The sequence below is a fragment of the Chinchilla lanigera genome, unplaced genomic scaffold (assembly GCF_000276665.1).
Source record: "Chinchilla lanigera isolate Chin_1 unplaced genomic scaffold, ChiLan1.0 scaffold00111, whole genome shotgun sequence".
In the NCBI taxonomy this organism is placed as follows: Eukaryota; Metazoa; Chordata; class Mammalia; order Rodentia; family Chinchillidae; genus Chinchilla; species Chinchilla lanigera.
The window spans coordinates 638,236-710,324 of record NW_004955512.1 but is presented as its reverse complement, the minus strand read 5'-3'; the positions used below and the strand labels follow the sequence as shown (position 1 = coordinate 710,324).

Sequence of the window (72,089 nt, the reverse complement as noted above, 5' to 3'; positions counted from 1 at the left end):
GTGCACAGGAACCAGAAGCAGCCTGCACTGGCGATGATCATGGACTGCCCATGTCTGTGACCTCCAGGAGGTCAGGGCACAAGTAAAGCCCAGATGCGAACCATGGTGCCAGCAGTTTGTGGACCACCTGCTCTAGCACCTCAGGTGGTGCAGGGCACATGAAGGGAGGACCCAGACACGAACCTCAGTGTTAGCAGTTCTTGGGCCTTCTAGGTCAGGATCTCCTCTCTGCACTGGGTGCATGGAGGGCAGAGACTTGCCTGCTCTGCCTCCAGGAAGTAGATGGGGAATACCTGGTTCTCTGTGCATTCAGGTGTGAACTGTGGTGTCAGTGGATCACAGACCTCCTGATTCTGCATCTCTGGGTAACTCAGGGTGTGCATAGAAGCCAGATGCAGGTTGCACTGGTGGTGATCATGGACTGCCCATGTCTGTGACCTCCAGGAGGTCAGGGCTCAAGTAAAGCCCAGAGGTGGACCACAGTGCCAATAGTTCATGGACTGCCTGCTCTAGTACCTCAGGCAGCACAGGGCACATGCAGGGAGGGCCCAGATGTGAACCCTGGTGTTAGCAGTTTGTGGGTCTTCTGGGTCAGGATCTCCTTTCTGCATTGGGGTATTAATATGAATTAAATAGACCAAGACATGTTAACTTTCACAAATCTGCCACTGGAGACTATGGTTAAGGAAATGTGTCTGGTTATCAAATTGACCAGGGGTGGACTGTGGAAGATTAACATATGGTCAACTTGTAACACTTAACTGAACTGAATCAGGGTGGTGTTGAGTGTGGAATGCCTACTTGAGCATTGGTGCCAACAGCATGAAAAGAGAACTAGAGGGGAAGATGTGCTGTTGATTCTCCTGGAGAACGTTGTTGTGCTGGCTTTCGTGATATGAACTCAGTTGTTCTTATCATCAGAGGAGATTGGGACCTTGCTGAGGATGGCTGCAATTTTTTTAGGGGGAGCTTTGGTCCTTACTCTGAGCATCACTTCTTGGGTCCATTAGAGATCTCTCAGCCTGGTGGCACAAAACCTTCATCCAGCTGGTGCAGACATTCTAACTTCCACCACTGACCTTTGGGCTTTCCCAGCACAAATCTTTGGTACAGACTTGCGTGAGACATTGTTGTGAGCTCTAGACCTCCAGTTGGATTCATGGAGGTCACTGTCATGGGCCTCAGTCTTCAGTTGAGCTCATGCAGGACACTGCCATGGGACCCAGGCCCTCATTTGAATGCTTTGTGTCTCTAGTGTATGGCTAGACCTCCTGCACTTTTTTGCATTTGACTGTTTGCATAAATATTATAAAATAATCCTATAAATTATGCATCCTGTATTATATCTTTTCCTTTGTGAATCTTGACCACATGGGTGTAACTGGAGATCATAGCATGAACTATCAGATAAGTCAGACACAGATAAATATTATATATTCTTACTTAGAAGCTGAAAAGTTAATCTCATAGCAGCATGAAGTAGAATAATGGTCACAGATATGGGGAATGGCAGGAGGGAAGGAGACTAGAAGGAAGTCAAATAATAGCTACTAACACAGAGAGGAGGAGTTTGTTCTCTTTTTCTGTAGCACAATAGGGTAACTATTGACTAAAACCATGTGTTGTACAAAATGACAAGAAAAGAACAGTATAGAACTGCCAGCACACAAATATAATATTTTAAAAGATAGGAATCCTTCTTATCCTGATTACATTTTACACATTGTGTGCATGCATCAAATTACCATAATGTAACCTTTAACAGTGTACAAATACGATGGTCTCAAAAAATAAAAGTAAAAGCTCAGGAAGAAGCTATTTCTTTTCACTTAGATTTAGTGAGTATGATCCCATAATTCTTATGGTTTAACCTATTTTGAGGTAGTATTTATGTTTCTTGGAGCTGCAAATGTTTCATTTAACACAATTCTCCACCCATAAGTTCTAAATTTCTTTTCAGTGACAAATCATTGGCATTTCTTTATTGGTGAACTGTTCATGACCTTTGGAAAGACAGTTTAAGGCCATTATAATTTTTACTTCCTGTAATTTCAGATGAAGTAATATACTTGTGAGAAGCTTTCCCCATAGTTCTTTTGCTTATTCTTAAAACTGCCACTTCGATTCATAAATTAACTTTACTAGCCACTGTGTCCTCTCTTACATTGGTGACCCACTTTTAGATGGTAGGATGCATGGCTTTTCTTATTTTTACCTGGCCCAAACTTGCTGGGTTTTTTTCTGCCATTAACAAAACTTTACAACCATTAAAAAATTTACTTTGTATTAACCATTTGTTATTTTTACTGTCATAAATGTAGAAGATTGCATATTCGCACTTTTCTAACAAATTAACAAAATGATGGATCAGTTATAATTTGTTATGTAAAATAAGCTACCTGACTGGGTAGTCTTTTTATTTGTGTGTCTCAGAACATCATACCTATTGTACTTTGTTTATAGTGACTTCTTTCCTTACCTTTATAAGTTTGTAAGTTTCTTCAAACCAAAGTCTGTATACACTAAATTTTATTCCTGGTCCACAAGTCCTTTATGAACTGGGTAGGTTAGAACTTTGACCTATTTATGGGAGATGTGCATAGCAGACTTACCTTTATTAGTTACTAAATAATGATAAGCATGTACTGGGGTCTTGTATACAATACTTTCCTTAATTATCCAATAAGTTTATAGATTATATATTCTTACTTCCAGTTAATAGTTGAAGAGGAGCTCACTGATGACAAATACCACTGATACATTTATTCAGTTATCAAGGATTTCTTAAGCACAATCTACCTGCCAGATATTGTGATAGTTGCTATAGACACATGGTGAACAAGTTATAGTTCCTGTCTGTGAGAACTTTATGTTAAGGGCAAAGACAAGGAAGTCAAGGTAATTAGTACAGAGTGAGATCTGAGAGGGAAGAACAAGGAGTTATAGTGTTAGGGAAAAGGACAATTGATTAAAATGTTGTGATTAGGGATAGTTTCCTTAAGAAAGTGACATGTAATTTCAATCTTAAAGTAAGTGGTAGTTAGGTAAAGGGGAGAAAGATGAGGCTTGACTTCAAAGGTGAAGAGTGCCTTACACTGGTCTGTGAGCCATCAAATGAGCTATATTCTAAGTACAGCTATATTCTAAGTACATTCAAGGAGTTCAGAGGGAGGTGGTGAGAGATGAGCCTGGAAAGGGATGTGTAAGTCAGGGTTAGAGTGCTAAGAAGTGCAAAGTTTGTTATCTAAGTACTGGGGACTAAGTTGGGGCAGAAGAGTGAATTATTTCTATTTTGGAAAGTTCAGAGAATACTGAAGAGCTGAGTGTGACAAATTATTTTTACTGTAATGAACCAGATGGTAAATATTTTCAGCTTTTCAGCTATATGGTTGATGTTTTAAATACGCTGCCTAGTTACTGTTACTGTAGCACAAAAGCAGCCATACACAGTATGTGAATTAATGGTAAGGGCTATATAAAAAATTCCATTTCCAAGAACGGGCAGGAGCTGGACTTCACCAGAAGGTTTGGGAGGAAGTGGAAGTCAGAAGAGAAATGCTGGTTCATGGTAACCCAATCAAACAATGGTGGTGACCTGAAGAACACAAAGATAATTCAGAAAAAGTCAGCAGATTTACAATATAGCAAAGTACCACCATATGCTTATGTAGACAGGGCCTGTATATGACTAGGATCTAGAGATTGACTTGATCTATGAATAGGATGAGTAAAAATGGCTCTCGGAGGACTAGCATGAGCATTTGTACAGATAGTTATGTTCCCACTGTGGACTAGATAATTAAAATAGGAGGCTGGCCAGATGTGCTGGCACATGTCTATAATCCCAGTATGCAGGAGGCTGAGGTAGGTATCACTGTGAATTCAAAGCCAGCCTGGGCTTCATAGTGAGTTCTTGTGCAATCTAAATTACATAGTGGGACTTTGTCTCAAAAAAAGACAAAAAAACAAAATAAAAAACTAAAAAAAAAAAAATAAATAAAAAAAATAAAAATAAAACAAGCAACCTAAAAATCCCCAGCAGGGTAGGGGAATAAAGTAAGGAGAAAAAAGTTTATTTAAATGCATTGAGGATAAAAATATGTGTCAGAACCCAGAAGATGTTTGATGGTAGTTGGAAGTTAGGTACTCAGGAGAGCATTCCAGGATACCAAGCAAATTTTGTTAGTCATTAGTATGTCCGAAATATAAATGACTTTAGAGTTGTGGAACAGGTCCCCCAAGAAGAGTGAGACAAAGAAGAGTGGTGGAAAGGAAGCTTCAGGGGCCCTTAATTTCTAGGTGCTTTCCATGCAGGAAACAGAAGAGTATCACCATAAGGATATGTAAAAACCACAAGTAGACAAAGAAATACAAAGGAATAGACCAAAGAAAAAAACAAAATCATCACATTTAGCATTGTGACCCTTAGTATTAGCATTGTGACCATTTTTGGTCAACGACTTGGCTGGAACCTCAGAGGAGTGACAGTGAGAATGCCTGTTCATAGTGAGTTGAATGGTACGCCCAGGTGAATGTTGACCTCTCTTCTGGGAAATATGATTGTGAAGTGGAGAAAATGAATGTGGACAGAGCTGATATGTTTTGACAAAGAAGGGAAAAACTGGATGATCTTTACTTTCTGATGGGAAATATTTAAAATGCTTACAAGGGAGAATCAATGAAAAAAGGGCTGGAAGAAGTGGAAGGGCCTGGACAAGTTGGAAGAAGTGGAAGGGCCTGGAGTCCAGGGAGAATGTTAAGCACATACTCAACTGCAGGGAAAAAGTCACAGCGTTTACATAGAGACAGGGAGTGGGAGCTGGAAAGGCGTATATTTTAGTGAGTCAGTAAGTAGGGGAGAGACAGGAAACTGAGGGAGATTTGTGTTTCTAAGTTTAGAATAGGGATCTCAGCTGTGAAATGGGAATTGGCTGCTGATGTTTGTGAGGTTGACTGGTGTAGTGAAGATATCTTTTTGGAAGACTCAAGGGTAAAATAAAATATTTTGGGAGGTCCTCATGCCACTCTTATCCAATACTGTATATTGCTGGTGAGAACTCATACAATCTTCTGATTTATAGGGAATGACACTAGTTCTAAAGGTACCACAGACACAGTGGTATCTACTGGAAACCTGGTCCTTTTTCTAATTTTTCTTACAAAACACTATTAAGTATTAACAGGCACTTGTCCAAAAGGGTATCATGCCCCCATGACTTCCATATTTCCCTACATGCTCTGAAGAAGCAGACTGGACAGGGAAATATTTTTAGATGTGATTTCTCAAATGGAAGCAAGCAGGATGTTGTCAAATATGTGTGAGGCAGATAGCAGGGAAAACAGAATGAACAAAACAAAACAACATACCACAACTACCCAGAAACAAAGATAAACAATAAGAAATTAAAACCAGGAATAAATGAGAACATTTCATCCCTACAAGAAGAGGAATATCCTTATTAAAAATATTGGAAAGTATGAAGGTCAGATTGTAATATCCTGAATATCTTACTTTCTCAGCTTATTTGCATGTTCTGAAAATCTTCTAGAATTAGTCAGACTAGAGAATGAGAAAAGAATTGAAAAATTTACTTGCTCACTCAAAATTTCTCATTACTGCTGTGATATTTATGGTCAATCCTTTCCATAAAGTAGTCTCCATAAAGTAGTTATTTATGAGCAAAATTGGAAATTCTCAGTGTACATTTCCAGGCCAGTGATAAATCCACACTGATCAGGCGATGAGTGTATACTTTAAGAGCAGGCTCCTTAGCTGACCTATGGATAAAAAAATATAGGAAAGCCTGTTTGTTTTATTTTCATAGAGTACATTAATTTGCCTGATTCTATATTACAAGATCCACTTTCTCATTATCCAAAGAAAAGGATTTTTCCTTATAAACAGCTTGAGGCCTTTCTAATGCCTACCACCAGAAGAGAAATATCAGACGAAGTAAAAGCAGGTTGGAATTGGAATAGATAATATAATTTACTTTGTAGGGGTGGGGAAAGTCTATAAATGACAGAACATTTCACTAAGTATTTATCAGTTGGCATAGACTTGGTTATTTTGGACTGCCCAATTATGCACTGCATTAATATTTTATGCACAGCACACTGCATTTCATAGTGTCACTAAAATTAAATCTGACTACTACAAACATTGTCAGCAAACCAAGTCGTGTAAAATGTGGCTTTAGCATCACTCACTGTGCTCACTACCCTGTTCTGATAATCATTTCCAGTTCTAAACAAAAGAAGGGCACACTACTCCCAACAATAATTTGATAATTTAATGTTTCAGACATGAGGGTTTGACCTTCCCTCAAACTGGAGGTGGATTTCCTTTTCCTTTGGGATTCCATCACTCGAGAGGTGCTCTTCAGGGACTATGGAGAGATGCGGGGCTGTGGACATGGGAAGTCCCAGCCTCCTCCTCTGGATCTGATGTATGGGGTTGAGGGTGGGCATATCGTGATAAGAACCAGAGCTCCAGAAAAGAGTGACACTGCGAAATAGTGGTAGAACATTTCCTGTATTAGTGCATATTTAAGTTTATCTATAAGTACTACAGGAAAAAAGTAATTAGCCCAATAAAAAATGATCCTTTTCCTTCATGTAGGTTGGGCATCCTTCATCCAAAAAACCAAAATTCAGAATTAGAAAGGTTGAGTTCCAGTGTGATACTGCAAGTGAAAAATTCCACTCCTGACCTCAGATGACTGAAGTCACAGGCAAAAAGCATGCACAATGAGAAATGTAGTTTCTCATTGTAGTAAACAATGTAGTAGTATACAATAGTTTATGCAGTGTCCTCAAGGGAAAAGGGCCCTCCCAGCCTGTGATGTTGTTTTGTGAATAAAATAAAAACATTGTATAAAATTATCTCAAGGTATGGGTGTGGGTGTTTATGAAACAAATTTCATGTTTAAGCTTTGGTACCATGATACATATATTTCATTATGCACATGCAAATATTCCAAAATTCTCCTAGCTCTTAAATCTTTAACATTTCTGATTCCAAACATTTCAGATAAGGCATACTCAACATACACTTTAATTATGATTACCCAAAAGCTTTGTAAGAAGCTTAGCCTTTTTTTTTTTTAATTTTTGCATGTTTTTGTATTCCATGAGAAAAATGACAATATATTTTGGATCTTGCAAAATCTTGCTTTTCATGTGTGGAAGCCAGCTAGGCCACACTTTCAGATGTGGACAGCTTGGTTCCAGACTTTCTCTGTCCTGTGGCTATTTCTTTAGACATTCTTTTTTTTTTTTTTTTTAAAAATCTATAGTTTGTGTTATTTTAATCGGTCCTATTGCCATTACTTGCTATACATTTAAAGAATTGTGATCAAGGCTTATTTCTTTCCCTAAATTGTATTTAAAATAGTTAAAGAGGTGACTCTGCAGGTTATCCTTTACTTCATCAAGACCCAAGCATTTTTCTTAAATGTCCTTTTAAATTACAAATTATTCCAAACATGAAATACAAAAAATTTTACACAGTGGAGTCCTTTGTGCTCACTGCTAATATTTAGCACATAATAATCTTAATACTTTTAAAAAGATATTTAGGATATTCACTATAATGAACAAATATGATCAGCAAATGATGAATTAGCTTAGTTTTTTTTCAATTGTTATTCTTTTCTTTCTTTATGTAATCTCATTAAACTGGCTAGAGTCTTCTTCCATATGATGTTGAATAAAGCTGCCAGTATTGCTATCTTTTAAAGAAATGCTTCAGATGTTTCACCATTAAGTATGATGTAAGGTTTAGGAGAATATTTTACTAGATTAAGGAAGTTTCTTTCTATTGCTAATGCTTTATACCTCCTGGAGTAGCTATTGAATATCTTTATATATTTTATTTTTCTCCAGAGATGATGTTAACACAGTTTTATATTTAAAAATGTGTTGATAATTACATGAAAAACTTTTATAATAGTAGATTTTCATGTGTACCTAAGTAAATGCTTTTTCATGATGAATGTATATTTCCATATGGCCTCCTGGTGCCTTTTATGTGTTGGTGTAGGCCAAGGGTGGGAACACGGTGTACCTGTGCCTTGGAAGGATGCTTAAGGAGCCTCTGAGCAAAAGACAATGGGAGGCTGAGGAGCAGCCCCTCAAGGCTGTCTCCCATTCCCGTCTCTTCTGAAAGGCTATCATGGGACAGTTTCTGTTTATTTCTGGCTTATGTTACACATGAGGTTTCCTATCTTACTATTCTCGGAATTGAGATGCAGAATATAATTTTAAAAATGTAGCTGCAGTTTTAGTTATTGGTATCCCAAAATATACACTGTGCTCCATTGGCCTTTTGTTTGATACTGCTGCTTTTGATGTGGGATAAGAACCTCTGGCTCTTCTTCCTTTCATGGGCTAACAAGAAAATTTCCAGAAATGTAAAGCATCTTTGAACATACTTACTGGCCCTAATAGTCAGGCATACATGTAAGGCTTGTCTTGTTGTATATGCTTGACAGAATCCTTGCAACATGGCTAGACCAAGTTAAATATTTTCTTTAGTATTTTTAGGATATTATCAATAAAGTAGATCTAAAATTTTTCTTTTAGGTATGTCTTTATGTTGACTATCTAGTTTACATCATCTAATAAAACAGAGCTCTTTTTCTCCTATACTTTGAGCCACTGATATAAGATCTGAATTACGTATTACTTGTCTATTCAGTGGAGTTATCCAGAAAACTCTCTATCTGTGGAAGATTCCTTTGGAAAAGAAGATTTTTAGCTACTAACTTATAGTGGTACCTCTGTTCATGAACTTAATTCATTCCATGATTCTGGGGAAAAAGGCCACACTCATGTTCATGGAAAAAGATGCCCATTGATGTGTTCATGACCCAATGTAGAGTTTACAAACAAAAACAAAATTTTGCAAAACACTTCTGCATGTGAAGCAAATTATTCACAAACGAAAGTGTTCATGAATTGAGGTAACACTGTATTTAATAAATATAAACCTATTCATTTTCAATTCATCTAATTTTATTAAATAATTTCCCTTCAGGTGATGCCATTTTATATAGTAACTTAGAGTTGTTTATAAACTCTTCCTTTTCATCTGTACTGATTTGTTTGGTATTTGATGAGTTGCTTTGTGATCTACTAGATATTCAGGCTTTATATATGTTCCAAAAGTGCTTAAAATATGTATTCTCAGACTTAAAATATGTTTAATGCAGTGTTCAACATGTGCTTGTTATAACAAGACTGAATAGTGCAGGACAAAAGGAAAACAGCAGAGTAAAAGCTGGGAGCAAATTATAGCCTTTACAGGAGTAGGAGCTGAGAGACCTGGAAGACAACAACTTGGCAAAGAGAAAGAGAAGAAAAGTTCTGGAAATCAAGAAAGTTAGAAATTACAGAGAAACTGAAGACAATCTAGAGAAAATAATGAAGCATTCTGGAACCCTATCCCCAAATGTTGGGGAGAGGGATTTGTCTCTGCAAACGGAGGCAAGCCTGGAGGGGGTGGGTCAGCAGCCCCAGTGAGAAACAGTGGACCTGTACCACCAGTCCCAAGAAAAGGCCATCTTCATTGTAAACTGCAAACATAGTGTAGAATTTTACTCTGAAAGTGAATCCTTCCACTTGGCAGGCTAGTCCTGAAGAAGAAATGAACCTAAACACATGCTGATTTTTTTTTTTAATTTTAAAGAGAAAAGAACAAAAATAAAATAACAAAAACAAAACTATACAAAAATTATAAATATGATACAGAATTTCAAAACAAGATGATAGGAAATCAACAATGGTTGTTGTATTACTTATTTTTATCTTCAGAGTAGTTGCTCAGATTACCAGATCTAGGTATGCAAGGTTGATCAAACCATTAAACATTAACTGTTCCTTTCAATAAACCAGTAGAAATTAGTCGTGCAATTATCTTAGCTATCCTGTGTATATATACATATATTTTTCCACTTTCCTTCTTGTTTTCTCCTGTCCCTCATCCCAGTTGTTCTTTCTTATTGAGCAGTTTTGTATTTTGGACTGATAATCAGAGCCATTTTGAGAGATTTATTTTTTTAAGACTGAGCTGCTCCAGGAATAAGCAATCACAGAACAATTACACTTCAGGGTCTCTAGGGTCTTCTTCCCATAGCAACTAGATAGGAAATGGCCACAGGAGATGGTAACAGCAGTAGAAAGGGCTAGTCACAGACCTCCTGAGGAGTTTAAGCAGTCACAAGCTCAGGCTGCAGAAGACATGGTTCTTTCCATCTGTGGTGAAAAACCAGGCTGGTTGCACATGGTTTTCTGTGGGAACTGGATCTGAAATTGCTAGAATTTAGTCCAGTGGACTGCTTTGCCCCCTTTGCTCCCACTTTCAGGAAAGAGTTCAGTGTTCTGTTTGCTTTGCCAGTGGGATCAGTGATATGCCTTAGCCTGAACATTTGCCATTTCCTAGGAGGATGGATTGAGGGGCCTATGGAATATGGTGAGAAGGTACGGGCACTCAAACCCACAGGCTGCAAAGCTAATGGGGGATAGTTTTGTTCTGGGTTCTCAGCAGGATATCAACAGTAAAAGCTCCTGGAGTAAATATAGTCTGGGAGCAGATAACATACTATTGACTGACCCAGTCCAAGAGGAAAGACAGGAGGGATCAGACTGAATAACAGATTTGGCTAAGGTAAAGAAGGTCTCAGGACTTGAAGACAAGGTGGATGTAGCAAGTCACGTGCTCAGTGAACTCTCCAAATAAGAAATAATGGAAGCTGGATCTAACAGCTGTTAGATAACTCAAAAAACCCCCTCAGAATTATAGGCATAAAGAACAAATTTAAAAAATGACTCAGAAGCCATAAAAAATTGATTCACTGAAATCATAGCAAAAAATTTCTGAAGTTTAGGGAAAGAATTCACTGTTAAGTACAAGAGACCCATAGAATATCTCCATGAAACATCATAATCAAAACTCCAGATATTCAACCAAAGGAGAGAATACTAAAAGTTGATAGGGAAAAATATCATATACTGTAACCTGTAAAAGAAAGGCTACCATAATAATAGGGGACTTCTCAGCACAAACTTCAAGACCAGAAGTGTTTAGAGCAAGGTTTTTCAAAGTCTAAAATAAAGCAATTGTCAAACAGACTTTTATGCCCTGCACATCTAGTTTTAAAAACTGATCAAGAAGTAAAGACTTTTCATGACAAGGATGACCTAAAAATACATAACCACTAAACCTGCATTGCATAAAATATTTAAAGAAATCCTAAACAGAGATAGGGAGGTCAGCAGCACCAAAGATCCCTAAGTATTCATTTAATAGTGAGAGATATTAATAAAAAAGCCCTGAAAATAAAATAAAGCAATAATCATGAAAAAATAATATAAAAGACAAGATTTAATAAATGTCCTAAATAATAAGTTTGAATGTCAATGGTCTTAACTGTCCAAACAAAAGATGCAGATTAGCAGATTGGTCAGAAAACATAATTCAACTATGTGTTGCCTGCAAGAGACACACCTCATCAAAAGGAAGCACACAAACTCAAAGAGAAAAGATGGAAAATGACACTGCAGACAACTGAAGCAAATTGCAGCCTTGAATAGTTATTTGTAAGCATTGCAGACTTCCAGCTAAATCTTATCAGAAGAGAAAAAGTTGGACACTGCACACTGTTAAAGGAAATAACTCAACAGAAGGAGATAACAATTGTAAATATATGTGTACCTAATATTGCTGCTCGCAATTTCATAGAAGAAAAAGATACTGGACATAAAAAGACAGACAGTCATCAATAAAATCATAGCATGGGACTTGAATATCCCACTCATAAATACATAGGCCAAACAAACAAAAATCAACAAAGAAATATCAGAGTTAGACAATACCATTGAACAAAAAGACTTAAAAGATATCTACAGACTGCATCATCCAACAACAACCACAATGCACATTTTTTTCATAATGCACAGAACTTAAAAAAAAAAAAAAAAAACCACAGTTTAGGCCAGTAAGCATGCTTAAGTAAATACAAAAGAATTGAAATAATTCTCTCTACAGTATGAAATGATAACTGAATGAAACTAGAAATCAGCCGTGCAGGAACTATGCAAACAATTAAATATTGTTATGGAATAAACAATGGATCACAGGAGAAACCAGGGAACAAATTAAACAATTCCTAGAATCAAATGACAACAGAAGGACAACACAACAAAACCTTTGGGACACAATGAAAACAGTCTCGGAGAAATTTATAGTTGTCAGTGCACACATTAAATGAATAGTGACCCCAAATACATAACTGAATGACGTATCATACTTACTTTGCAAGTGAGACTGATACCTAGAGGATGACACCAGGAAGAGAACATTGTGAGTGGAGACATAATCTCTCGAGACTTCAGAGGAGCTTTAGCCAATATATTTCCTTGTTACTCATGCAGGCTGATGTAGATATTTTGTACGTTCAATACAAAGGATCCTACTGATAGCCAGGAGACAAAATGGCAGAAGAGGAGAAAAATCATACCTCCAGCAAATGGTTAAGTAAACTCTCTTCTAAATGGAGATGAATTAAGGTTATACTGGAATATATAACCCATATCTTTCTTTCCTCTCAATAAATTACTGTTGATATTTAAATTAACTTCATTTTCCTTATAAAAACAGTTTGAAAAGTGAGAGAAAACAATTGTAAATTGTCTTTGGCTTCTGTGATAAAGAGAGCAGCTGCATTAGATGAGGCCATATGGGGATATTTATAACAAAAGAAATATAATAATTGCAAACTTTTACAAAATGCTATGTGACAGGTACTTCAAAAATAGCTTTACATATGGTAGATTATTTAATACTCACAAGCATGTTTTGTGGAAGGAACCCTCAATTAGACCCACTTCACAGTGAAGAAATTGAGGTACAAAGAAGTTTCATAAGTAATGAAGCTAGGATTTGAGTCCAAGTCGCCCATCTCCAAAATAATTATTCTTGGCTGTTATTTTGCCCTGTGATATTCAAGGAAATGTGTGGTGATTTCAGCTAAAAAAAATATTCTAGAAACCTTTACCACATTACTGAATATTCTTACTGTGGCCACTCTACTTCCTGTCTCTTTCCATACTATCATTTTGTTTGTGCTCAATTTTATTTGCTTTTTGGCAGGTGGTGGAAATAATTTGTGTATTTGGGGGGATAAGAATGAAAGATAGAGTGAATTTGGGGAAGACAAATGATAAAAGAGAGAACCCATGTTTGTTTATTAAAGTTTACTATATTTTAAGTGACAGAAAACTCAATGCAGTTGTGCCTAACAGAGTATAATTGATGACCTCCCATAATTGAAAGATCTTAGGATAAATTTCAGATTTGTCCTGGAAGTTCAACTATGACCGTCAAAATTTTTTTCCATCTTTATGTTAACTTTGACTGAGTGGTTAGCTTCATTCTTTTTTGTGTCTTATGTTATTAACTATTTTTAAATTTGATTAAGTTTATTGGTACAATTTAGTTATACACAATGATCACATACATCATAGGGAATTTGCACCTGTGCATAATGTACCTTGATTTGTCTTTATGCCCTCCCATTCCCCTCACCTCCCTTTAACCCTTCTTCCCCCCTTATGTACAAAGCTATAGTTCCATTTTATCCTTATTTTCTCATTTATTCTTCCTTTCCCCGTCCCCATTCCTTAGTCATCCCCATTCCTTAGTCGTCCCCATTCCTTAGTTCCCCTTTCTTTTTGAGCAATTTCATCCTATTTCACCATATCTCTTGTGCAATTTGGTTCTTATTTATACTTTCAGTTTCTCATACCAGTGAGGCAATTTGATATTTACACATATGTGTCTGATTTATCTCACTTAAGAGCATGGTCTCAAGGTCCATCCATTTAGCAATACAAGTTTATCCTTTATGGCACAGTAGTACTCCATTATATAAAAAAACCACATCTATTATATCCATTCATTGGTTGATGGGCATTTAAGTTGTTTCCAGGACTTATCTATTACGAACTGTGCCACTACAAACATGGGGGCAAATTAATTGCTGTGATATGCTTTAATTCTTTTGGAAAAATACCAAGGAGGAGAATAGCTGGGTCAAATGGAATCTCTATTCCTATTTTTTTCTGAGGAATCTGCACACTGATTTCCACAGTGGTTGCAGTAGTCTACACTCCCACCAACAGTGGAGAAGTGTTCCCTTATCCCCACAGCCCTACCAGCATTTATTATTAGCTGAGTTTTTGAAAATAGCCATACTTTCTGGACTCAGTGAATAGGAGTGTTGTTTTAATTTGCATCTTTCAAATGATTGGTGATGCTGAATATTTTTTCATATATTTATTTTCCATGTGTATTTCACATCAGGAAAACAGAATGAGCTCAAATAAATAGCCTAATGTTGCACCTCAAACGTCTAGAAAAAAAAAAAAGCAAGTTAGTCACAAAGCCCATGCAAGGGAGGAAATTATAAATATCAAAGCACGAGTTAGTGCAATTGAGCCTAAGAAAATAATAAAAAGAATCAATGAATTGAAGAGTTGGTGCTTTGAAAGATTAAATCAAGTTGATAAACCGTTAGCAAATTTTATCAAAAAAGGGAAAGAAAAGATTCAAATTCATGAAATTAGGAAAGAAAAGGGTGAAATCACTATGGATCCAGTGGAAATTCAGAAGATCAACACCTACCTCAAGAATCTTTTAACAGGATGGAAAACATAGAAGAAATGGTCAGATTCCTAGATACATATAAATTACCAAAGTTGAAACAAGAAGATATAAAAGTTCTAAATAACCCAGCATCAGTTAATAAAATTGAAAGTGTAATTAGAAACTCACCAACAAAGAAAAACCCAGGTCCTGTTAGATTCACTGCTGAATTCACAAGAAATTTAGAGAAGACATTATGCTACTACTCCTCAAATTCTTTAATAAAATTGAAAGGGAAGCAATACTCCCTGACTCATTCCTGGAGGTTAGCTTCATTGTTATGCTGGTTTATTTCACGAGGAACATGGTTACCAGGATTGGTGGAATTACAGTCATATCTTTTCACACAAAAGGAGACAGACTGGGTTTCCTGGGTGTCTTTAGCAATCCTTTCTTTAGTCTCACTGTGACAGAATAGGTCATTTGGCCACTTTAATTTGTGGCTGAGACATAAGAGTGTAATGACTTTTTTGGGCCCATGAACCATGGACTTATCTTTTAATACCTGGTTAATATTTCACTGAATGTAGGTATCACATTTTGTTTACCTGTCCATTTGTTACTGGACCTTTGTCCTTTGAGGATGGAGCTGCTATGAATACTAATGTACAAATATTTATCTCTTTTAAATTCTTTTTGGTACATAGTTAGTAATTACTGGGCCATATGATAATGCTATATAAATATTTGAGAAACCTAAGAATCTTTCTTTACAGTTTTAAATGGTTGGAAAAGAAATTTTAAAAAGAATATTTGGTAATATAAAAATTATAGGATAAATTAAAAAATACAGGATTAAATTAAAAATTTAATGTCCATAAATAAAGTTTTATTGGAATATAGCCATGCTCATTTCTTTATTGTCTTTGACTGCTTTTGTGCTACAACAGGAGATGCATAATTTGTGGATAGTTTTTAAAAGAAAAATAAAAATGGACTTAAATTAGATTTGGTTGTTACTATTGTCATGCAATAACAATTCTAAATAATGTTAATGATAAAACTCTTCCCTCTACAATATTTTCTTGCTTTAAATTCTTAAAAGTAGTGGTGCTTACTACTAAATTTTAATGTGCATTAGCTTCAAATTAATACATTTCAGTTACTTATTCTTTAATAACATTGTATCATACTTACTCATGGAATTCAGAGAGAGAGAGAGAGAGGGAGAGAAATTTTACAGTCATCCATATACACCTGGACAAGCCTATTTATATGTTTCTGGTAATCAATTTTCCATCATTACAACAAAAGGCTCGAGATAGCCTGTAAAGACAATCACCACTAAATCTAGCTTCACAAGAGCTAAGGCAATCAGGTGAAAGAACACATAGTGTGCTTTTAGTATAAAAGAGAAATAGTACTTATTGAAGAGGGCAGGAAAGAAAGAATCACCTGTGTTACCCTATGCCCAACTGCAAGTAGTCAAGTGTGAAGAAAGATTCCTCCTGCTTTGTGGAGGGAGAGATAATTAAGTCCAGGTCTTGGACTTGAAGCCCATTATGAGGCCCATTATGGTGGAACCCCGTAGAGGTCCCACCGTCCTTACTGCCAGTCCAGTACCCAAAGAACTGTACCAGGCCGGGTCTTTGATTGGGAATACCAAGTCTATTTAAACCTTGGGCAGCAGGGTGGGGAACAAGATTCCACCTGCTAATGAGCAGGGTATGAAAGCTAGCATGGTTCTTTGTCTTAGAGCCTAGCACCAGGCCTGCTACAGTGAGATCCTACACATGCTAGATACTGGAGGCTCTATATATGGGCCAGAGCATATAGACAGAGGCTCTACCCTAGGGCTGGCATCAAGTGGAGTCTTGTGCATGGGTAAAGCAGACCCTAGTTGTGGCCTGCATCACTGTTGGCATCACTGGAGGCCTCAGTGCACCATGGACTGTGTTGCTCCTTGTAACCATGATACCTATGGGAAACTCAGCTTAAGGTCAGTCTAGCTCACCAAGGGAGGGACTACTTTCATCAACACCATTCCAACTTGAGGTAGTATAGATTGATGCAAGATCCCATTTGCTCAGAGTAGGACAAGGTAGGTAGCCCAAGATTCTGCCCTGCAATTTAATGCTGGGCTGGTAAAACCCAATACTGAGCAGATTCTAATGCCCCTACATCCCCAGGTAATTTGACAGATGGAGGCTCTGATATATTGAGTACCAGGGGAACACACCTGACCCCAGTCTATTGGACTTCTATTCTAGCTAGCATCACCACTGGTTAGTTGCAGAGGTCTTGGGCAATAAAGACCTCTTCGGCAAATTGTTTTAGTAATAGGCAGCCCATAGCAGAGTGGGCCTTGTAGCTACTCTAGTATAACGCTATAATGCTGGTGTTGGTGGGCTGTAGTCTCTGGGTATGACACAGCTTAGTGGCATCGGTGGTGACAGCAGTGACCTATAATCTTGTAGCTGATACTTTTACAGGGACTATTTCCAGAACTGCGGAAATTCTGCAGGGCTTGGCCACAGGCCAATAAACATCAACAAGAAACTTGGGTCTACTTTGGCCCCAACGAGATGCTGATTACATGTTATAATCAAGTTCTCTACAGTGAAACATGTAAATATTCTAAGGTTGTAAAATAACAAAACAAAAAAATAAATGATGCATAGGGATAGCCTAATTCATCTGACATCAGATTTCTCAGCAAAACCTTCTAGGTACTCCCCTGGCTCTTTCTGAATGACACAAGAGTGTATTTGGGACAAAACTGGGTTCGGATTGCTTGCTAGTACTGAAATAGTGGTAACACACCAATAGCACATCTAAGGCAAATTTGAGCATGGTGACATCCAGTGCTGAAACTATGAAAGTGAATATAGGCTCAGAGAAAATAAGCAGCCAAATTAGAGTTTATGGAATGACTGGTACAAATAAAACCAGATAGCACAAATATGTACTTTTTCAATGCCCACATTCCTAATGATGTTGCACGCTAATAAATTTCAATAGATATGAGCATACCACAAGGTCATCTCATAAGTTATCTGAAACTTAAAAGATTGTATATGTATGGAAGAACAGATACAAAATTTAAAACAGCTGACTTTTGGTTTTGTTTTGTTTTACACTGCTGGTGACTGAACCCAGGGACTTCATTTGGAATCCCCTTTAAATGTTTTTACTTTCAGAGAGTCTTGCTAAGTTCGAACTAGTGAGGTTCCTGCCTTAGCCTCCAGAGTGCTAAGATTACATGCCACCACACCTGGCTTAAAAGAACTGTGTTAAGGAAACTCAATGATCTTGCAAAAACAGAAATATTTCAATAATCCAACAGAACCTTAACAAAGAGATGGAAACATAAAAAAATAACAAATTCTTAGATTAAATACTATACTCAGTCAAATAAAAATGCAATAGAAGGTATAAATACAAAAGAATAAACAGCATAAAGAATTAGTGAACTTGAAGATGGCATTTTGAAAATACTATATGCAGTTGGAGGGGGAAAACATAAGAGGAATACAGAAAACTTATGGGAAAATCGGGACAGTAGTTAAAGAGCAAATATTTGCATCACTAGAGTTGAAGAAAGACTTGGGAATGCCAAAGAGCTAGTAAGCTTATTCAAATAACAGAAAGGCTTCCAAACCTAGAGAAGGATACAAATATCCAGATACAGGAAGGTCAGGTGTCAACAGTCAAATTTAACTCAAATCTACTTCAAGATGTCTTGTAATCAAGTTCTTTACAGTGAAACATATACTCTAAGGCTGTAAAAAAACCCAGACCAAACCAAATAATAGATGATGCATAGGAGTATCCTAATTCATCTGACATCATATTTCTCAGCAGAAAACTCACAGGTTGGGAGAGAGTGGCAGGAGATTTTCATACCATAGCACTGAAGAAAGAAACCATCCCCTGAGAATACTGTATCCAGCAAAACTATCCATTAGAATGAAGGAATGATAAAGACTTACTCCCAAAAACGAAGTTGATAGAACATGTCTCTGCTGGACTTGCTTCATAAGACATGATAAAGGAAGTTCTGCAAAGAGAATAAAAGATATTAATGAGTAAGAAGAAAACATGAAGATATTAAATTCACTGGTAACAGTAGATATTCAAAGAAGTTCAAAATGCTACAATATTTTAAGTGCAAACCATGAATTGAACCATCAGAAATGTGAATCAAAATAAGTCTCTCTTCTCAGTTGTGAGGGTCAGTTATTTTGTCCCAATGACAGGAAAGTGCCTAATACAGATGTAAAATAGGACATCAAAAATTCAAAGTGGGGGGAAAAACAGTATTCTTGCTACATACATTTTCTTTTGTTTGCTTCTGTGCTTATCTCCATGATGAGTTTAATTTGTTGTAAATTCAAAAGAGCTTGTCAAAATCAAAAGATATATTTTGTAAGCCTCATGGCAAAAGAACCCAAAAACCTATAACACACTAATGAAAATTAATAAGCAAGGAGTCAAAATTCACATATAGCATGAATCACTTCATCTTAAAGGAAGACTATAAGAGAGGGAGAAAGAAACTGTAATTACCTTGAATGCATAAAATTCTATATTGCTTTTATTGTTTTTGTGTTGTTTGGTTTATGTCTTTATTTTTGTTATTTTGTTTTTGTTCTTTTCTCTTTAAAATAAAAAAGAAACTACAATTACCTTGAATGTAAATGGTTTAAAATTTTCAATTAGAAGACATAAAGTAACTGAATGAATAAAAATGAAGGACCAACTATATGTTGCTACAAGAAACTCACTTCATCTTGAAGGATACAAATAGACTAAAAGTATGGAATGAAATATTTTATGTAAATGTAATCTAAGAGAAAGCAGCAGTAGCCATTCTTACATCAGAAAAATAGGCTTTAATTAAAGCAATAATGAGAGAGAAGAAAAGTGGGTCAATTCATGATGAAGAAATAACTCTAAATATATGTGCCTCCAATATCTGAGCACCTACATATATAAAAGAGATACTTAAAAGCCCAAAGACTGGGGATACTCCCATATAATAATAGTTCAACATCATGCTTTCTTCAAGGGCTAGATCCTTCAGGAAGAAAGTAAAAATGAAACAGAAGAGTTAAACACTCTCAATAAAATGGATCTAACAAACATGTATAGTATTTTCCATCTAATGGTTGCAGAATCCACAGTTTTCTCTTCAGCAAATGGAGTGTCCTACAGCATAGCTCACATGATAGGTCACAAAACTGGTCTCAACAAATTAAAATGCTGAAATTATATGAAGTATCTTTTCACAATACAATCAAATTCAAAATCAATAACAAGACAATTTTTGGAAACTACACAAATACATGGAAATTAAACACATAACTTTTAAACTACCAGTGGATGAAGGAAGAAATATAGAAGGAAATTAAATGATTTATTGAAATAAAACATGTCTAAACCTTCCAAGTACAGCAAAAATAATGTTAAGAGGGCCATTTATAGTAATCAATGCCTGAATAGAAGTGGAAATGTATCAAATAAACAATCTATCCTTGCATATGAAGGAAATAAAGATACCAGAACACACCAAGCCATAATTAGTAGAAGCAAAGAAGTAATAAAGAGCAAAGAAATATATGAAATAGACAGTAACAGAAAATCTTCTCATCAGTGAAACAAAGACCAAGTTATTTGTAAAGATAAACAAAACAAAGCTTTAGACTGAGGAAGAGAGAGATGGGGCTCAAACAATGTCAGATAAAAGGTGACAAATTACAATTGCTATCACAGAAATGCAAAAGATAATTGTGCACAATTTGCTACCAAAGTTGATCACTTAGGAGAAATGGGCAGATTCCTAGAAAATACTCCTTACCAAAACTGAATCATGAAGTAACAGAACCTGAACAGACCAAAAACAGATAACAACTATGAATCAGTAACAAAAGCTTCCCAGGAAAGAAAAGTCCAAGAATAAATGGCTTTACTGCTGAATTCCACCAAACATTTAAAAAGAACTAAGATGAATTCTCCTTAAGTTATTCCAAAAAGTACACAAGAATGGAATTCTTCTTAGCACCTTTTATGAGGCCAGTGTTACCTTGTTACAAAACCAGATAAAGACATAAGAAACAAAACCAACACCCTTGATGAACAGAAACATAAAATCTCTCAGTAAAACACTGGTGCATTAAGATTATCATGATAAATTGAGACATATTAGAGATACAAGGCTAACTCACTATAAACACATACATACATACATACATACATAAATACACAAAATTGTATTCCACATAAATAAGAAGAAGGACAAAGACTAGATTGTTATTTCAATAGGTATAGAAAGGGCATTTGATGAAATTCAACATTCCTTTTAACAAAATATTGAACAAATTAGCACAAAAGCTGTATAATTCACTATGATAAAGATGTTTTATAATGAGCCAACAGATGACATTATACTGAATGTGGAAAAGATGAAAGCATTTCTTCTGAGATCTGGAGTCCATTTTCACCCTTTTTATTCAGCATTGTTCTGGAAGTCTACCTAGAGGCATCAGGCAAGAAAAATAAGTAAAGGGCATCCAAATCAGAAAAGAAGTCAAATTTTTATGCTTAGCAGATGACACAATCTTCTATATAGAAAATAACAAAGGACATAAAAGCAACATACTAAATCAATAGCATTGCTATATGCCAATAAAAATTGTCTGAAATAGAAATCAATTTCATCTACAATAGTGACCAAAAGATCTAGGAATGAATTTAAGCAAAGGAGGCCAGGGATGTAGCTCAGCAGCACAGCACCTGTCTGGCAAGTGTGAGGTCTCAAGTTTGATTCCTAGTACCAAAAAAAAATTTAACCAAAGAGGTAAAAGATTTCTGTAGAAACTATGCAATATTGATGAAAGAGTCATAACTGAAGAGGACTCCAAAATATCAAGGATATCATGTCTTCATGGGTTGGAAGAATCAATATTTTTTAAATGTCAATATTGCCCAAAGTGATATACAGAGTCAGTGTAACCTCCATCAAAATGCAAATGAAATTGTTCATGGAAGTAGAAAAAAAAATCTAAAATTTACATGGAACTACAAAATTCTGGAATAGCAAAAGACATCTGAGAAAAAAGAATGAGAAACATACAATCTGACTTCAAAACACACAATAATGACACAGTAACCAAATCATTGTGGTACTGGCATAAAAACAGAAACATAGGTAAATGGGACAGATATGAGAGTTCAGAACTAAACTCATACATTTGATTTTCCTAAAGATGCTAGGATTGGAGAAAGGATAGTCTTTTCAATAAATGATGGTGAGAAAATTCAATATCCATATGTACAAGGATGAAAGTATAGAGTTCTTTTACCATTAGAAAAGTAAATTGAAAATGTAACACTCAAAGGATGAAACTACTAGAAGAATATAGAGAAAATACTTTAGTACATTGAAATAGGCAGTGATATTCTTTTTGGACCAGACCCCAAAAGCACAGGTAACAATAGCAAAATTAGACAAATGGAATATATCAAATTAAAAACCTTCTACATAGTAAAGGAAACAACACAGGACACCCTATAGAATTTTTTTTTTTTTTTGTACTGGGAATCAAACTCAGGGCCTTGCATTTGCCAGACAGGCGCTTGTGCTGCTGAGCTATATCCCCAGCCCTGAGACATCCCATAGAATGGGAGAAAATCTGACAAGTCATTGATATGTAGAATACTCACATAACTCCAAAAATTCAGTAGAAAATAACAAAAACCACAACAATGTGATTAATAAACAGGCAATAGAACTAGCTATTTCTCTAACAATACATACAAATTTCCAACAAGTTCATGAAAAAATGCTCAATATCACTTATAATTGGGGAAATAAAAATCAAAGCCACAATAGTATATTACCTTATCCTAGTGTGAAAGGTAATTATAAAAAAAACCTAAAGATAACAAGTGCTGATGTGCATATAGAGAAAAGGGGACCCTTGCGCACTGTAGTGAGAATATAAATTTTAAATGTAAGTCAATTAGCACAGGTGTCATGGAAAACAGTAGGGAGGTTCTTCAAAAATTTAAAAATAAAACTAATCTACTGTATGATCCTGCAATCCCACTACTGCTTATATATCCAGAGGAAATGAAATCAGTATGTCAGAGAAATATCTGCTCTTGTATGTTTACTTTTGTATGATAGCCAAGAAATGGAAAAATCTAAATGCCTACAAATGGATGAATGGATGAAGAAAATGTGGTACAAATACAATACAAAATTTAGCCACATAAATATTGAAAACCCATGGAGAAAACATGGATAGGACCGGAGATCATTATGCTAAGTGAAGTGTCAGGTACACAAACGCAGGTATATAACTTCCTTCATACATAAAATCTCAAACAGTTGATCTCAGAAGTTGAGAACTGAGGGTGTTGCTGGAGACCAGAGGAGATGGGGTCAAAGTGAAGACTGGGAAATGTTGATCAATGTGTATGTATCAAGCTCCAGTTAAATATGAGCAAGAAGTTCTGATGTGCTGTTGTCCGGTAGAGTGACACAGAAAACAAAATGTACTCTGCATTTAAAATAGCTAGAAGAAATTGTTTTCAAAGATTTATCTTGAAGAAATGACAGCTGTTTGAGGAAATAAATATGTTTAACCTGATTAACCATTACACAATATTTATGTATTGAAAGGTTATGTGATGGTCTAGTAACACAATTAATATGTACAATTTGGGGTTTTTTGTTTTGTTTTATTTATTTATATTTTGTTTTTGAGAAAAGGTTTCACTATGTACTTCATGCTTACTTTCTAGCCCAGGCTGGCCTCAAACCATAGCTGCCTCAGCCTACCGAGTGATGGGATTACAGGCGTGAGCTGTCATACCTGGCCAATTTTTGTTTTTTAAGTATCAGTTAGAAATATATTTTATCAAGTTCCCCAAAACCCACAAAAATGCATAGTAACCAAAAAATCTTTTTTTAAAAAAAGATACAAGATATTATATATGAAAGTTTTAGAATGAGGGTTCGTTAGTGTGGAAAGTCTTTTTCTTCTAACAATTTTGTGTATTACTGATAAACCATAAAAATTACTACTTCTTATAAAATAATGAATTTAATGCAGTTCTTGCCTCCTGGTTTCTCTTCCATTATTCTCCCTTTAGATTAATCTTCAACATTCTAACAAGCCAGGATGTTTATTATTCTTCGTCCTAACTAATTAAGTTGTTTTGTTCAAAGTTCCACGGTGAGTAACAAGCAGTCCTTGTCAGCAGCATTTTAACATTATAGAATGTAGGAATAGGTGGTATTCCTTTTAATGTTAAAGTTTTTTTATAGTCACTAGGAAAATCTGGTTTTTGAGAAGGGAAACTTTTACATAATGATATTTAAATAATAAATTATGGATCTCATTTTATAAGCTAAAGCAGGGAAGGTGTAAAGAAATATATTTGTTAGCACGCATGTCTTTATCTTCCCCACATTTCTCAGATGTTTGAACTGTGATACAGTCTCATATTAGTCAGTTTTCTGTTGCTATGACAAAATATTGAGAAGACCAGCAAAAGGGAGGGATGATATACAAGAGCTTGACTCTCTCTGTCACTCCATGGTCACCTGGGCTCCCTTGATTTGGGCCTGGTTGAGGGTGAGCATCATGGCAGGAGCACATGGTGGAGGGACTCTGCTCAGGTCAGGTCATGTTGGCCAGAAAAGGGGGTGGGTAGAGGGGGAAGGAAAAGGGGAGTGGGGAGAGAGAGACAGACTAAGACAGACAAGGAGATGGAGGCTAGGTCCCAACAGCTCTTTCAAGGGAATATGCCTAATTGACCTAAACTCTCTTCACTGGGTATGACCTCCTAAAACTTTCACCCACTTCCAACGGCACCACAGGCTGATGACCAAGCCACTGAAGATCACAACCATAGCAAAACCCATGTGATTCTTACAGCATTTAACCAGAAGATGTATATGTACCTTCACTACAATTTCAAATTTGGCTTAAATTATGGCTCTTTGTTACACTAAGCTCAGCATACTGAGATTTTTTCACTTACAACTCAGAAAAAAGAAAAGCAGGTATTTGACGCCTGGGAGGTGGCCTTGCAGTGTTCTAGGCCTTAGCATTCTCTGTTGGATGTAAACAATCTCATGGATGCCAAAATCAAACAAGACCACTGTGTAGCTATGATTAAGTGAAGCAAAAACTAAGACCATTTCTGCAATTTTGCCTAAGCCCAGACAAAAATCAATGTAACATAAAACCACAAAAATACGAAATATGTTCCTATCCTGGCAGTTTTGAGTGACTAATGCTTCTTTACCAATCAGAAACTTTAGCTTGGCTTCAATCTTAATTTAGATATGGGACACTAAGATACCTGTCTTGGTTACTTTTCTCTTGCTGCTGAGACAAAATACTTGGTGCCCAAAATTAAGGAAGGAAAGGTTTATTTAGCACACAGTTTGTGGAGATGTTAGTCCATAACCAGCTGGCTTCGAGGCAGGGTGGCATGACACGGGGCAGCAGTCCAAGGTGGCAGAAGACAGAAGAAGCAGCAAGAACACAAAGAGGGAAACAAGCCTCTTTTCCTCCCTTATATTGTAAGCAGTCACAATCTCCATGCTCGCCTCTTGCACAGACTCAGGATGAATACAGAGTAAGGACCTTGGCCCCCTGCTGAACCACTGAGTTGAACTTTTAAACTTCTCAAATTAACACAATGAACAACATCCTAGAGCAGTAAGGGCATGTCCTTTTCACCCCAGGATGCAGAACTGTTGAGTTACTTAGTTAAACTTCTAGACTTCTCAAGTTGACACAATCCATCAACCATAACAATACCAAATCATAGAATCTCTTCAGACAGCATTCAACTTGAGTAAAACTAGTTTGTTTTTGAAACCCTCCAAAAATTAACTCAAATCTTACAAATCATTTTCTAAAATCATCTCACTGATCAACTCCCCCATTCCCCATCAGCATACTCTGCTTTGTTACAATGAGAAACAGACCCAAGTTATTCAACCACAGGAATATTTCTGTTGGTCTTTGACTGGAGAGTATTGACAACCTAATTTATACACTGATCTGGGGAAAGTAGAATGCCATGGAACTTTTCCTAATGACTATATCATCATGTTTAAACCATAAATGGGCCTTCATTTAGTTTATACCCCATACTAGGTTCCTTTAAGAATTGTTTACCCATGGAATTAATTATTTTGATTTTGCTTCTGACACTTTCTGCAGGAAGTATATTTCATAGACTACTTGAGGGGGAAGGAGAAGGGGAGTGGGGAGAGAGAGACAGACCAAGACAGACAGGGAGATCGAGGCCAGGTCCCAACAGCTCTTTCAACGGAATATGCCTTTTCCAAATGTCCTTGACAAGTACTCATTATGGTCAACACTAAATGACACAGCCTGAAAGGGCTTTCATTATCTTTTAATGGCTCTGTAATAAAAATTAGTTATTTTTCCAGGCTAAACAAATAAGGTTCTGGTTTGGCTCAACTTTCCCACCTTAATTTTCACTAGGGTGAAAATTAAGAGGTACACTAGGCCATTTACTCACCACTAATATTTAGCTACTTCCAATCGTATGTTGGAATCATGGTCCCAAGTGTAGTGGTAGAGCAAGATTAGCACATGGGTAGATAGTGTTACTGATGCTTGGGATGGATGGATGCCAACATGGACAAATAATAGGAGTTTCAGCTTAAAATATAACAGCACAAATTACCTTTTTTGGAATTCTGCATCATTTCTATTGTTTTTGGGTTGTTTTGGTTTTGTCTTTATTTTCATTATTTTGCTTGTCTTCTTTGTTTAAAATTTAAAAAGGTAAAATATAATAGCAAAGGGGTTCAAGTTTATACCATGAGCCAGAATAAAAGCAGGCATAGAATCAGAGAGGGGTTGTCCCATCTTCTGCCAACCTTCCACCAATCTCTCTCCTCCTGGAGTAGCAACTCAGCGGGCCTACTCTTTGTGTCTTTTAAAAATAGTTCTTAAATCTCAGGCAGAATACACAATAAAACTTACTGCTTTTTCTACAGTTATTCTTCAAATTACTTAATGAAGGGGAGGAAATGTATCAATTAAACAAATTGGGGTCAGTTTATATTTATTCTTCAACTCAATGATTTGTTCTAATTATATATCTTTCTTTTAAAACATTTTAGAAATTTGGCATTGGTCAATTGCCTCACAACAGTAAATAATGTTTTATTTTGCACATTATAGTTTCATCCTCTTTTATTGTCATTGACTCAGGGCCTTTCATAGAAAACAGTTTCAGTCAACCTTGAAATGTAGATGGTTAGGAAACCGTTCTCACTTTCTAACCAGATTTTCCAGGTTTATCTCAGTTTCTCTCATTTGCAATGATTCTGCAAGGAGCCTTTGTTCCTTTGAGCAGGGATTGTTAAGATTTAGATCTAAGCTATCTTCCCAAAGTCTTACGTTTTCAGAGATGAGGCTTTTGGAAGTTGACTGGATGATGTGTGTTATGCTGATCAAAGGATTAATGTAAGTCAATAGTTGAAGGTGCTATTAAAACCTGGGGCCTGGGAGAAGGTGGGTCTCTGTGGTGACTTGGAAGGCTGTGTCTTATCCAGAGTTGCTTCTTCTCTGTTCTTGTCTCTTTTCTTCTAGCCACCACAAGGCAAACTCTTTCTTTCACCACGCCTCCCTGTTGTGATGCTTCTGTCTTGAAGCCAGTTGTCCATGGACTGAAACTTCTGATACCCTGAATAAAAATGAACCTTTTCTCTAAGTTTTGGGTGTCAGGTGTTTTATCCCAGCAATGGGAATGATGACTAGTACAGGGATAGAGACCAAAGTAAAATAGTGTCTACTTTAGACTCTTTTACATGGGTATCAGAGCAGGGTGACTTGGGATAGCAGACATACAGTTCATAGAGACAAAAAAATTACATTTCATATAATAAATTGCAGCTACAAAAAGATTCCTTGTCATTATTTTTGTTATAACTTCATAGTTCATTATTTTTATTCATACTTTGTGTAATTTTTTCCCTTTCCACTGAGTTTAATGTTAAATATACATGATAGTTACACAATGAATTCTCAAAATAGCAAGAGAAAAACACGAAGTCACAGGTAAGGAAACTTCCATTCGATAGATTTCTTAGCAGAAAGCTTACAGACCAGAAGAGAATAGGGTCATATATTCAGAGTACTGAAAGGAAAAGTAAACAAAACAAACCAACAAAACCCCCCACTAACCAAAAGGACTCTGCCTAGTAGAACAGTCCTTCAAAAATGAGAGATGAATGAAGTCCTTCCTACATAAGTCCTTCCTACATAAGACATTCATCATTACCAGCCTAGCTCTACAGGAAATACTTAAAAGAGTCCTACATTAGAAGCAAAAGGATAATAACCATCATCATGAAAACACTTTGAAATGAAAGCTCATTAGAAGAATAGGTACATAAAATAAAAAAAAGAAGAGAACCAAACCTTAGCATGACAGAAACTTCAAAATCACACAAATAATTCATATGTAATAAACTAAGAAAAAAATATACAAAACCAGCAGGAAGTAGTAAAATGACAGGGCGAAATTCATACCTATCAATAATAACCTTGAATATAAATGGACAAAATTCACCAATAAAAGGATGTAGATTGATTAAATAGATTAAAATCGTATGAAGTTTCAACTACATGCCACCTATGAGAAACTCCTCTCATTGGTAAAGAGCCATATAGACTAAAAGTAAACAGTCAGAAAAATTTATATCATTTGAATAGAAACCATAGCAAGGAGGAATAATTATATACAAATAAAGCAGACTTTAACTCAAAAATAGACAAGGAAGCTTATTTTCTATTGATAAAGGAATGCAATAAAACACATAACATATATATACATATATGTGTGTATATATATATACATATATATACATTTATATATGTGTGTTCCAAATATGTGTCTACTGAAATACACAAACCAAATATTACTAGATTTAAAGGGAGAGGTATACTCTAATAAGATAATAGGTGGAAACCTTAACACCCTCTGTCCTCAATGGAAAGATCATCTAGATAGAAAACTCAAGAAAAAGCTCCTATGTGGAACCATACAATAGCACAAATGGACCTACCAGACATTTACAAAATATTTCAGCCTACAGAAACAGATAAGATTCTTTTCCTCAGCACATGAAATATTCTCCAGGATATATCAGGTCACCAATAAAGTCTCAACAAATTTGAAAACATTGAAATGATACCATGTGCATTCTCAGACTAGAGCAGAATAAAAGTGTAATGAATGAGAAGAGGAGGAATACAATGTACAAAAATTAAGTAACATGGTCCTAAGTGACCAATGTGTAATAGGAGAAACTAAAAGGGAAATAAAAAGATTTCTGGAAACAAATGAAAATGACAGCACTGGATGTATTGAAATGTGTCAGATAGAGCCAAAGCAATAAAGAGAGAGAAATAGCAGCAATAAATGCATAGGTCAAAAAGTAAGAACTAAAGTAAACAGCCTAATAATGCCTCTCAGGGACTTAGAAAAAGAAGAATAAAGCAAACAGAAACTTAGTAAAAGGAGAAAAATCAGAGTGGAAATAAAGTCAAAACTTGAAAAAAAAGCACAAAAATATCGGTGACACAAAAAGTTGATTTTTTGAAAGGATAAACTGACAAATCTTTATCTAGACTAAAAGAAACAGAGAAACCCCAAAGAAATAAAATCAGTGTTGAAAAAGGACACATTACTACTGACAACACAAAAATACGAGGATAAGAAAATGTTATGCTTAAAAACCAGAAGACCTAGAAGTTAATAAAATTCAGAACACATATAACTTACCAAAATTGAATCAAGAGGAAACAAAGTCAAACTAGACTAATAATAATAAGATTGAAAGTCTGCCATCTAGCACAATATACAGGGCTTGATGGATTCATTGCTGAATTTTATAGAATGTTTAGGGAAGACTTATTTCAATGCTTCTGAAACTATTCCAAAAAAATTGAAATGGAAGAAACTCTGGCAACTTATTTGTATAAGGTCAGTATTACTCTGATAGCAAAACTAGACAAAGACGCAACAACCGAAAGAGAAAGCAAGCAAGCTACAGACCCATAGCTTTGATGAATAAAGTTGAGAAAATTCTCAAGAAAATATTAGCAAGAAATATTAAATACACGTTACACACCATAATATTCCTACACTATGATCTAGTAAGAGTCATCTCAGGGCATCAAGAATGGTTTGAAATGCACAAATCAATAATATGATACCACATATCAACAGAATGAAAAGCGAAAACCATACCAACTGTTCTGATGCAAAAAAAGCATTTTGTAAGATTTAACATCCTTTCATAATAAAAACTTTCAGGCATTAGGCAGAGGAGGGATATGTGTTAAAATACTATTGGAAAAAATATATATGAAAAATCCACAGACAAAATCACACTAAACTGGAAAAAGTTTAAGGTTTTTTCTTTAAGAAACAGAAAGAAAATAAGGGTTTCTACTTTCACCATTTTTATTTAATATAGTCCTGGAAATTTTTGTGATAACAGTTGGGCAAGAGAAATAAACAAAGGCCATCTAAATTGGAAAGTTAAATTACCCCTGTTTACAAATGACATCACTTTATACAGAGAAAAACCTAAATATTCCAAAAAGACAGAGCTAATAAAATTCACTACACTGTAAGATACTAAACTCATTTAGAAAATGCAGTAGCTTTTCACCTATCAATAATGAGTTTATAGAAAAAGAAGGCAATTCAATCCATAATCACTACAAACAAAATATTCCACACTAAATTTAATCAAGGAAGTGAAATATTTCTACAATAAAGATTATAAAACAATTAGAAAGGAAACTGTGAGCACAGCAAAAAAATAGAAAGAAATTTTATGTTCATGGATTGAGAAAATACTGTTAAAACAATGATACTCTATACCTTCGATGTGATTCCCATAAAAATACCAATTTATAGAAATGGGAAAAACATTCTGAAAATTCATAAAAACCCACTAATGATACAGAATAGCCAAAGAAATTCTGAGCAAGAAAAATAAGCTGAGAGCACTTTAATGCCTGACTTCAAAATATAGTACAAAACTGTAGAAATCAAATCAGCATGGTATTGGCATAAAAATAAACACAAAGACCAATGCAACAAAATAAAAAAATGAGAAACTAATCTATGTTCCCACAGTCAACTAATTTTTGACAAATGCAACAAGAACATTCAGTGAAAAGGGCAGTCTCTTCAATTAACAGTCCTGGTAAAATTGTATATATACTTGCAGGATGAATCTATATTCTTTCCTCTCACTGTACACAAAATTCAAAATGGAGCAAAGAACTAAATGTTAGATACTGTAAGTATGAAACACTTACAAGAAAACATAGGAGAAACACTTCAAGTCATTTGTGCAGACAATGATTTTTTTAGAACATCCCAAGATAAACACAAGTAAAAATAGACAAATGGAATTATATTAAATATAGAATCTTCTGTACATCAGAAAAAAAAGCAACCTACAAAATACCCAGAGTGAACCTACGGAATGTCCAGAATATATAAGTATCTTAAAAAGTCAAACACCAAAAAAAAAAAAAAAAAGAAAAAAAAAATCCAACTAAAAATGGGCTAAAGACCTTAGTAAACACTTCTTAAAAGAAGACATATGAATGGCCAACAAATATATGAAAAAAAATGCTCAATCTCAGTAATCTTCAGAGAAATGCAAATCAAAACTGTAATGAGGTATTATCTCATCCCAGTTAGAATGTGTATCATAAAAGGACAAAAACAAAATAACAATGAGGCTGCAGAAAAAGGGAAACTGGTATTCCTGTTGGTGGAAATGTAAATTAATATAGCTATTATGGAAAACAAGATGGAGATTATTCTAAAAATTGAACACTATCTGATCCAGCAGTCCTATACTGAGCATATCTCCAAGAAGATGACATTATTATACTGAAGAAATGCTTGTGCGCCTTTGTTTGTTTATTTATTTATTTATTTTAAAGAGAATTAAAAACAATAAAAACAATACAGAATTTGAAAACAAGATGATAGGAAATCAACAATGGTTGTTATATTGCATATTGTTATCTTCAAAGTAGTTGTTCAGATTACCAGATATAGGAATGCCACATTGATCAAACAAGTATGTATTAACTGTTCTTTTCAATAAACCAATAAAAATTAATAGTAAAATTATCATAGCCATCTTGTGTATATATTTTTCCCTTCCTTCTTTCTTTTTTTTCCTCCTTTTCCCCATCCCAGTTGTTCTCCCCTTTTGAACAGTTTCTTTCCCTTTCCCAGTATCTATTGTTGGTGGGAGGGTATTACTCCTGTGTTTATTGCAGCACTATTTTCAGTAACTAAAATATAGAATTAAGCTTAATGCCCATTAATGGATGAATGGATAAACAATATAAGTACATGTATATATGGAGTATTATTCAGGCATAAAGAAGAATGAAACCCTGTCATTCGTAGCAACATGATGAAAATGGAGACCACTATGTTAAGCAAAATAAGCCAGACATAGAAAAGTAAATATCACATGTTCTTCCTCATTTGTGGAAACTAAATAGTTGAATTTGTTCAAAATGGAATGGAATAGTATTCACTAGAGGCTGATAAAGGGTAGGCAAGAGAAAGTAGTTTAAAGAAGGGTACCATATACAGACACAAATATTTTGTTTGGTTTTCTGTAGCACAGTAGGATACCTATAGTTTAAAATAATGTACATCTCAAAATGATTAGAAAAGGGTAGAAAATTCATAGCATAAAATGATGCGTGAAGAGCTAGAAATGCTTATTCTTTTGATTTATTAGACATTATATACATGTATTGAATTCTATAATGTACCCTATAAAATATGTGATATGTCTACATAAAACTACTTATTTTTCCATTGATTAAGAAGTATTAATGACTAGACTTATTTTCTCACAGAAATCACCATAGGAAGGTATATTTTTCTTCCATTCATAGCAACATTGCCCAAAAATATTGATTTTACTTATTGAATCTGCCATTATAAAAATCAATAAATTAAATGTAATTTGAAGGCAAACAACATTATCTTTCACTGGATGGGTCTATCGACTATTTCCAAAAATCAAAGCCAACATCCAAAAGATGCAGTTTTGCCACCATTTTAGCAATTCAAAGCAAAATAAATTGCAAATGTCAAATGCAGTTCCAAATGAGAAATTCCTAACATGATGTAACTGTGAGCAATTGCAGCTTCATTAGAATAGATCTGCAACCTCTTTTATGGTGATTGCCTTAAAGGATGTGACGTGTTCCTGTGTCTAAGTTGTGCTGTGCTTGTTCAAGAAGAGTCACAGCTGGTGGATTCAGAACAGACTGTAGTTAATAGACCCGGAGAAGGAGCAAGAAGACAAGTTTTCCCAGTTGGGTGAAGCTGAAGAGTCTTGTTATAATCTAAAGGGCAGAGAAGGTCAAGAGTGGCCATTGGGACTTAAGTGGCTAAGACTATAAAAATAAAATCCGTGTATGGATGTAAGTGGAGAAAGAGATTTGAAGGACAGGTGCAAAAGAGCATGTTATCAATTCTGTAAATCATGCTTTTAAATCAATGAGGTGAAATCTGATTAAGGACTGGGAGTGTTGCTGATATAAGAAAGTAGGTTTGGGACAGTGGAAAACATTCTAAATTTGGGTCAGAAGCCATGGAGTTATTTCCATCTTCTATGATGGCCTTGGGAAAGTCACTTGACCTCCCTTCCCCTCCCCATGCACTATATCATAGCCCTTAGAATAGCATTGTGAGGTATTTGTGTATTTTCCTCCCTAAGACTCTGGTATGTCAAGAAATCTTTTTTATTCATCTTGCATTTCCAAGTGCCTGGAAAAGAGGTTGTCACAAAATAACCCACAGATCATTCATTCTTTCTTGAAATAAAATGTAGAATTTGTGCAAAAATTAAAATGACAAAACCACTTTGTGAAATATAGAAGCTGATACCACTGCAAAACATTTTTACAAAAATAAAAATCTGAGGTTTGAATTCAAATGAAGGAAATAAACGAATTCAATAAAAAATGTCAAATTTAGATTTTAATGCTTGGTTTAAGTCCAAAAAGGTTGAGATCACAGTGTCTTTCTTTGTGTGGCTATAGGAAGTGGATAGCATTAATTCTAAATAGCATTAATGTTTTGATTTGATTGTTGAGGGATTATTCTTGAATGCTCACAAATACCACGTCATAGGATTTTCCACTGGTCACTTGTCTGATGGACCTGTGCTATGAAAGGACCAAAGTAAATACTAGATCTATCAGTAACTTGCAAGTGTTCCTTCTTTTCTTTACTCTTTAGTGCTCTAATGAGGGGCGATGGTATTTTCTCCTGCCTTGGAGTTAATATGAACTATTACTCAGCATTAAAAACGCATTTCTTACCACATCTAGCTTGGCACCAGGTTCCCAGCTGGGGGCTTGTGTCCCATGTTTTATGCAGTAGATATTTATACATAGGCTAAAATATTACCTGCCTCTGCCTGAGCTGGTTTGGAGACTTGTAGACAATGCCAGTCTTTTTCTAGAAAGTGCTTCATGAAGTACTAAACCTTGAAGATAATAGCTTTGACCTATTGTAGGTTTCCTAAACTACTAAATTTGGGCCTTCCACTGGGAAACATAGAAGCTGATACCACTGCAAAACATTCTAATGCAGATGAGAGGAATGGGAAACAAAATATTCACCAACCATTTTGATGACCTTCAAACTCTTGAACCTAATTACCAGCCAGCCTCTTAGTATGAATGCTGAGCTATAGTCTTCAGTATCATATCAGGTTATGCTGTCAAATTTGATAAGCCCCTCCCCATTTATTTTCTTGCCCTTTATCCTTGAAAAGAAATTGTTCCCCAGGATAACTCCAGTTGATTATCCAGAGGTGTCAGGCATGATTAATATCTTACCTTATATCATACATCATCTTTTTCCCCCTTTGAGGCCCTGAGAGCAATGTCCTTTTCTGCTCCTTGCTGCCACAACAAATAAGTTCCCCTGTATTGTATTTACAGAAGACATATTTCCTGATGTCTGTGCCCTGCACAGGTTAGCAGATTGGATGGCAGTAGTTAGTACTCTCATAAATCCAAGGCTAGCCTGATGTGTCTGGGCGCTGCCAGGGGTCAGACTCACGGAACTGCCATAAATGGCTGTCCGGGAAATGACAACCAGAAATAGTCTTAGCCTTCTTCTTGCACCTCCCACTCCAATCACAGCAGATAACAAAAGAGAATGCGCAAAGTCTGAGTATCACTGCTTCAGCCGAGAGCTGTTGTCATTCCCCACATGTGCTACATTTAAAGTTTTGTGCTGTGTGCTTGGGTGTAAAGCACTTCTCGGTGGTAAAGCACTTGCCTAGCATATGCAAGGCCCTGTTTTCAGTCCCAAGAGTGCAAAACAAAATACAGCAACAACAGACACCTCTGAAAGTATAGAACAGCATGCATTTGTGTCAACATCGAAAGACGTTGGGCCTAAGAACCACTTCTAACTTTTTGAGTTGGAGTAAAATGAGAAAGTTTCCAGCTTCAATTTCTTTGGGAGTAGTAGTACTTAGCTTAGCATATGTAAGAATTAAGTCCCACAATACACATCAGAAGTGCTTTGCTTTAAAACCTTCTGCATGGTGTGCAAAGAGCAGGGGTTAGTGAATTGCACTATGTGCTGGATGTTGAGGTACTGCACCTTCCTTGGTCTCAGTTTCAAAGTGCGCATGCAGGTTCACGTATATTTGCATCCACTGTCCTTACCTCTCTAGCAATGCCCCAATGCTTTTCTCTGACCTCAGTTTTGACATGATCCTTGGCTCCAGAAAGACTGTTTCCCATCCTTGTACATGCCCTTCTCCTAATCTATCTGTCTGCCACACTTTTGGCTAGTACTTTGTGTTCCATTTTAAGGTTCACAGTCTAATCTCTTCTCCTTTTGTCTGAAACCTATGGTTGCACCTGACCAAATGTTTCAAGAACTTCATGAGGTAGGTCTAAATGGCTTTCATGATATAATTAATCTTTAATCCAAGAGCAATTTGACTTTTTTTTTGTTGTTGTTTTTCTTTTTTTGGTTTTTCTCCGGTACCAGGAACCAAACTCACAACCTTGCGCTTGCCAGGCAGGCGCTTTTGCCACTGAGCTAAATCCCCAACCCTGCAATTTGACTTTTTAATGGATAGGGCTTGGAAACTCCATTTTGGTCTACCAGATGGGATTGTATGAATTTTAGGTAAAAATTCTTGGATTGGAAGGGACATATAATGATTGAAACTCAATAACAGCCAAAAACTAAAGTAGCTTAGCAAAATCTTGAATTTGGTAATAGGTCAGAGAAGAAAGAATAAAGAAGAGCCTTTTCAGGGATTCATTTCAATGTGTGTGTGGTTATGGTTAATCTTCAGTTTTAATAGTTAATAGTTCAGCATAGTTTTATTACGACTTTTATGACCTAAAAAAATAACTAAGCCAAATATGGACTGTCACTATGGGCCAAATAATCCTCTCCTCCTTTAAATTGTTGGTATTGGGTATTTATCTCCAAAATAATTGAAGAAGAGACTACACATATGAGTTCAATACAGAGAAAAAATAAAGTGAGAGTTAGGTTTATGTCTATTCTCACAGTTATGATTTAGATCAAGAGCATTCTCCTCAAGGACCTAATGCACTCAGAGATGGGGCATGTACTTATCCACTGGTAAGACAGGCAGGTGAGGACTGGTCGGAAGAGTTGGATCACTGGAAGGGTCTCTGACCTGGAAGGGTCTCTCTCCTTCCTGGCACTCATTTCTCTCTGTTTCCTGACTACCATGGTGTGCTCAGATTTTCGATTTCCTACACCCAGGCCCTCCCCCATGCTGTTCTGCTTTGCAGGCAGCCGACTGTGGACTGTAACCATGAGCCAATAGTCCGCTCCTCCTTTAAGCTGTGGGTATCGGGTATTTGTCCCAGCAAGGAGAATGTACCTGAGACACTCATGGAAACTTGATGCAGTTCAGCTCATTACTAGTGTGGCTTTTCAATGAACCATCCACAACCTTCAAGATCCTACAACAAGCCTACAAATGGAAGACTAAATATTTAAAAGTCAACATATCAAACTCACATACTATCAACATAATCTTCCTTCTTTCTATTATTTGCAACATAAGTATTTTCAGAACACCCTTGAAGGTCAGTTTCAAATGTAGAACCCTTGGACTTCAGGCTGCCTTGGTACATTTTCTGCCTCCCTGCTCACGCACCCGCCCACCCTTGCTTTGTTCTGTTGTGTAAGGGGTTTTGCGTGCCCCTGGGGAGGCTCTATCTGTGTGCTCCAGGTACATTTAACAGTCCCACCTAAAGCCTATGGGCAGAGCAGTTGGAGGCCTTTGGACAGGAGATTTGGGATTCTGATATGGGTTCATGGTCTTACTGTGGGGCAAAGCAGAGGCTCTGGGTGGGCGTGTGCCTTGGCCTTGAAGATTTTTCCCTGTGGCAGGAGGCCCGTGACAGGATAGCTTTCAGCATGTGAGAATCCCCAGACAGAGGTCTTTTGGCATACTCTAAGTGATATACCCTCAAAGAAAGGACTTAGATTGTTCTCATTTTAGGAGAACTCCGGAAGGATTTAAAGGGTATTTTGATCCCTCTCTGGATCTTGGATCCCTCTCCTGGTCCTAAGCAAGGGGTGCTAAAGTCCCAAAATGGGACCCATGAGACTAAATGCCATTATTGGCTTTTGTATTGTGTCTTCCTCATTGGTGAAATGTAAGTAGTTCTCTCTCCTAACGACACAAAAGAAAAGATAAGTGCCGAGTTTGAAGAATCTGCAGGCTAAACCCTGAATTAATGGATGTGGAGGATCAACACGAACTGCTCCTTCCTTGTGACTCCCTTTCAGCCTAGGAATTCCAGAGGATGTCCAGCAGGAGAACCAGTTGCTCTTCCTTCACAGCTTCAATACTGAGGGCTTATTTTCCCTAGTTGCACTTTCAGTCTCTGTTTTTCCCAAAGGCGGCACCACCTGGCCAGGTGGCTTAGCATGGGGGGCCCACAGGACACTGCAAGATGCTGGCTTCTTCTAAGTGCAGTGGAGTCAGGAAAGCAGCCAGGCTCCAGGAACAAGCTGGAAATGCCTGACTCAGGCCCTCGTAATCATCTCTTCTTAATGGCAGGGAAAAGCACCTCCCCTCTTGTGAGGAAGGAGGAAAATCACAGATGTGAAAGTGATGAGAGAAGAAAATAAATGGGTTCATCTGAAAGGAGGAGCCAGGTTTTCTTCCTTTCCTGATTTGATCCTCCTGAGTACATGCTTTGCTGCAAATAAGCACCTTGAGGCAATTAAAAATGTTGAGCTCTTGGGCGTGATCACATTGATTTGGTCTTTATAGGAGAAAATTAGTTTGGAGACAACAGGCAGTAACTTTCCACATGGCTAGGGGAATACAAACTTCATGAACGTTTAGAGCTCTTCTCTGAATGAAAGTCTGGGTCCCCTGTCTTTGTTTCTTGAAAATGCCAAAAGCGACTGGGACCAGGACACACTCACCGTGGGGTCAAAGCCACTGCTTTTACTGAAGATGAAAATATAAATAAATACTTTAAAGCGTTAACATTACCTCTTTCAGAGAGTTACATTTAAGTAGTGTCTTTCAAATAACTGTATATTTTCCTCAAATCACTAAAACAAAGGGCAAACCAAAACAAACCAACTGCTTCCAGAGGGGACAATTTTCCACTCAGCTGAGGCACTATTTGCCAAATTGCAGCCCAGGAGTGATTTTTACAGCAAAGTTATAAATGAGTGGCAATTGGGTGGTTTTGATAGAAATTCTGGCCGACCTTTAGCTGTACTGATGCTTGTGAGTGCTACCATGATAAAGATGTCCTGTCCTCCTCCTCCCCTGACCGCGGCTCTCCAAGCTTTTTAATTCTCAGAAATAATGTCCTGAGTTCTCACTGAAGCTAGAAGGGAAGCAGCGAGGAGGGTATGATTAAGGAATAAAACCCTACTCTGGCTCGGGAAGCAAAACTGTGGGTTTGAGACCTGACCCCACAAGTGGGGAATGGCATTGCTGTGTGACCAGCAGTGAGGTCGCTGATTACCTCCATCCTCCCATTCTCTTTCCAACCTGGGCTTGGGAGGAGGGGGCCAGGCTGCCATTGCCCTCCAAGCCTGTGAATCCCTGGCAAATGTCTTGTCGGTGCAGTCTACAGCAGCGTCCTTCACTGAGGAACGGTTTTTTCATTTCACATTTTCAGTGATGAGAGATGCTCCGTGCTGATAAATGCTCACTTGGCAGCAGGTCATGGTGCAGACCCAGAAATGTCATCTCTTAGTCCACTATTTGATTGCTACAAATTAAGCAGAGCTATCCCTTGGTTACCTCTGAAGGATATAATTTTAACCTTCCTCACATGAAACTAAAATCTCTTCCTTTAAGGAGCTCATAAAATTTTGAGGCTTTTGTCATTGCTTTCAATCAGATCGCTCTCAAATCCTGGTCTACACACATGTGTCACCGCCCCCCCAATAAAGCATATGTTCCAAGCTATTAAGTTCTTTGCACATCAGAGCCACCCAAAAGGGTCAAAGAATACCGTTTGGCACATTTGTTACTTTGTCACTTACCACTGTGATTTTGTGGAGAGAAAAAAGCTGACAACTGCCCTTGAAAACATGAGAATATGGAGATTTTTTTCTGCCTTGACAGGTTTCTTTTTTCTCTTCCTCTTAGTCTCACAAATCAAGCAGTCTCTGCGTTCTATGAAATGTAAAGTTTAGTTGGATGACTTTTCATAAACTTCATTTTTAACACATTTTTCCCTCTTGTATTTCTATAATATATGCAAAATGTCAAGCTCCTCAAAAGAACTTTACAGGTCATTTTCCTGCCACAATAGTCAAATCAACAGCAAATGCACTTCGTGGTTTAAACGGAGTGACAGAAGCAGTCTGACAGCAGAAACATGTACTGGGTAGTAACTCCCACAAAAGCCTCGAGATTATCCCATGAGTCGAGATTACAGCTTCAGAAATCACCCCCTCTCTTTAAAATGTGTCCTGTGTAAATATGGGGAAAGAGCGTTTTCTAGCTCTGCTCCACCAAGTGCCCTTGACCCGGTGACATTATTGATTTCCCACCATTGTCTTTATATATATTGGCCCAAGAGGATGGAACCATAATAGCTGCCTCCCTCAACAATTAATTTTGATCTGCTCTATGTATTGAACTGCACAGAAGCTCTACAAAATGAGAATTCCAGGTCGTTATGGGAGCAAGCACATACAACACATACACATTCACACATGCACACTCTTGCATCATGTTTTTTCAATCTCAAAATTAGGTTATTTACTTTCTTTTTTTTATTTTAAAGATAAAAGGAGGGAAACATTAACAGATGTACAACATTTTACAACATATCACAAGCACAATACAGACAATACAGAGTTACAAACAAAGTAGTAGGGAATTAACAATGGTGGTTGTATTACATATTGATATCTTCAAAGTGGTTTCTCGTGAAAACAGATATAGACATGCAATACTGGTCAACCAAAGACTCATTGACAGTTTCAAAATTAGGTTATTTAGACAGCTAAGGGATTTTTCTTTCTGATTTGTGAATTTCTTGATACGAAGAGTTGCACAAGTAAAATGATGTAATTGTTTTGAGTTATTAGCATAATACAAAGAACAAAATAAAATAAAATAAAATTGCTGTGGTTGCCAAAAATTTGAGGTGTTTTTCTCTCATTCGTAGTGAAATAAACCTACTTCATCCTTGTCAAATATGAGAGGAAGTTTGATCTCTTGAGCTCTTGCTGTGTTCTCAGTAACATGAGCAATTCTTTTTTTTTTACTAGTAATCCTGCTAGATGTCCCAGCGCTTGGACTTGGGGCACAGATATAATATTGTGAATAACAGGGTATCACTCATTTTGCCTTTTGTGTTTGCGTCTCTGGAATATTCATCCACTATCAGAACCCTGCCCAGTGTAGGGTACTGTTCAGCTAGACTTGCTTTTTCTACATAAATAGGTTTGAATTGAAAACTTTCATTTCTTACAAAGAAACTACCAAACTATAAAATACATTCCAACAATTTTTCTGACATAATTACATTGATTTTTAAAAGTAAAGGTTGGGACATAAAGATATTACTAGAAATATAGATTCCATTATTGAATCTCATCACATCCCTTAGAAGATTTCACCTGAGGAAACTTAATTTACTAGGACCTTATTTATTGAAAATGGCATTGCTATTTATTTTAAATTTTCATTCTGTAATATGCAAATGCAAATAGCAATTGTCTACCACATGGCTATTTCATCTCAGGGAAAAAATGAAGATTAATCACCTAATGGGAAGGAATCAGGCAGTAGTATAGGAGGTGTGGCTTAGAGAGGGCTTTAGTTGGGGCTAACAATACAACTAACCTGGCATACTCAACATTCCTGACCTCCTGGAATATATACTTATTAATATTTTAACCTATGATTCTCAATTAAAATATCAGTAAAATATTAAATATAAATAGGAAAAGATTTAAACCTTTCTTGCACATCCCATTTATCTCCTAAGAGGGGAAAGCACACCTATGAATTTTTTTTTAGTTTTATTTTAAAGAGAAAAAAAAACCCAAAATTTCAAAACAAAGTAATAGGAGAGTAACAATGATTAATACATTGCATAGTTATCTTCAAATTAGTTACTCAGAATACAAGAGATAGGTATTTAACTGTCAAAAGAATATTAGCACAAACCTTTCTTTTCAATGAATTAAGAGAAATTAGTAGTTATAACTATCTTAGCTAGTGTATATAGATACATATATATGTATATATATTATATATATGTATATATATTACATATATATTTTTCCTTTTCTATTCCTTCTTTTCTCCTTTCCCCATCCCTGTTTCTCTTTCCTTTTCAAAAATTTCTTCCCATTTCACAATATCTATTGTACGTTTTGGATCTTATTTACTCTTTCAGCTTCTCACACTAGACAGACAATACAGTGTTTACACATATGTCTTATTTATTTCACTTATGAACATGGTCTCCAGTTGCATCCATTTACCTATAAAAGTCTCCAGTTTGTCCTTCTTTATGGCTGAGTAGTACTCCATTGTTTAAAAACAGCACATCTTTTTTATCCATTCCTCAGTTGGTGGGCATTTGGGTTGTTTCCAAGATCTAACTATTACAAATTGTGCTGCTATAAACATGGGTGTGCGTATATTGTTGTGGTATGCTGTTTTTAATTCTTCTGGGAAGATGCCCAGATGGGGAATAGCTGGATCAAATGGAACCTCTAATCCTGGATTTTAAGGAATCTCTACACTGATTTCCACAGTGGTTTCACCAGTCTACACTTCCACCAACAGTGGAGAAGGATTCCTTTTGCCCCACAGCCTCTCCAGAATTATTATCAGTTGATTTTTTGATGATAGCCATCCTTTCTGGAGTGAGATGGAATCTCAGTGTTGTTTTAATTTGCATCTCTCAAATGACCAGTGATGGTGAACTTTTTTCATGTATTTATTTGCTGTTTGTACTGCTTCAACTGAAAAGTATGTATTCATCTCAGATGCCCATTTTTGTATTGAGCCTTTAAATTTGGGAGGTCTGATTTTTTGAGCTCTTTATATGTTCTCGATAGTAATCTTTTTTCTGAGGAACAGCTGGCAAACATTTTTTCCCATGTTGTGGGTTTTCTCTTCACTCTGTTGGTTTCTTTTGCTGTCCAAAAGCTTTTTGAATAAGATGAGATCCCAGTGGTTGATTCTTTGTGATACTTCCTATGTGATCAGGGTTTTATTCATAAAGTCTTTGCTTATATTAATGTCTTCAAGAGCTTTACCTATTCTATCTTCCAGCAGATTTAATGCCTCTGTTTTAATATTTAGATCTTTGATCCATTTCAAATTTAGTTTAGTGCTTACACCCATGAATTTATGTGCTTAGTCCACTTAAATACTTTGCAAGTGTGGTACATATAAACCTCTCTCTCTCTCTCTCTCTCTCTCTCTCTCTCTCTCTCTCACACACACACACACACACACACACACACACACACACACACACAATGATGGTCTTAAAAATGTTTGCAAATATGTCTGTAATTCTTTGCAAAAGTATGTCTGCAATTTCTAATCACAGCAAAAGGTAGAACCTGCAGTAGAAGGAACTCTGCATGATTTTCAAATGAATCCAAGTCCTCACAGGGTTTGTGGCACCTGCTTCGCTTCCTCCCTGTTGGGACACACACCTTGGGAGCTGAGTCAGTGTGAAGAACGGGAGCTAAAGCCATTGTGCTGAGGAGTCCACGTCTAGATAGACAGATGCTGAGCAGCCCAGACCTTTCAGTCCTTAGGTGCAAGACAGGGAAACGATTGAGCCTTGGGGGATTTCAACTACCCAGCTGAAGCTCAGTGGAGGAGCAATGGGATTGCCCCAACAAGCCCCACCTAACTTGCTGGTTGTGGACTGCATTTTTCAGCTCAGGCTGCCAATACAGAGCACCATAGACTAGGCTTAAACAACAGAAATATATGTTTTCACAGGTGTGGAAATGAGAGTCTGAGATAAGGCGTCACTGAGGTGGGTTACTACAGAGGTGTCTTGGCTACTTTTGTTGCTGAGACAAAATACCTGACACCCAGAATTAAGGAAGGAAAAGTTTACTTAGCTCACAGTTTGTGGAGGTTTCAGTGCATACTTGGCTGGCTCCAAGGCAGAGTGGCACATGGCAGAGGGCAACAGTTCATGCGGTGGAAGACAGCAAAAGCAACAAGAGCAAAAAGGGAAACGTGTAGGCAAGCAGCCTCTTTCTTTCCCTTACATATGCCAACTATCCACCCCAGTGCGGGTGTAGCACTCACACTAATAATCCTAGCATCGGATCATGGATCAGCCATAAACTCTGAAAGCCGACCTCAGGACTGCATGAAGCTTTCGGGGGACACCGAGACACAAACCATAACAAGAGGGTGTGCTGCCTGGCTTGCAAACACATTCCTTTGTGATTGTCTTCACCTGGGAGGGAGGCATATGGGAGGGAGGCAGAGAGAAGGAGTGAGAAGGAAAGGGGGAGGGAGTGGAAGACAGAGTGAGCAAAAGCCAGCTCGTGTTCCTTCTTTGAGAACACTAATCCTGTTGGAGCAAGAGTCCAGCCTTATAAACTCATTTAACCTTAATTACTTCCTTATTCCAAATACAGTAATATTGGGACTAGAGCTTTAATATACAAATTTTGAGGGAACACAGTCTAAAGCAAGAACAAAAAAGTTTTATTATTTTAGGTCACCTACATTTTGGGATGATTTGTTCTGCCTCAATAAATAAGGGGGATGTGATCACAATACTATAGTATTTGTAGTAAATATTTGCATAAATGGCATTGTACTTAATAATCTGTAATTTCCTTTTTGGCTCAATATGCTTTTGAGATGTATTTGTGCTACTACATATAGGTAAATAAGATTATTCATTTTAATTGATGTACATTCATTTAGCACACAACAACACTATTTTTATGTGAGAATTTCATTAATCATGAGGTTTGGGGTTGTTTTTTAGTTTTGTGAAATTATAAATAGTGCCCTAATAATGATGTTTTAATGATTTCTGCTGGAAAAACAGATATTTTCTAAACTATATTCACTGGATCACAGGATATGTATACTTTATTTTAAGGACATGCACACTATTAATTGTACTATATGTGTATATTCTTTGTGTATTAGTCTACCCAATTTTTATCTTTTCTTGTTTTTAGGAGCTCTTTATGTATTCTGAGTATTAATATTTTCTTGTTATGTATATCTTGAAATTACCTCCCTGAATTTACTTTTTCATTTTTCTTGGTTTATATGTCATTAGAAAAAAATTGTAATTTGATTTAACCATATATGTATAAGTTTATTCATAGATTTTGAACATACCCATACTAAATATATAATTTTTAAAAATAAACTTCAGATTTTGTGTCCTTTTTAAGAAAGCCTCCTCTACTCTGGCAGAAGAGAGAGTCTTAGTCTTGAATGGAGGAATGGTGTTTTATTCCTAATATTTTTAGAGCTACAGTTTGAATGAATGCATAATTTCTACTTAATAATAAAACATCAGTTGATAAAGTTCTTGTACTTGCTAAGACTGATACTTAAAAGCAGTGTAGAGATTTAGAAAATATCCATGGGTAACTGGAAAAGGAACCGAAGCCTCTGAACCTCCAATGCGATTTTCAGGTAATTCTGTGACTTGGAGAGCAGAGTCCAACGAGTGAAAAGTTTTATCTTCATGGTGTCCGCAGGTGGCATGAAGTTAAAAGTTCTCTTTTTCTGAAATGTCCCTCTGTTCTGTGGGATACAGGCTTTCTTAGTCTGTTGGGATTAATTTAATCATTATTCCAAATTGTATAATTTATTCATTGATAGCTATAAATTTTAATTTTAGCTATAAAAATTTGAAGGTGATGTATAGAAAATGTAGGAGGTAAGATTTTTTAAAAAAATGGACATTAGCAAGAAGAACAGAATATTTGTAAAGGAAGAATATATTTCTTTATCTAGGCCCATGAAATTTACTGTCTAAGTTCCTAATGGTGCACGTTTCATAGGATCTGTTTTCTTTTTATTTTAAAGAGAAAAAAACTAACAAAACAACAATAATGAAGACAAAAATATATGTTTGAGTTTGTTTTGAGAACACATATAGCACGCGGGGTGACCGTGTGTAATTCGGTCACGCACATCCAATATAGCTCTCTGCGGCCTGTCTTCCTTGCATTTTAGTAGAGAGTAATAAAAGAGAGCCTTTTTATCGGGTAGAGGTATGACAGGAAAAAAGTAGTATCAGTCCACTTTGTTTCTAAGTGCTGCTGTTGCCAAGCCCGTCTGGGCTCCCACTGTGCCACTCACCAGCTTCGCATCTCATGGTTAGTGACCGCACACTGCAAATACGGTGCTGTGCCACCTAATGTGCCACTTTATTTGTGTGGATTTATAGGTGTTTGCAGGCCGGAATGATCACACTCACTGTAGAGGGTTGGTACCTGCACATAACACGTTTTCAATTCCCTTCTCCCCTGATTGTTTGACTCCTCTTTTATTTTTCCAGCATCAGATTCATTTATTTACTCTCATAACACCTTATAAAGTTAATCATCATATACACAGATTGAGAACCAGACAAATAAGCCACAAAACATATAAAACACCTAAGACAATTGTACCAAGTGAAGGTACACTTTTAGGTACATTGTCCCTCCACACTAGATTACAATTTTTTTCCTTTCTCTTTTTTCCATTAAGGACATGCATACTATTAATTGTATTATGTGATGAAGTTGTTTGTTAGTGTCCACTCTTACTATATATATATTTTCATTTAAAAGAAACCATATGATATTTAATGTTGTGTGTCTGAGTTACTTTACTTAGTATATACATTTTCCTAAAGCTGTTTCAAGTTTATCCTTTTATGACAGTGTAGTACTCCACTGTATATAAATATTACACTTTTTTATCACTACACTATATTGATGGACATTACACTACACTATATACTACACTACATTGATGGACATTACACTACACTATATACTACACTGTATTGATGGACATATAGGTTGTTTCCTAGATATTGTTATTATGAATTGTGCTGTATGAATGTGGGTATGCATACATCACTTTGGTATGTGTCTTTAACTCTTTCAGGAAGATACCTAGAAAAGAAGTAGCTGGGTCAAGTGAAATTTCTATTTTTAGTTTTTTTGGGAATCCTCATGCTGATTTCCACAGTGGTTGCACCAGTCTACACTCCCACCAAGAGTGGAGAAGGGCTCCTTTCTTCCCACAGCCCCGCCAGCATTTGTTATTGGTTGATTTTTTTTTTTAGGTAGTCATTCTTTCTGGGATGAGACAAAATCTCAGTGTTGTTTTAAATTGCATTTCTCAAAGGGCTGGTGATGCTAGACATTTTTTCATGTATCTATTGGCCATTTGTATTTGTTCACCTGAGAACTGTCTCTTCATTTTAATGGTGTAGGCCTATCACACGACGTGGCTTCTTATACAATCAATAAAAGTGAGATGCATTGAGTTTACTGTTGGTGTAACATGGTATACTGTTTGCAGAAGCTTCAATCCATAGTTGGCTGTCTCCAAGGCAGGTTGCCATGGCAGAGGAGAAATAGCAGATTGCAGGCAGGAAGCAGCAGCCATCAAGGGAGGAGAAGGGGTCTATGTATCTACCCTTCCAGGCCACAGCCACAGTGACCCACCTCTCCCCACAGGGCTTCACCTTCCAGCATCACATCCACCCGTAAACCCATCAGTGGATGAAAACAGCATCACAGACACATGATCCAGTCACCCCCCCATGGAAAGCCCCACCTATGAGCACATGAGGCTTTCGGGCACATCTAGATATAAGCCATTACAAATATTATATCTTTATCGCAAAGAAACTCTTATTGAGCCATGTTATAAAAGTACATGTTACTAACTATATCCTTCCTCAGAATACAAGAGAGAGAGCAAGAATAAGAGAGGGAGAGATAGACAGACAGCAGACAGACTGATTAGGTTTTACCCAATCATAAGCACAGGGGGGATATCTAAAGAAATGTCTTTTGAGAAAACTCATATAACTTCTTACCATCTCTGTATCTTCTACAATGGGGGATTGATCTCTAAGTCCTCCTACGTTTCCACAACTCTGCATAGCTCTTATTAGGCTTACAGTGGGGTAATGCTTCCTCCCACTTGCAAATGCGCAGAGATGCCCACCTCATACTGTAAGGGATATTTGTATAGTGAAGAGATCTCAGGAGGTGCTGAAGAGGTCCATTTAGAAGCAGCTTGCTGCCTGACCACAGAGACACATTGTGCCCAGTGGTGGCTAATGCTGCTCCTGGGGAAGGAGACTGCTTTATCAAGTATTTCACAGAAGTCTCATTAAAGAAAAGGTGATCTGTTTCAGGTTCCGTATTATAGACAAATGTGTGCTTAGAAATTAGAAACATTAATGGCAGTGAGGATTGCTGGGTACAGAAGGGAACTGGTTGATATTACCGATCCTGGGTGACATTTTTTGAAGATGATCTGGGTCTTGTTAGGGCTGCCTAGGGGCGTTTTCTCATTAGGAGAGCTGGATGTGAAGATATAGATGTTGATATCAGACTCACATTAGTATTTATTTACGTTGTGTACACATATACAAGCACAAATGTCAATAAGCATCTGTGTTTAAAATAACTAATTTACACAGGACTGTGGTGTGCATATCTAATGTGAGCTCAGTTTAGATGGTCTCACCTAGACACAAAATCAGGAGTTGGGTTCAAGGACATTACTATCCAGTGGGGTCCCACAATTTGAGTGGACCCAATCTTCTTTAGGGGAACTGTGCATGGGAAATGGGGCTTCAGACATCCCAGTAAGTATCTGGAATATGGTTTCAGATATTCCCCAAAACCTCATAAAGCAAGAGTTTTAGTGGGAGGCTAAAGTGAAATATACTCAGCAATGGAAAAAATGAGATTTCCACTGAAAAAAAGTACCATATAAGGTCAGTCACCAGTGATATTAAAGCTGTGATGATATGCAACATAACTTGAAAACCAAGTGCAGGGGCTAGGGATTTAGCTCAGCGGCACAGCACCTGTCTGTCAAGTGCAAAGTCGTGAGTTCAATCCCCAGTACTGGAAAAAAACAAAACAAACAAAAAAAAAGAAAATCAAGTGCAAAGAGGGTGGATATATTTCATGAATCACAGGTGGAAAATGAAAGTTTCTAACCGCTCTAGAGAGACTGCTTAGAGTGGATTCAAATCTTGAATTTACATTCTTACAGCAATTCTGACCCAAATGCGAGTCTTCAGAAAGGGTGACATCATTGCTGAACAATTTCCTACTAGTCTGAGCAATGGAATATGCTTGAGAATGTCTACATTTTTTCCCCTTTTATTCAAATTAGAACAGAATATTGTCACATCGTATTTCCGTTCTTCAGAAGTATACATGATTTTTATCCTAACGTACTTCAACCAGGAATGAATCCAAATTCTGCCTCCAGGAAATACTCACCATTGTCTGACTTGCTTTTGGCCCAGGAAACACGCCAGTCACAGGAGCCTTGTGAGATCACCACAGTTGTAGTTTCCAGGAAGTTCCAGTAGGTGTCTCCTAACAGCAGTTTGGGTAGGAGAAAGGGTGCCAATCATTTCTCTCTTTTAGTAATAGACATAGTGAGAAATTTGCCTACTGTATAGTGCAGACATCCAAAACTCATTTAATATTTTTAAAAATACCATTGATCATCTGATCTTTACACCCCATCTCTACAGGAAAAGAGTTTTAAAAAATGGTGGTTCTGCACATGTGTGGGGAAAAAAAAAAACAAACCAAAAATCAGAATATTAAATCCAACAATCAAGATGATTTCTTTCAAAGCCTACCAAAATTATGATTTAAAAAGTTTTAAAGTAGAAAAAAGTTGAGAATTCAGCTGTGAAAATAAACATTTTCTTCATAGGACTGGCAAACCTGAGAAATTTCCCAGAGATCCAATCTTGAGGTTTTATTATGCACAAGGTTAATGTTGAATGTCTGAAGTCTACCAACCTTTCTAACAGGAAAAAAAAAAAAAAACCCAAAATACAAATTACTTCTGCATGAAAGAAAGAAAGAGAGAGATTTCTTTTTGAGAAAATAAAATAGAACAATTGAGTGAAACATTATCTGTCAAGTGTCCATCTGTGTCTAGAATGTTTCAGGGGTGAGGCTTCACAGCTGTGGCCTTCCTGGGGCTGTCTTCTTATTCTGATATCCTTTTTAATGTGGCCACACTCAGGGACCACACTCAGGGAGCTGGGTGCACAATGCCTTCTGAATACCTTCTCTCTCCAAAGAGAGGCTATTATCTCCAAAGGAACATTGTATTTATGCACCCTTGTCTCTCACAGTGTCTGACTTGGAGCCTTAGCCTTAATTATCATTCACGGAATAGTTTTTTACTTTTTACAATAAATCAAGTTTTCTAGGGAAAAACACTAGCTTTTGACAGGTTTTTGCTGTATGTGTAGTCCATAATGAGTACAGTACCCTGCACAAGCAGGTATCATGTTTTTATTGAATCAATAAATGAAGCACAAGGCTGGTGGAAGAAGAAAAAAAACATATCCTAACTGGAGCAGGGTTGAGTTTAAAAGGAATATTTATTGGTTGTGTAGTACAAGCCAGACAGTGCACTGCACAATCTAGTTTACTTAAGAGTCAACTATAAATTCAGCTGACCATGACAGAGCCAGCCATGAAAGAGTTGGAGTTTAACTCAGAACTGTGCAGGTCTAATCCTCTCTAGGGAGGGACATTGAATAGGCTTCATGATCAACAAGCCACTGAGTAAAATATCTTGCAAGTCTATTTTAAAACATTTTAAATGCAAATATCACTAGCTATGTGTCCAAATTGTTCACCTACCCTGTCTTAGGTTAGAATTCACAGAGATGGGCCTTAAGATGCATATTTATTTGCAAGGATTTACTGTAGGCTTGGAGGGGAAAAATTACACTAAGTTGTAGTCTCAACCAAGACTTCAGCCAATCCCACAAAAAGGTCTAAAACTAGATGACCTTTTAGATTTATTACATTTTGAAGCAGGGATACTTGCCTTTGTACTCCCATATTAACCTGTAGTTGGATAGAGGCTGCTCTAGGTCGGGGCATGACCTTGAATGTAGTGGCTGTGGAGTACTGTTCAGGTTTTAGAAGGTGATTCTACTATGAAATAATCAGTATCCAATGTTTCTAAGAGAGCACAGCACTTCCTTGGTGTTAAAGGGAGTAAATGGAGTATTACACCAAAAAATAGGTTATATAGGTATATGATGTCCTTTTATTTTTTTCCCATCAAAGAAAATAAAGTCCTCAGCCTTGTCCATGGAGAAGTGAAGTAACACTTGACAGTCAGATTAGCTCTTCCACCAGGTGCTGAGAAGAAAGCTATTGCTAAACTTGAACGATTCCACTGCCACCTATGCTTGGGCTGCAGTGCCCTGGGATGATGGATGGAGGAAGGAAAGAAGACATGGGTTTTAATAGTTCAGGACTAGAACTAACAAATAATAGAATAGGCTATATTTGAAATCCAGAGTCCAAGAGGGCACAGAAATCCCAAATACCATTTGAAACTAATATGGCTCTGGAGAGGATGGGAATGGGGATGGGAATAAATGCAAGAGGAAGTCGTGTCTGCATAGGTTTCAAGTGATGACAGTATAGTAAGAAAGGTACAAGGAAATGTTAGGACTCTCGTATTTTCAACAAACTTGCAGTGACCATACTACTGGGAAGACAGGGATAATGTTTAGGCTTTGAGGTGAACTACTAAGAGTTAGGCAGACAGTTGGAGGTCCATTCATGAGTTTTAAGTAAGATGACTTAGTCTGCTTGAGCTGCTGTAACAAAATACTGGCAAAATATTGGTGACTTCATAGAAATGAGTTTTCTCATCTTGTAGAGACTGAAAGTTCAAGCTCAGTCAACTGGTCAACTCAGTTCCTATGAGGACTCTCTTTTTGGTTTATAGATGACCATCTTCTTGCTATGTCATCACATAAACTTTCTTCTGTTCACAGTGAAAGATAGAAGAAATTCTCTGGTTTTTTTTTATATAAGAAAATTAATCCTACTGGATTAGGACTTCATCTTTTTTTTTTTTTTTTTTTGTACTGGGAATCAAACTCATGACCTCAGGCCTTCCAGGCTAGCACTTATGCCACTGAGCTATATCCCTGGCCCTTAGGACTTCATCTTATGACTTCATTTATAGTTCTGTATATATAATTTTAAAGAAAAGATGGGATTATACCATATACACAAATTGAATATCCAAAGAATTTTTCTGTCTTAAAAATGTAGTACTATAGAGCCATATTAAAAGTTTGCACACTGTTGTTTTAAACAAACTTTCTATGATTTACTTAATCACTAAAATTATTTTTTGAATATTTAAATTACTTCAAATTGTGCATTGTTATAAAAAGTGCCATGGTGAGCATTCTTGGTGTATATCTTTATTTGAATCCTTGGTTATTTCTTTATGAAAAACTCACAGAAATAATGATTTCTAGGTCAAACAGGGTGCAAAAAATGTTTGTTAATTTCCCAGTATACTTGCAGAAAGGTTGTAACAGTGTACACTTCCAACAGTGAGATAGTGCTTTTGAGCCTGTTTTTTAATGCCACTATGACAGGTGGGAAATAGCATATCCCTATTTTAATAATCAATTTTTTGATTATTAATGAGGTATAACATTTTAAAATACATGTTTCCTGTCCACTTGTTATAATGGGATTGGAACGATTGAGTGCTTGTGTCAACTTGAGAAGTTCAGAGAAGCTTAACTAAATCGGTTCAGCAATTTCACACCCCAGGGTGTGGAGGACTCACCCTAGGGCAGCTCATCCCCTGGATGGTAGAAAGGGGGATATGAGGAAGGACGGATCTGTTTCTGTTTCTTCCAGGGAGCTCCAGTCTACACCTTCATCTTGGACATTATTGGGCTGCCGGGTAGACTCTTCAGCCTTCTGTAACAGGGCATCAGCCTCCTGATACCAACTTGCACAAGACACTGAAGTGAGCGCCAGACCTTGAACTGAATCCTTTGGTCTCCAGTGTGCAGACTCTGCATTTGGCATTCTTCCTCATCCTACTCTAGCTGACCATCATAAGCCAGTCTCATAGATGCTTATACATTTGTATATCTTGTGTCATATCTGTTTTTCTAGTAAAACACTGACTGATACAAGGATATTCTCATTTTCTTATGGATTTGTAAAAGCTTTGTATGTAATGCCTTTATTCTGTCACTTCTATTTTAAATATGGTTATTGGTTCCTTGCCTTCTGTTTTGTTCACATTTTGTTTTATGCTGGGGGATTTTGGATATATATATATATATATATATATATATATATATATAATTTTCTTAGGGATATATATTGCTGTTGATGCTATATGTAGGAGAATGCCCTTCAGTTCAAATTTCTGACATGGAATTTAAAAAGGAAGCAGATAACCTTCTATCACTGTGTCTCCGGGTTTCTCAGTGACAGTTTGTAAGGGGGTAGGCAAACATTTTCATAAAGGTGTTCAGGTGGCCAGCGTGACATGGATGTCAGTTCCAGGCTTAAGTGGAGCACTTCACACATTTGGATCATTCTCTTTTAAATTAGAAAAAAGTGTTGAGATATCTTCATACCGCCCTGCTCACAGGATTGTCTCTGAGGCCGTCTCCTGCTCACATCAATTTTTGTTGGCCTTTATTTCAGGAAGGAGCTGGACTTGATATGAGGGCAGAAGAGTGAGGCAGGTGGCAGCCAGATGGGTGTGCTGGATTTGGAGCCAGAGGAGAAAGGACAACTTTCAGCTCAAACAAACTCTGGTACTCTGCCTCTTTTATTCATTCTCCAAGGTCTAACTCAAGTTTCACAACCCAGTTTTTCTACCCCATGTTTACTACATGACCCTCTGAATAGCCAAGGATGATATTTTCATCAGTGTCTATTTAGTTCTTTTCACAGAGTAGCTAATATATAATCTTTATGATACTAGTTTTTATATTATCTAATGTAGAGCTTTAAAATATATTTTAACTTCCTTTACAAGATTTTAAATTTTCTGATATAATTTAGTTGTAGCTCAGAGGATGTTACTCAAGGCTCATCTTTAAGTGTAAATGTACAATAATGACTAATGGGTAATTGCTTGGTTTAAAAAATGCACACAAAATCTTTTAAGATTTTGTTTGGCTCATATAAATATACAAATCTTTTGTTAGAATATTGAAATGTGACAAGGCTCTGGGCTTTCATCAGAGGAACTGAGTTTGAATTTCAGCTCTGTTACTTACCAGCAGGGTATGAGCCCCCGTGTCTGCATTCAGGAAGTGGGGATAACATATTATCTCCCTCCTACATTTGAATGAATGTAAGATGCAGTTCAGTCCGAGTTTTCCCAAGGTACAGCAAAAGACAGTGACAATTCTTCACACAGAACTTTCAGGTTTAATTTAAATTGCTTTCCAACTCAACTCATAATTGTCAGGATGGTAGAAAACCCCAAACCAAATGATAACTCAATGACTAGAAACCCCTAATTCAGTTACTGCTAGAGCCATTTTGTTTTAGAAATTAGTTCACAATTGAGTTGCTGGTTTTTCTCCCAGCTCAATCTGCACACATTATTAAATCCGAAATGAGTGAGCTTGTGGCACATCTGGCAAGAGAAAAAAAGCCAAATTTCCATTCTTTATGCCTAACCTCCCCATGAAGTTTTCCTGTGGGTGCAGCAATGTTGTTTTTGACTCTTGGTATTGAGCTATATGTGCATGCTTGTGGGTAGCTGTTAAGCAGCTGTCATTGACAATACCCCAGGTGGGTAGAGACATACAGTTAGTGTATGCATTTGGGGCAAAATTCCATTTGTCTTGGCCTGATGGTCAATTTTGACTCCAATTTTCCATTCTCCTGACATGTGGGTAATCTCGTTGACATCTGGAGGCATTGTGTGGGAGAACAGGACACTAGTGATGAGATTCTCCATGTGGATCTGAAAGAAAGCTTTTCACCTGTAATTTGTGAGGGTTTTGTGAAGCTCTCTGGTACCCTTCTGGATAAAGAACTTTCTATAAACCTCACTTATTACAGTGATCACTGCTGGCAGAATCAAAGTTATGCATGTGTATTGGGAGCACATTATATCCTCTTTGTGCTCACATAAACTTCCATTTATCTGTACAAATATTTTTGAAAAGAGCAAAACTGAAATGTTTCCTCTCCAGCTGGGGTGCTGTTCTGTTGTGGCTGTGCAGAAAATTGGGTCACCGTCCAGTGTTGCATCCAGCACCCACTCGGCCACAGAATGGGGAAATGAGTGCTTATATAGTGACAGCGACAGTGTGGAGCAAAACCTGTGCCCAGAATGACTGTGGACAGCTAATAAGGAGTCCAGGAGCCGACTGTTCAGATTGCTGCCTTTGTTGCTGTTGTCTGGGAGGAAAGACATTGCTAAAAAGAAAATCATTCTTCTAACTCTTACTTTTGATCTCTTTTTGTATTCTCTGAGGACAGTGACTTTTAAAGGTTACATTTTACCAGTATGTGCCAATTTGGGGAAGAAAATATCTCTACTACCCAGGAATACTTGGAAGCATAGACTTTTCTGGAGACTGAATATGATGGTCTAAGATTGGTTAGAAAGGATTTGATAAATATAGTTGTGGGTATAACTGAATGACAGCTGGACATGGAGTCAGAGTTCAGATCTTAAATCCTTCACTGATTTGTGCTAAGCACCTGCCTCTGTTTCCTCCTATGTGCAAAAGAAAGTCTGTGTGAAGGTTGAATGAGCAGAGTGCCTAGCATGTAAAGGGTAGTCACTCATTATTTGTTAAATCCAGAAATAACTTTGTGAGGGAGGGCTATGCATCCATCAGTGTAGGTGAGATTTCTCTGTAGTAACATACAGGCCCTAAGTGGATTAAACAGCCCACGCTTATTTCTCTGTTGAACTTCATGTTCATTGAGGTCAGCTGTCATGTCCTACAGTCATATTCCATATGGCTCTTAGTCTGGGGTCCAGGTCCACTGGGTAATCACCATCTGGAAATTGTGGCAGCAGAAAAGAATTCTGGAGGGATTTGTAGCTGTAATTAAATGATCTGTTTGGAAATTATACACATCCTTTCTGCTTAGAGTTTATTGGCCATAATTAGTTGTGTGGCTCCTCCTAGTCACTAATGAGCATAAATCCTACTTGAGCCTCAAAGACAGGAACCCAAAATATATGGCCAATAGCACTCATGACTTCTGCAGTGTTTATTAAGCAGGTTTTGTTGACTTATGTCTATCATACAAATCAAAATGTTACCATACATTTCTTACCTCTTCATTATAACACATAATCATGTTTTCCTTTTGTTAAATATTTCATATATGCTATTTACTTCATTCTTAGTTTTTCAAACAGAACACAAGAAGAAAAACTTTTATTTTCATAGAATATAACAGAAGGGGTTTATTTTCATTTACTTTGGGCAATAAGGAAGGTAATGATGGCTTTCACCTTTTTTCTTGTCCTGGGAAGTGGTAGAGAAGAATAGAGCACAAGAAGGTAGGAAGGAGACCAACCATCTGAAATTTTCATGGAGGGACATTCATTTTGTCTGGCAAGATGAGACCCAGTCAGTTTTGTTATAAAGCGTGCTAAGAGAGGAGAGAACTGGCTTTAACATATCTGTTATATACTTGAGAAAGTCTACTCAGGAGATACCAGAAAGTTAATTGATTTTTTGTATTTGATATATTTTTCCTTTTGGAGAATCTTTATTTCTTTTGGCTTTTGATCATACACTCGCATATGTATGCCTTCAAGAATTTGAACAAAGCCGAGTGTGGTGGCACACGCTTGTAATCCCAACACTCAGGAGGCTGAGGCAGGAGGATTGTTGCAAGTTCAAGGCCAGCCTGGGCTACAAAATGAGCTCAAGTTCAGCCTGAACTAGATAGCGAGAGCCTGTCTCAAAAAGACCAAAAATAAACAAACAAACAAACAAAGAACTTGAACAAGGAACTAAAGGAAGTCTAGTCTTTGCTGATGTAGCAGAGACTGTTAATTATCTCTTTTTTATTATTTTTATTTTTATTTTTTGGTTTTTCTCCGGAACCGGGAACCGAACTCACGACCTTGTGCTTGCCAGGCAGGCGCTTTTTGCCGCTGAGCTAAATCCCCAGCCCCAATATCTCTTAATATTCATTTTGCTTCTAACATTAAAGTTAGAACTTCCAGTACATTATCCTGACTTAGAGACCAAAACTGTGCCTGCACTGACAGATGCACATCCTCCCTCACAAAGTATTTTTTGGATATAATTAATATTTAATGATCTCCAATTAGTGCCAGTTGCTTGCAGCCACATATGATTTGATCTCTGATGTGAAGTCAGTGGAAGTCTTGAGCACAACTTCTAGGTCATGTTGTTAATGAGAAAGCTATTTTCCATCTGTTTCCTTTTCTATCTTGTTGGCTTTGAAAGGTCACAACCTTCTGAAACAGTCACTTTGTTCCCCCGCACAGAAGCCACAAATTGAGGGTGACTCCTTGTCCTAGACTGGCTGCCTATCACCAAACTGCTACCTTGAGAAAGAAGTAAGCTTATTACATTGATTAAGCCATTGTAATTTTAGGTCTCCTTATTATAGCAATTTAGCCTGTACCATATTGTCTTAGTTTGTATACTGCTGCTATGACAAAATATATGGGTGATATATGAAGAAAAAAGGTTCACTTAGCTCACAGTTATGGTGATCCAAAAGCATGGCTCCGGCATCTTCTTGGCACTGGTGAGGGCCTTTTGCTTATCTCATAGCATCACATCACATCATTGTGAGGGCACACAAGAAAGGAAGAGACCATATGATGAGACAGGAAGCCAGAGAGAGCAGGCTGGGACAGTTGAACTCACTTTATAAAAACTCAAGTTTGTTCCAACCTAGCACCATGAGAGCTAGAACTCTATCAAGAGGGCATTAATCCATTCATGAGGGTGGTGCTAGGCTCCACCTCTTATAGATTCCATCATCTCCCCAGCACATAACATTTGGGGGTAACACTCACACCATATCCAAATCAACTAGAGACAGAGAAGATCCACCACTGCTGACTAGAGGCAGAAGTGCTCAAAGCAGATTCACCAGGAAACACAAGTACTCACAAATGGAGAAAGCAAATAGCCAGATATGGAGAAGCAATCCAAAGGAGAAATCCACTAGGATGAATCCAACACTGGGGGGATTAGAAAGGGAAATGGGGCTACCTCTGGACCCTGGCAGATAAATTCCTACCCTACTCTTATTTTCCACTGGGAGAGGAAACCCAACAAGGGAGATATTCACCGATTTTGGGGCCAGAGAATCACTCACAGGACAGAAACTAAATGGACATCAATGGGCCTAGGGAAGTATAGAGCAAGGGGATGATGTTGGCTGGGGACTCAGACTGGCAGCTGGGAGAACTGTGCCTCAGGGAGCTGTGGACTGTAACAGGTGAGACATGAGGAGAAAGGAAGTTCTACCACAACCAGAGCAGCCAATTCCCCAGCACTCTCCTAAACACTGGGAGCTCAGTGTCCATGTGCTATCTGCCTACTACCTACCATTCATTGCTGGGAACCAAATGCACATCCCCAGTTGAGAGTTGCTGAGTGCCATGAGCCAAGCTCCAGGCTCCACAGAATTGGCCTGGCCGTAAGAAAGTGTCAGCTTTCTGGAGGGTGGAGAAGACTTGCCTAAACAGACAGGGCTTGGCCAGAGGACAGGATACAACACACTCAGCTGGGACTATACACTGTATGTTGGAAATGTCTGTGTATGTAAAAGGGAGAATAAGACTTAATTTGTGTTTTAATCTAAACAGTGCCTTTCATAGGCAAGTTAGGAGAGCTAACTTGCTAAAACTGTGAAATAGATTCACACAGAAGCTCACAATCAGCATATTATGTAATGGGTTCCAACCTGCACACAGCTTTCCTTAATCTCTAATTGAACATTCCTCCTACTTTCCTTCTCCCAGTCCCAAAAATGTTCTTACAAAACTGTTTTCTACCAAACTTCCATTATATTTAAAAGAATAATAGCAGCAAAATTTAATCTCATCCTTTATTTTTTCATTTGTTATCTTTTTTTTCTCCTTTCCTCTGACCTACTCCCTTCCTTTCTCTCTGCATTTTCATTCCACCCACCACCACATTCAAGCCAACCTGTCAGTAGTAGTATGTCATAGTCTTTATGGGACATTGAAGAAAGGTTGAAATTGTTAAAATAAGTTTTAAAGTACATGATTTATATATGGTTGGAACTGTTGATATTATAACCATTAGGGATTCTCACCTTATAACATAGTAACCATATCTGATCCTATTAAACTAAGTATTTTGCAGAGATATATAAGCACCAAAACATAACTAAAGCCAAGATCACACCACTGGGAAGCAGACATTCACTAAAGAGATCTCCATACTAGCAACAGATTCTTTTTACTGTAATTGGTCCTCAACCCTCAGCACAAGAAAGAAAAAAAACTATGAGAAAATGGGGAAAGAAAATGCCTCCAGCTGAACGCTCCCAAAGCTGATCCAAAGGGCTTTGATGGGGAGGAAGTAAAAACTAAACTGCTGAAATGTGTGAAGGATAAAAGAAGAAACAAACAACAATAACCACAAAAACAGATCAATAAGATGCTCAGCAAGCTCAGATCTATAAGATGTTAAGCTTATGATTTAACTAAACACATAATAGACAACTGATAAAATGAGCAGAAAATTTAAAGAAGACACAAATAAAAGGGTGGTAAACTAATAAAAACAACACAAGTTATGAACAACCAGTTCATTAAAGAATTAGAGTGCAGACCATATACTCAAGAGATATCTCAAGAGAAACAAGAGGTCGTGGAAATTGGATTCAAGAATTGCTAGATGACTCACAGTGAACTAACCTAAGAATCATAGAAGTTAAAGAAAAATTAGAAGACAAAACAGAAAATATTTTTAAAAATCTACTTACAGAAATCATAGCAGAAAAATTCCAAGTAAGGAAATGAATTCAGGTAAAGAAGGACTTATACAACCTCAAATAGCCATGATTAAGAAAAAAACTCTCCATGACACCTTATAGTTAAAATCTCAGAAGTTCAACTCAAAGACATTTTAAAAGCTGTTAGACAAAATCGACAAGAAACACATAAAGGCAAACCTATTAGAATTACAGAGGATGTGTGAACACAAACCTTCAAGTCAGGAGAGCTCAGACTGAAGTATTCCATGGCACCAAGAAAACAACCTTTGACCCAAATTAATAGATGGAGAAATAAGGACTTTCCAAGGTGGAGAGCCCCTTAAGAAATTCATGACCACCAAACCAGCACTACAAAAAGTACTCAAGGATATCTGAGGGAGAGAAAATGAGGCCAGCAACACCAAACAGACTAAATTTGAATGCATCATGTAAGGTGAGCAATTAAGCAAAGGTGAAAAATAAAGTAACTTACAACAGAAAATAATGCATTAACTGACAGGAATCAGTCAATACCTTTCAGTAATAACTTTCCACATAAATAGTCTCAGCTACCCAATCACAAAACACATATTGGCAGTCTAGATCAAAAACAAAACCCAACTGTATATTGTATGTAAGAGAAACATAATTCATTAAACATCTCATAGGCTAAATGAAAGGATGGAAAATGATATTTTATGCAACAAGAGCACAAAAGCAAGCAGGAAGAGCTATCTTATTTTCAGGCAAAGTGGACTTCAAGCCTACAGCTAATCAAAAGAGACAAAGAAGATTACTACATGGTAAAGGAAGCAATTCAATGATAACGGATAATAATTTCAAATATATATGCACCAAATACTGTTACAACCAATTTTATAAAATAAATACTACTGGACATGAAAGATCAGATAAATATCAACATAACTGTAGTAGGGGACTTTAATACTCCATTATCACAACTAGAAAGATCTAGACAAAAATCAACAAAGAAATGTCAGAACTGAACTGTACCTTTCAACAGATTGTCTTAATAAATATTAACAATAAATATTAAATTCTCACTAGCACATGGAACTTTCTCCAAAGTAAACTATATACTCTTCCCCTAAAGTATGTCTGCATAAATGTAAAAGAGTTAAAATAATCTCAGACATATTATCTGACCATAATGCAATCAAGGTAAAAATCAATAGCAAAGAATACCCTGAAAATTATACAATCATGTGGACATTAAATAATACTCTTGAATAATCAAGGGGCCACAGATAAAATCAAGGAAATATTAAAATATTCCTACAGTCAAACAATAATTGTTGTAAACATATCAGAACCTATGAAACACAATTAAAGCAGTGCTAAAAGGGAAGTTCATAGCTGTGAATCCCCACATTAGAGAAACAGAGTGATCTCAAATACATAAATTAATTATGCACTTCAAGATCCTAAAAAGAACAAAAAAATGCAAATACAACATGTTAGGAAGAAGGAAATTGTACAAACCAGAGCTAAAATTAATGAAATTGACACTAAAAAAGCCCCCCAAAACAAAGACTTAATTAATCAAAGAATTGGTTTTTTGAAAGGCTAAACAAATTAGACAAACTCTTAGACAAACTCAACAAAAGAAGAAAAGACCCCTAGCAGCGCAATTAGAAATGAAAAAGGTTATGTCACAACAAATACTGCCAAAGTCTAAAATATTATACATAACCACTAGGACAATGTATTCCAATTACTTGGAGAATCAAGAAGAAATAGATAGGTACTTAGATACATGTGAATTACTAAAGCTAAACCAAAATGGTATAAAATCCCTGAACAGTCCATAACACCCAAGTGACTTGAGGATATGAACTAAGATAAACCTAGGACCTGATAGATTCATAGGTGAATTGTACAAGCCATTCAGGAAAGAACTAATGTGAATATTTCCTTTTCATAAATTGACTGTGAAAAAACACTATCCAATTCATTCCTTGAAGCTAACATTACTACAATACCAAAACAAGACAAGATCTTAACCAAAAAGAAAAACTACAGCCTTATTTCCTTAATAAACACATATGCAAAAATCTTCAAGAAGATACTGGAAAACAAAATACAAAAAAATCATTGAAAAATCATACATTATGATCAAATTGATTTCATCCTAGGGATATATGGATGGTGCAACATATTTAAATTAATAAATGTGATATGTTACATAAAACCAGAGTAAGTATAAATGATGATCATCTCAATACATGCAGAAAAAGCCTTTGTCAAATCTCACAGGCATTTGTGACAAAAGTTAGTATAGAAGGACCTTCCTTTAGAATGATAAAAGCCATTCATGACAGACCCACTGCTAGTGTCATACTAAATAAGGAAAAACTGAAAACAAGCCCATTAAAATTAGGAACAAGACAAAGTTGTCCACTCTCATCACTCCTATTCAATATAGCACTTGAAATTTTAGGCATAGCAGTTAGGAAAGAGAAGTAAAGAAATGGGATTTGAATAGGAAAAGAGGAAGTATCTTTATTTGCAGATGACATGGTCTTTTACATAAATGATTGAAAAAAAATTCACCAAAAGTCTCTTAGAACTAGAACAAGTTCAGCAAAGTGGCAGGTTACCAAATAAACACACAGAAATAGTGCTAATAGAATCAGCCCACAGAGAAAGAATCAGGAAAAAAGTCCCATTCACAGTAACCTCAAAAATTAAATACCTTGGAATTAACCTAACCAAGGGAGTAAACAAAATTTTTCAACAAAAAATATATTGCTTTGCAAAAAGAAATTGAAGAGGACATTAGAAAATGGAAAAAGATCCCATGTTTGAATAGGTAGAGATAACATCAAAATGGCCTCATTATCAAAAATGATATATAGATTCAATATAATCTTCATCAAAATACCTTCAGATTTGTTGCAGAATTTCAAAAAATAATTCTAAAATGTAAATAGAAACAGAAGAGATGCAGAATAGAAAAGCAATTGTGGGTAACAAGTAAGGCAAGAGGCATAACAATCCTAGAATTTGTAGTTATACTACATGGCTACAATAGTACAAACAGCATGGTACTTGCACAAAAACAGACATATTGCCCAATGGAACACAATAGAGCATGCAGAAACAACCTCACACACTTTGAACCAGCTGATTTTTGACAAAGAAGTCAATGTGAACTGGAGGAAAGGTAGTATTTTTAACAAATGGTGCTTAAAAACCTGGTTATCCATATGGAGAAGGAGGAATTGAGGTGCATATCTCTAATTGTGTATTAAAATAAAATGAAAATGTTCCAAACACCTACATACAAAAGCAGAAACTCTGAATCTACTGGAAGAAAATATTGGTAAAGGTCCTAAAGACATAGGAATGGGCAAAGACTTCTTGGAAATAACCTCAAATGCAAGGAAATAATGTCAGAATAAACAAATGGGATTATATCAAATTTAAAAACTTTTGCACAGCAAAGGAAACAATCAACACAGTTAAGAGATAACCTACAAAATGGAAAAGTTTTATTTCTGCTATTCCTGAGTACTAATATCTAAAATATATCAAGATCTCTAAATAATTAGACCACCAAAAATAAAAGGACCAGTCAGAAAACAGACAATTGAAATGAACAGGCACTTCACAAAAGAAGAAATAGAGATATTAAAAAAATAGACTAAACATGTTCAGGATCTTTAGCCACTAGAAAAATGCAAATCAAAGCAACACTGAGAGTCCACCTTACTCTACTAAGAATTCCTCTTATCAAAGACTCAAAAAACAACAAATGATGATGAAAAAAGAAACTTATACGTTGCTGGAAGGAATGTAAATTAGTTATAGCCACATTTGAAATCAGCATGGAGATTGCTCAAAAAACTAAAAATAGAAATTCCTTTGACTAGCTACATTGTTCCTTGGTATTTGCAGAAGAGTTAGTAACTGAACTAAAGGAATACAAGTATACCTGTATCTATAGAAGCAAAACTTACAATAGCTAATTCATGGATGCTTCCTCTATGTCCATCAATAGATAAAAGGGTAAAGAAAATGTGGTATACATACACTATGGAGTACTACTCAGCCATAAAAAGATAAATTTTTGAGTCATTTGTAGGAAAATGGAACTTGAGACCATATTGGTAAGTGAAATAAGTCAGTTACAAAGGTTAAATACTGCATGATTGCTCTAATATGACAAATCCAAAATATAAACAATTTAAAGAGCAAAATAAAGAGCCATCCCTGTTAAGAAACAGGGATGCAGGGATGTAGACTATGTAGAGGGGAAGAGGATCTGGAGAAGGAGGAAGGAGAAGCCAGGGCAGCAGGGAAGCACAACTGATGATGATTGCATATATATATCACAGCCCTGAGCTGGATGTAAACATTATGTATTACAAAGACATACTAAACATATCAACAACATAGCACATAACAACAGCTTTTATTTTCAAATGTCCTCTTTCCAGGGGTAGTTTTATTTTCAGCACTGTGTTGTAATTGATTTCATCCTCCTTTCTATTGGAGAACACAGCAAAGGAAGATCCTTTGCTGTTTGTGAGATTTGGGGATGTGGTTGCATATGCCTTTTGCTTATTTACCCTTCTAAATTAAGCAGACAACAGAGTCTTTGGGTTTCAGACTTGTTCTTCGAAACCAATAGTCTGCCTTTCATCATGAGGCCCTTTGATCCATGCAGGCAAGTTGTGTTACCAAGTACAAAATGAAATGTGTATGACCAACATCCTAAAATGCAGTAAAAAGACTCCCAGAGCTTCACAGCCTTGTGTGTTACAAGAAGAATTCTCAAGATGTATTTATCTAAGAAGGTAAGCCCAACTGATCTTTGCACAGCCCCATTCTCTTCACTTGGTTTCACTTCATAGTTGAATATAAACCTAGAGTGAAGGAATGCATTTTCAGAAAATTGCCTCTGGCACATTCTCAGGTCAGTCAGACTTTTTCTAAGGATCTGATGCCCTGCAGGATGGGTAGACTTTTCACAGTGGAGAGATAAAACAGACTGTAACTAGGAAAAACAGCTGATATTCTTTGAGGAAGACTGGGGTTTTTATCTTTCTACTGTTCATTTGACAATGAATTTAGAGTCTTGAAATGGAGTAGAAATTAGTGGGCTGCTTGTCTACCTTGTCTGGCCAAACTCACTTCCTAGTGGCTGAAAAGACCCATCCCAGGCATCACTTCACCCCCTATATGCATTTTCTAGGTAAAATGATAGAAAATGCAGCCCATTCACCTGCTCTTTCAACAGAAAGTCAGGCTGGATCTGTTGACAGCTGTTTGGAAGAAGCCAACTAAATCAGAGAACTAAGTGTAGTAGTTGCTTAGGACTCTTGGAGACTAAAAGCATATTACTAGAGAACATTTTACTCAGTACTTTGGCAAGCTATGATAAGAATTAGTGATAATAGTAAGTGGTCCATCTAAATGATTTAGCATAGGATAAGAAACTGAGTTTTTAGTTGTTTATTATCCAAGAAGAAGGCTGTTCAGAAGATCATGATCTTGAAATACTTTCTTGTAGAATTTTATTTTTTTTCTTTCTTTTTTTTTTTTTGTTTTAGGGGGTTTGTTTTTGAGACTGAGGTCTTGCCATGCAGTTCAAGCTGGCCTCAAGGTCACACTGATCCTATTGCTTCATTCTCTTGAGTGATGGAATTACAAGCATGCACTATCACACTGTTTTCTTGTAGAATTTTGCTCCATTCTTTTTTTCTTTTCACCAATAGTTCTTATATTGCATATTGTTGTCTTCAAATTAGTTGTTCAGGGTACCAGATGTAAGCATGCAACATTGGTCAAAAAAATTAAACATTAACTGTTCCTTTCAATAAACCATTAGACATCAGAAGTACAGTTATCCCAGCTATCCATATATATATTCCCTTCTTTCTCTCTCTTTCTTTCTTTTTCCACTTTCCCTCATCTTACTTTGTTTCATTTTTTTGTGACAGGATTTCACTCTGCAGGTCAGCCTGGACTTGAACTCACTATTTAGCCCAGGTAGGCCTTGAACTTGCAGTGATTTTCCTGACTCAGCCTCCTGAGTGCTGGGGCAGGTATGCACAACCAGGCCTAGCCCTTCTTTTCATTTCTTTACTCAAGCAAGTAATTATGTTTCACCTCACTTTATATACATAAAGAGGGTCCACACCACAGGCTAAAGTTTCTATCACAATATTGCCATCGAAATTATTATTTTGTTAAGTGACTTAGCAGTAACTTTAGAGTTGGATGATCCTAAGAATACACATTAATTGATTTATGCTTATCATTAATGAATATAGGAAATATCAGGTTTTAATCCTTTGCTAAGTATTTCTATCAGAAAGCCACAACTCCTATTTGATACTTACATGGTATTTGCTTAAATTATTTATAATGCAAGTAAACTTTGTTCAAGACATGCTACCTTCATGGCAAATTTGCTTGAGTTTTGCTCACCTGTGTAAAAACTGTTTCAAATGCTGAAATAATGATGGAAGTAACTCATCTGACCTGTCAGGATCATGTAAAGGAAGAACGTGTTCACTCTAGCAGCTCCAAGCAACTCTGAAAATCATCACACATCATCGCAGCTTAGTGAGTTGGAAAAAGAGAGTAATAGGCTGGGGAATTCCACGGGAATGAGTTGTATTGTAATAATCAATGTACATAATAAATCTTGTCCGTTAATATAGCCACTTGCTATGATCTATGACTTAAAAAGGATAAAGGGGAATGAGATTGGTATACGTGTGATATAAATTCAGTAAAACTTTTGATTTTAATTCATGTAACTTGATCACCAGTATATCCTAGTTAATGTAAATACCTATAGGTAACAAAGAGTTTCTTGAAGGATCAAACTTTAATTTTATCTACACTACTCCAACCCATCTGGATTAGGAGCTTTACACTCCAGGGTCTGCTGGGCCTTGGGAGATCATTAACTGAATCAGGAGACCACAGACCATAATGGCAACGGTGAGCAGCAGGAGGCCCAGGCTGCCCTGTCCTTCCGGATGGTTGCCATGTGAGGGTGTGAGGCGAGTGATGAGAGCTGCTGTTCTCAAGAGAAACCGAAAATCTGGGAATTGATTTTTAAATGCCAGCAACTCATGCACAAAGTTGGAAACACTGTGGGTGGGCAAGGTTTTCTATACTGATGTTGACTCAGGGGTAGCAAATTCAAAATCTCTGAACTAGATTTTTATATTGAAAAAACTATTTAATGTAGGTTTTTTTTTTTTTATTCTCTTTCATTGGGTGAAAATTTCCACTCATGATTTTCTCATTACAGGCTTATGTTGGAGGTATATATGTGGAATAATGTTTTGGAACCAACGAATTTATACGATATTTGTAATTCTCAAAGGTAGTATACTTGGGAACAGTAAGGTGGCCTATAAATTTCTTGATAACCTTGACTTAGGTAGTAACAGTAAGTAACTCAGAGGTAGCCATAATAAATGTGGAAAAAGAATTTAAATGGCCAACTTGACAGTAGCAGTGATAGAAGTAGAATTACTCATTTGAGAATCAAAAAGAAATACAACATAAACATAAAATAACTGATGTATGTAAAAACACTGGCCAGAAATACCCTTGAAATCATAACAACTTGGAAGCTAAATGTCATCATTTATAAACTATGTAACTCGGGGAAGGTTAGAGTATTGAAAGGGGTCAGAAAAATGTCTTTACTTTTACCATATAGGCTGTAATATTTGAAAGTTTATGAACCACTTGTATCATATAACTAACACAGTTGATGAAGCCAGCATGCTTTTCTAATAGACTTAGCTAAGGTACAATACCAGTTCAAGGAGTTATAAAAAATAAAAAAGGGTATGAGCCAAGTAAAAGAGAGATCAAAGAAAAGAGGATAGACTCACCAAAGAACTCTAGAGCCAGAATATCTAACTTGAATTCCGGCTCTGCCATTTCCCAGCTCCGTATCTAAATTTCCTAGTCTGTCAAACTAGGATACTAAGAGGATCTTCAAGTGCTATATAATTAGTTAACATTTCTATTCATATTGTAACTAGGAAAGTTTGGGGAAAGAATAAAAATTGTACTTGCTATTGTTCATTATGTATTTGGCCCTCGTTTCAAACACTCTCTATATTGATCTACTTATATCTCACAGTAAGCCTGCAAGGTAGACATGATTATCTTCATTTTACAGATGCAAGATTGAGGTTTTGTGTGTAGAAACTATTTTAGCCAACTTCCACTTTGCCTTTCTTGATTAATTTGCACTTTGCCTTTCTTGATTAATTTACACTCTGCAGTCTATCCCTAAGTATTCTCCCTTGTGTCTATGACTTCTAAATGCTCCTGGTTAGCAGGCTGTTCAAGTATATTCTCTGGATAGTACTGCTCCTACAGCTGGATTCTGGAGCAACCAAAAGTCAGCACTATGTCTTTCCAAACTACTTATATTTCTTTTTGTAATTAGGCCCAACCCTACTATTAATGTATAAGGTTACAAATGGACCTCCACATCCCTTGCATCAAATATATAAAGATAGAAGATAAATTCTAAAGGTGTCTTGTATTCTTCTTACTCAACAAAGCAACCTTCATAATGAGCAGGAAAGTTAAGTTCAAATTTCCCCCAGTTATCAAAATCTTTGATGTTTCATGCAGAATGTGGTGGCACAGGAGAGGTCCTGTTCCCCTCAGCATGTAGTCCTTGACGACAGCCTTCCTCCAACCTCGTATCTGGCACACACAGTGAGGGATCTCACATAGTGCTTGAATGCCTTTAACACATGCTACCGAGCTCTCCTGACATCATTGCTATTTGGCCAGGGAATTACAAGGAACTTGTGCTTGGAACTTGATTTCCAGAATGTGGACTCTGAATGGGTGTGTTGCTGTGGCTCCATAGGGGGGAATCTCATAGAGAGCAGGAGCAAAATTTGGACTTCAAAAATACAGGTCTAGAACAGGAGATGTTTCTATGCTTAGAGGGGTACAGGTCATCCTTGTCATTAGCTTAAATATACAGAATGGTGAATGGTATGTTGGTATGCAAAGACATGGTTATTATTTCTGTGAAAATTTTCTTAGAAACTATGGAAAATCTATGCACAAGTAATAATCTAAAACTTATTATATTACATGTAGGTAAATTATGTTAAAATTTTGGAAGAGATAAAAATACAGAAATTTCTCACACAGTTTTATTACTAAATGTTAAAGTCTTTATGTGTTTCAGAAATTGAAAGTCATAGGTGATGCTCAATGGATAAGATTTAGGAAAGAAAATGAATGAGAAGTGCTCTCATTTATGAACTCTTATTCCAAAAAAGGACTGTTCTACAGTAAACAACAGAGACTGAATTTGCATTATTTAAAGTGGAAGTGAATACTTAAAATATAATTTTAAATATATTTCTTGCATTAACCAGAATTTTGTTTGCCTAATTCCCATTCCCAATCTCACTGGCTAAACAAACTTGCCCTGTAACTGGTCCAGAGTCAAGGAGGTGCTGGTTTGTAAGGTTGGGATAAGGGGAGAGATTGTCCTTTTAATTACCGTGCCTAATAAACAATGGAATTAGTAGTAAGCCACTCATGCTGTGTAGTACACAGTAAAATTTCTTGAATTAATTGAATGTTAACTATACGAAGATTATGTCTTAACTATGGATTTGTTTTAAAGAGAGACTGTAGAAGTCTTGATAAATGTGTTTATCTAATATATTGTCTGTTTGAAATTTTAAGACAAACTTTTATATTATACTCTTCTGTGAGTCAATAGGTGCACCCTAAATTCAGCCTTAAAGAATAAAAGTCAGTGTCTTTTATTCAGTCAGTTTTAACCCTATAGGGAAGCTGTATGATCATCTTTAATAGTAGCATTTTTTCTGCAAAATAGCTTCGTAAAAGCTTACTTAGAAGACTAGAATAGTTAACTGAGAAACCAAAGGGAAGTAAACAAACCCAAAATAACTTTTAAAAGATGGTGATAGATGTATTTATTGAAATATCACACTGTATTCCATAGATACATAAAATTAGTATGTAAATTTAAAATAAATTAATAATGTAGATGGTCAAGTTAAAATAAACAGTCAGATCCAGAAGTATAAAATATTACCAAAAGGAATGTAAGTAATTGTGTACGTGGCCCTGTCAAGGAAGGAGAGAGGAGTAGGCTCATAGAACTTTCTTTTGAAGCAGCAATTCTCCCAGAGACTACTAAAACCTCAAGGGCAAGCCAGGCATGACACTGCCTGCCTGCAATCCCAGTGCCCTAGGAGGCTGAGGCAAAAATGTTGTAAGCCCATCCTGGCCTGGGCAATTTAGTGACTAAACATGACTTTATTTCAAAATAAAAATAAACAAATAAATAAGTAAATACAGTGGCTCAGTGCAAGGGCTCTGTATTCAATTCTTAGTGTGCAACAAACGTAGCAAGCCTTTGGAGGGAATTTGTTTGAAGGGTTGGAGCCCATAGATCTCCTTCCTAGAGTGAGGTAGCCCTGCAGAGGTCGATAAAGCACATACTGCAGGGATATAAAGGAGAAAACTGGAATCACACAGCTCCTTATGTCATCCTCTCCACTGAGGTTTTTTTTTTTTTGTACCGGGAATCAAACTCAGGACCTTGCACTTGTCAGGAAGGCACATATCCAGCTAAGCTATATCCCTGACACTCTCTACTGAGTTTTAAAAATAACTGTGAGGTAGTAGTTAGATCTTAGAGGAGAAGATTAAAAACATTACCCTTCCTTGTGCTTCTTCTGCAAAAGTTCTCATGGAATGTAATTGGTAACACTTTTCTCAGTGTGATCTGCTCTTCCTGTGCTACCTGCAGTGTTTGTGAATGTGGCTATTTCCAAGCCAGAACTCAACTCTACAACAGGATTGATGCTTGAAAATCACTGGCTTGCTCCGTCTGTTACCAGGGCCCTAAACTTCCTCTCACCTCCATGCCTACATAAAATGAATCACCAAGAGACCTGTTAAACGCATATTCTGATTCAGTAGACGTAATAGGGCGCTGTAAATGGTACAGGGCAAAGGAGCTGCCCGGAGATACTGATCTGAGAGACATATTTTGAGTAACAAGGGTCAAGTCAATATCTCTTACTCGGAAACAAAAAGTTTGTATTGAGATTCTGAAATGAAGAAGTAGTTGGAAAGGTGGATCTTAGAACTAGTCTTTGAGTTAATAAAGACAGAATCAATGGGAAAAAGGAAAACAGAACAGTAGACACAAAATTCCTTCTAACTTCTAGCTTTGTCATAGTGGCCAAAACTAAGATACAAATAGTGTTGTGTGTGGAATTCTGAATTGATGTGTGGGAGTGAGGAAACATTGTTACAAGTACTGTAGGTCCCAGGCTCAAGTTCTTAGCAGTGCTAAGAGGATTCTGCTTGCTGCCTGCCTGCATTCTTCTGAAGGAAAAATGAAGTTGCAGCATGTAGCACAAACCAGAATGGAACGCTGTAAATTACACAGATTATCTTACCCATGAAGGACAAGAATAGATTTATTAGGTGCCTGGAGGGAAAACACATGGAGGCTTGTGCCCATTCTAATCTGGCTAAGAAGGGAAAACTCTGCAGCGAGACTGGGTACCATCTTGTCTTCCTTTCCGAAGATACAGTGATTCGGGTCAGAATGTCAGAAGAGGGAAAGGACTGTAGTCACATGCTGGGAGGGAAAGGCTGGATTTTTGCCACTGTCTCTTTTTCATTGGTCATTCAGGGTGTGACTGGGCAAGCACCTGCTTAGTAACTCCAAATCATTTCCTCTCACTGGGTGCTGGTTCACGGAGGCAAGTGAAAGGCAAGAGAAAGCAAGCCGGGAAACATGGTTAGGAAAACGAGACAGGCAAGAGCTCTATTTCTAATCAAAGAATAGTGTGAGAAGAGGAAGTATAGAGAGAAATCTAGATGACAATTTTGCACTCAAAGAGCACAATTAGGGAAATCAAAATTAAGTATAAAAGAATTTGCATTAAGAAAGTAAGTACTAAAACAAACTCTGGGGATATTTAATCATATCTGGGGATATTTAATCATAACAACCAAAATTTCTAGAATTTACTAGAATAAATGAGCCCTCAGAAGTACTGTAAGGTACACATATATATTTTTCATGTCATTAAAAATTTAATGTAGTCTTGTGGCTAAGCAATGACTTAAGACCTAAGCTCAGTGGATTCAAATGCTTTTTCTGCTACTAACAAGCCGAGGAACCTTCTATTTTAACTTTTTATATTCCAATTTACTCATGTAACATAGGGATAACATAGTGATGGCTTCTTCCTAATAGGGTCTTTGTGAAATATAATATACAGATTAGGTAGCATTGCATAAAGTTTGAAAATCATGCCAGGATTTTTGTTTAGCTATTATTTTTGTTTTATTTTCTATTTTTATCATCTAAATTATAAACAATGTAGCGCATCATGTTGACATAAACAATCTGACAGAGGAGGCCAGGTAACAAGAATAATAATTTGAAGTGATTTCAGACACTACCATTAATTAAAGTATCAAGGATGCATTGCCCAGAGAAGCAACTGCTATTTTCACTGGTTCTTAAATTAATCTATTGTTTGTTCTTTTGGCTCAACAATTAAATAACTATAGTGAGCAAGAATGTTGTAGAAAACAGTTTCTAAAATAGAACTCCTGCTCCTAAAAAGCTTATTTTTAGAAGAGTTTAGAGTGGGTACGACTGTCTACAAAGTTTCTCTGTTGCATTCATAGTGGTGCCAGGGAGCAA

The 72,089-nt window shown here is 36.7% G+C and overlaps 2 long non-coding RNA genes across 2 annotated transcripts; both read right to left on the bottom strand.

The window, feature by feature from the left end:
• Window positions 1-3,320: 3,320 nt before the first annotated feature.
• On the bottom strand, window positions 3,321-12,962 carry LOC102023943. Its single transcript, XR_264439.1, has 4 exons — window positions 12,851-12,962; window positions 12,316-12,476; window positions 5,601-5,778; window positions 3,321-3,595 (listed from the first exon to the last, which is right to left on the bottom strand). It is a non-coding gene; the product is annotated as an uncharacterized LOC102023943 (long non-coding RNA).
• Window positions 12,963-45,022: 32,060 nt separating this feature from the next.
• Window positions 45,023-57,112, bottom strand: LOC102023727. The gene is made up of 3 exons (XR_264438.1): window positions 57,082-57,112; window positions 48,809-48,907; window positions 45,023-45,101 (listed from the first exon to the last, which is right to left on the bottom strand). It is a non-coding gene; the product is annotated as an uncharacterized LOC102023727 (long non-coding RNA).
• Between the last annotated feature and the right edge of the window lie 14,977 nt (window positions 57,113-72,089).